The sequence below is a fragment of the Macrotis lagotis genome, chromosome 6 (assembly GCF_037893015.1).
Source record: "Macrotis lagotis isolate mMagLag1 chromosome 6, bilby.v1.9.chrom.fasta, whole genome shotgun sequence".
NCBI classification, from domain to species: Eukaryota; Metazoa; Chordata; class Mammalia; order Peramelemorphia; family Peramelidae; genus Macrotis; species Macrotis lagotis.
Genome location: NC_133663.1, coordinates 88329386 through 88382286, shown reverse-complemented (window position 1 = coordinate 88382286; position 52901 = coordinate 88329386). Strand labels below are relative to the sequence as shown.

At 37.5% G+C, this 52901-nt stretch overlaps 1 protein-coding gene and 4 non-coding genes across 5 annotated transcripts; all 5 read left to right on the top strand.

Moving 5' to 3' along the window:
* Window positions 1-12965: 12965 nt before the first annotated feature.
* Window positions 12966-45773, top strand: NOP58 (NOP58 ribonucleoprotein). Its single transcript, XM_074191629.1, has 15 exons — window positions 12966-13168; window positions 15014-15090; window positions 17235-17287; window positions 19791-19915; window positions 27679-27815; window positions 28766-28830; window positions 31467-31601; window positions 32381-32526; window positions 34040-34166; window positions 34993-35156; window positions 37142-37276; window positions 37586-37647; window positions 38786-38931; window positions 40791-40918; window positions 41430-45773. Exons 1-15 carry the CDS (start codon window positions 13124-13126, stop codon window positions 41481-41483), a joined length of 1599 nt encoding a protein of 532 aa, XP_074047730.1. The 5' UTR covers window positions 12966-13123; the 3' UTR covers window positions 41484-45773.
* On the top strand, window positions 17385-17475 carry LOC141492410 (small nucleolar RNA SNORD70). Its single transcript, XR_012469888.1, has one exon. It is a non-coding gene; the product is annotated as a small nucleolar RNA SNORD70 (small nucleolar RNA).
* Window positions 29081-29161, top strand: LOC141492411 (small nucleolar RNA SNORD70). Its single transcript, XR_012469889.1, has one exon. It is a non-coding gene; the product is annotated as a small nucleolar RNA SNORD70 (small nucleolar RNA).
* Window positions 32571-32656, top strand: LOC141492423 (small nucleolar RNA SNORD11B). The gene has a single exon (XR_012469897.1). It is a non-coding gene; the product is annotated as a small nucleolar RNA SNORD11B (small nucleolar RNA).
* Window positions 34320-34397, top strand: LOC141492422 (small nucleolar RNA SNORD11). Its single transcript, XR_012469896.1, has one exon. It is a non-coding gene; the product is annotated as a small nucleolar RNA SNORD11 (small nucleolar RNA).
* Window positions 45774-52901: the final 7128 nt, after the last annotated feature.

Below are 52901 nucleotides of genomic sequence, written 5' to 3'. Positions count from 1 at the left end.
AGGCTCTCTCTGATAAAACTTGAAACTAAGGACTCTAACTAAACTTTTGAGAGAACCCACAGAGGGACCCAGTGATGCAGTTCTCCTACTCAAGGTAACCTGGAAAAGAGCAGAAAGGCTCTGCTCCCCTGGGTGGGAGGACGGCCCACCAGAGGGGTGGCCCGCCAGAGCGAAAGAACATCAGCCTCCTGGAGGCAGCCCCAGGGCGCTGGGAGCCACAGCTCACAGCAGCAGAAGAGTCTCCTGAGCTGGACCCCAGGGAGAACTGGGCACAAAGTGGGGGAACAGCAGGGAACCTCTGCCAGAGCAAGCACATGGAGCCCAGCCCTCAGGGCACACAGCCAGCAGCTTGTCCTTTCAGCAGCGCAGATATGGAAACAGAAGCAGACATGAGCCCATTGAGCTGAGGGAGGGGAGTGAAGAGAGAGAGAGAGACTGCAGAGCTCTGTCCTCTGCCCCTGGAACAGGACTCTGGGGTTCTGACCACATTCAGATCCTGATTGCAGTCTAGCCCCCCCCAATAGAACATCAAGGCCCCCCCACCTCAGCCCTCTGGCAGAGGGGGGGGCACTTATGGTCATTCACAGACCAGGAGAAAGGACAGAGCCTCACACACTGAGACCCTTGTGGGAGTGTCCCAAAAACTCAGGAAGCACCCCAAAACCAGGCCCAGGCTGGGAAAATGAGCAAGCAGAGAAACAAGAGGAAGACCATTGAGAAATATTTTGCATATGAGCCCAAGAAGGATCAAAATACTCAGTCTGAAGATGAGGAAGCACAAGCTCCTGCATCTAAAGCCTCCAAGAAAAAACAGAAATTGGGCTTAGGCTATGACAGAGCTCAAAAAAGACTTTGAAAATCAAATGAGGGAGCTGGAAGAAAAACTGGGAAAAGAAAGGAGATGCAGGAAAAACATGAAAATGAAGTCAGCAGCTTAGTCAAGGAAATCCAAAAAATTGCTGAAGAAAATAGCATGCTAAAAACCAGCCTAGGTCAAATGAATAAAACAGTTCAAAAAGTTATTGAGGAGAAGAATGCTTTAAAAAGCAAAATTGGCCAAATGGAAAAAGAGAGAAGAAAACTCTCTGAGGAGAACAAATCCTTCAGACAAAGAATAGAATTCAGGGAGATTGATGAATTTACCAGAAATCAGGAATCAATACTTCAAAACCAAAAAAATGAAAAATTAGAAGAAAATGTGAAATATCTCATTGAAAAAACAACTGATATGGAAAACAGACTTAGGAAAGATAATTTAAAAATTATTGGAATACCCAAAAGTCATGATCAGGAAAAGAGCCTTGACATCATTTTCAAAGAATTACTACAGGAAAATTGCTCTGATATTCTAGAAGCAGAGGACAAAATAGAAATGGAGAAAATCCACTGATCCCCCCACCCAAGAAAGAGATCCCAAAAAACCAACCCCTAGGAATATTATAGCCAAGTTCCAGAACTCCCAAGTCAAAGAGAAAATATTACAAGCAGCCAGAAGGACACAGTTCAAATATCGTGGAGCTGCAGTCAGGATCACACAGGACTTAGCAGCAACTCCATTGGAAGCTCGTAGGGCTTGGGATATAATATACCGGAAGGGAAAAGAGCTTAGAATGCAGCCAAGAATGAACTACCCATCAAGGCTGAATGTCCTCTTCCAGGGAAAAAGATGGACTTTCAATGAACCAGGGGAATTTCAAATGTTCCTGTTGGAATGGCCAGAGCTGAACAGAAGGTTTGATCTTCAGATACAGGACTCAGGTGAAGCATACAGATTGGAGGAGAGGGGAAAATTTGAGGGACTTAATGATAATGAACTGCATGTATTCCTGCATAGAAAAATGACACTGATAAAACTCATATGAACCTTCTCAGTTAATAGAGCAGGTAGAGGGAGCTTTTATAGTTGAAGCACAGGAGAAAGCTGAATTTGAAAATAAAATATGGTGTAAAAAATGGAGTCAATAGAAAAAAGGGAAATGTAATGGGAGAAAAAAAAGGAGAGGGGGAATAGGCCAAGATATTTCATATAATAAGATTTTTTTTATTACAATGAGCTATTGCAATGATATGGAGGGGGGGCAAGGGGGAATGAAGGAACCTTTGCTCTCATCAGAGGTGACTAGGAGAGGAAACAGCATATATACTCAATGGGGTACAGACATCTGGAGTAAGAAGGAGGGGGGAGCAGTGGGAAGGGGCAGGGATGTGAATAAAGGAGGAGAGGATGGACCATGGGGGGACCATTGGTCAGATATAACACATTATTTTTTTACTTCTTGCAAGGGCTGGGATGGGAAGGCCTGTCCTGGACCATAGGGCCAGGTGGATGCTGGGCCTAAGGGGTGGTATGGGGGCTCAGGGCTTCTTGGCCCCAGGACCAGGGATCTGTCTGCTGCGCCACTCAGCTACCCTACAGTAGAGTCAGAGTGAAAGGAGAGAGAAAATATAGTACATGGTAGTGGAGAAATAAGAAAGGAGGGAGTTGCGATGAGCAATGGCAACTTTGGAAAAATATGGAAGCAACTTTTGCGATGGACTTACCATAAAGAATGCAATCCACCCATGACAGAGTTGTTGGTGTTGGAACAAAGACTGAAGCACATTTATTATTATTATTATTTGGGGGAGGGTGCAGGGCAAATGGGGCTGGGTGGCCTGCCTGGGGCCACATAGCAGGGTGATCTTTGGGCATCTGAGGCCAGGTTTGGACCAGGGTGCTCCTGGCTCAAGAGCCAATGCTCTGTCTGCCACCCAGCCGCCCCTACTATGATTACTATTTTATTTTATTTTGGGTCTTTTTTTCTTCTTTTAGGTTTTTGCAGGGCAGTGGGGATCGGGTGGCTTGCATGTCACACGGCTGGGTGATTGTTGGGTCTATGGGGCTGGATGTGGGCTCGGGTGCTCATGGCTCCAGGCTGGTGCTTTGTCCATTGCACCACCTGGCCATACCTACAATTATTACTATTATTTTTTTAATTTTAATTTTTTTTCTCTCCCCTTTATTGCCCAAGCAAGTCTATATTCATGGGGGGAGGGGTATTTTGTTTACTCTTAAACAAGAATATTTTATTAATGTAAAAAAAAACCTTTGTACAAAATGAGAATTAAAAATAAAATAAAATAAAAGACAAAAAATAAAAAAAGAATGTTAATTCCTCAACAATATGGATTAAAAAAATCTGATATATTAAAAGGGCAATCAAACTGTGGGTATCCTTTGATCCAACAATACCACTATTAGATTTGTGTTCCAAAGAGATCACAAAAAAAGGGAAAGGGACCCACATGGACAAAGATATTTCTAGCATCTCTTTTTATGACAAAGAATTGAAAATTGTGGGGATGTCATCAATTGGGGAATGGCCGAACAAATTATGGTATATGAATGTGATGGAGTCCTATTGTTCTATAAGAAATTGTGGGGGGGGGCAGCTAGGTGGTGCAGTGGCTAGAGCACCGGCCCTGGAGTCAGGAGTACCTGAGTTCAAATCTGGCCTCAGACATTTAATAATTACCTAGCCATGTGGCCTTGGGCAAGCCACTTGACCCCATTGCCTTGCAAAAAATCTAAAAAAAAAGAAAAAGAGAAATTGTGAGCAGGTGGCCTATATGAACTGATGCTAAATGAAGTGAGCAGACCTTAACAGCATTAACAGCACATTAACAACAACATTACATGATAAGTTACTATGAATGATTTGGCTACTCTCAGTATTCAGTGATCAAGGACAATTCTAAAAGACTTGTGATAGTTTTTCACTTTCAGAGAAAAACTATGGAGTCTGAATATAGACCAAAACATACATTTTCACTTTTTAAAACTTGTTTTTTGGTTTTTCTTTTCTCATGGTTTTTTTCCCCTTTTAGCTCTGATTTTTTTTTTCACAATATGACTAATATGAAAATGTGTTGACCATGACTGTACAGACTATATCAGATTTGATTACTTACTGTCAAGGGGAGGGTAGAGGGAAGGGAGTTGAAACTATCTTTGCATGTCATTGAAAAAGTAAAACAAAATAACATTCAAAAAACTTAATAAATACAGAAAATGAAAAAATAAATTGGAAAAACTATCTACTAAATATCTATCAACTAAATAAAAATTTGTAAAAATAAATAAATTGGTAAGAAAATGAAAAAAGTATTATTCAGTCTGAGCAACTTTTATCAGTGTAAGGAGAATATGTGGCTAGTCCAATATACCAGCTATATAGACATAGAAATGTCAAATCTTAAAACTAAAAGAGACCTTATAAAGCATCTATGCCAATCTGCTTATTTTATATTTGAGGAAACTGAGGCAGAGACAGATTGTATTTCCCCTAAGGGGAAGTAGTCAAGACTACAACCCAGATTACCTGGATCTTGATTTATGTTAGCCTCAAGGAAGTTTAACATTCAGACCATTTCTTATTGTAAATTATATCTTTCCTATATTAATTAGTGCCCTAAGTGGCCTGAAGTAATACTATTTTATGGTACCAACAGGAGAAAAGTACTCATCTGAAAGGATTATTTGGATTAATAAACAAAGGGTTTTTTTTTATCTCCAGGTATTTTGGTCTACACCAGTTGCAACTAACAAATAGAAACAGAACAATAAACCATACAAAAGGATCCCTGCTACCTTATATCGACTTAGAAAACTATACCTTAACATCATCTATGTTTGCTGTATTTTTCTTTATTTTGATATATTTCCCAATTACATATTACTCTGGTTCAGGATTCACTCCAGAGTGTTATGGGCTAGTCAGTTGCTTGATGCCTCTGATCTACACTTGAATAGAATTTAATAAATATAGAGGAAGAGTAAAATTTAAGATATACCATAGATTCAACACCCCCTACACTGTTGGGTTCACTCTCCCAGGAGGTCTGGTTCACTGGATAGAAAATAACCCCCCAGAGGTGTTGGGAATTCTTGCCTTCCATTTGGTGTGCAGTATTGACTGCTCCCAATACTGATTAACCATTTGATATCAATTAGCTTGAAGGAATATACTGAAATATTTTTTATTATTGTTCATTTATGTCAGACTGTTCTATTCCTTATTTGGAGTTTTCTTGTCAAACATACTGGAGAAAGAGATAAACAGTATCCAAAAAAGACCAAAAAACCCAAACTCCCATACGGTTGTACTATTTCCTCTGGCCACCAGAGGGCACTTAGATAACAGCATTTTTGATTTTCCCCTCCATCTGAGAATAGCTTCAAGGGCCAATGCTGAATATGTAAACCCACATTAGACAAATTTTGGATTTATCTAGGAGACGTATGAAATATTGCTAAAAATATGAATTCCACATAATGGGGATAAGCTAGAAGCCTTCCTAATAAGATCGGGGGTGATGCAAGGATGCCCATTATGAAACCACTGTTATTCACTACAGTACAACTGTTGCTATAGCAATAGAAGAAGAAAAAGAAACTGAAAGAGATTAGAACAGGACAATCTATTCCCTTTCTTTGCTTTTACAGAGGTGCCAAATTAAAAATTCTAGAGTTAACTAGGTCAAGGAAAAAATATTAAAAGCAACCAAAAAGAAACAATTGAAATAACATGGAGTCACAATTGGGATCACACAAGATTTATCCACTTTAACCTTAAAGGGCATAGAATATTATATTCTGGAAGGCAAGCAAGCTCTACATCTCTTTCAATACTTGGAAGACAGTTATCATGTTGTCCTTTATCTTTTCCAGACTAACCATATTCAGTTCCTTCCACTAAGTCCATGACTTCACCATCTTAGCTGCCTTTTTCTGGACATCTTCTGGTTTAGTAGTATCATTCTTCTTCTTATTATTATTATTATTTTAGTTTTTGCAAGGCAAATGGGGTTAAGTGGCTTGCCCAAGGCCACACAGCTAGGTAATTATTAAGTGTCTGAGGCTGGATTTGAACTCAGGTACTCCTGACTCCAGGGCCGGTGCTCTATTCACTGCACCACCTAGCCGCCCCAGCAGTATCATTCTTTAACTAAGGCACACAAGATTCTAGATGAGGGTAGAATGCAATGGGACTAAGATAATATTTTCATTTTTATTTGCTACCTTCCACTGGTAATTCATATTTAGCTTGAAGTTCAATAAAACCCTCAGATCTTTTTCAGACAGACACTGCTTTCAAATAATGTCTTCTCCATCTTATCTTTGTAAAGTTGATTCTTTTTGAAACCAAATACAAAATTTCACATTATCCCAATATAATTATATCTGTTAGGAGCAGCTAGGTGATGCAGTGGATAGGGCACCGGCCCTGGAGTCAGGAGTACCTGAGTTCAAATCCAGCCTCAGACACTTAATAATTACCTAGCTGTGTGGCCTTGGGCAAGCCACTTAACCCCATTGCCTAGCAAAAACCTAAAAACAAAATAATAATTCTATCTTGTTAGATTCAGCCCAGCGTTCTGGCCTGTGATACTCCTTTTGGATCTTGACTCTTTCATCTAGCATCTTAGCTATCCCTCCCAGCTTTGTGTCATCTGCCAGGATGATGAACAGACCACCTGTGCCTTTACTATAGACTCATTGATAATCATTTTAAACAGCACAGATTTCAATGAGGGTGATTCACATTCGCAATGCTACAGTCATCAACATCATGAGGTGATATAGGCTACTCTCTGCAGAGGGTTCCATGACTATTCTTCTCTCAGAGTAGCTTAATCCCTAGTAGGCATCTCCACTGCTCTGTAGATGTGGTGTGGCTGGAGTTCTTTCTCTACCATCTGTTGAACTAGAGAAGCCAGCAGGTCTGTCCTTGGTAAAGAAGAGATAGCATCCTTATAACATAAAATCAAGAGAACTATATCCAAGTCAGGCTGTCAGAAGAGTTTAAGATTGTCTATTCTTTTTTACAGGAAATCAGTGTTTTTATTCAAAGTCCCTGGTCCAGCCAATAGTCTGACTTGGGGTTTGAAACTTCCTTTAAATTTCTGCAAAATCCCTGATTATCTCTCTCTCAATCCATTCTGGGTATCCTCTTCCCCATCACTGTTCCTCAAAGGCAAGCAAATTGAGCTAAAGCAGGAACAAGAACTGGTTAAAGCTGAGAGCTGTCTCCCCATCCTGTCCCTTGTTCAAAATTCCTGAACCTTCTCATGCTCTGTGTTTTGCTTTCTTGACAGCTGACAAATCTTGCTGGTTTCCTGATACAAGCATATAGCTATACTATTAGAACTGAGAACTGATATGATCTGCAAAATAATAAAATTATATAGTTCCAAAATTGCTCACTCCCTTTGACCCTATGCTAGAACAAAGAATTTTATGTCTCCCAGAGTCATGGTGAGTATCAAAATGAAAAAAAGACATAAAATACTTTGTAAACTTTGAAACGCTATTTAAATGGGAACTATTATTAATCATTAGCATGAATTTTATTAGTAGTAAATGCAACAAAAATGTTCTGCTTATGAATCTTCATGGGACCTTTATTTGTAACAATAAAAAACAAATTGCTCAACAACAGGGAAACAAATTGCTATCTCAATGTAATGGAATATTATTGTGACATGAAATAACAAATGTAAAAAATTTACCAATCTCGGGGTGGCTAGGTTGCACAGTGGATAGAGCACCAGCCCTCCAGTCAGGAGTATCTGAGGTCAAATCCAGCCTAAAACACTTAATAATTACCTATCTGTGTGGCCCTGGGCAAGCCACTTTAACCCCATTGCCTTGTAAAAAAAAATTTACCAATATCATAAACCACTTGGGCCAGACCACCAGGCTTGATCAATGCTTCTTTCATGAAACCATTCAATTCAATTCAATAAATACCTATTAGTACTAGGTCCTTGTACTAAGCTGAGGGGGGAGGTACAAATGAGTCCTTGCCCTCAAGGAGCTTACAATCTAATCCATTTGGGAAAAGACAGAAAGGAACTGTAAAAAGGGGTTGGAGGTGACCAGGAGGACAAGACTGGATCATGTTATTTCATGGAGTTGAAGTCTAATAGAGCAGCTGAGGAAAAGACAATTACCAGGGGCGGCTAGGTGGTTCAGTGGATAGAGCACTGGCCTTGGAGTCAGGAGTACCTGGGTTCAAATCTGACCTCAGACACTTAATAATTACGTAGCTATGTGGCCTTGGGTAAGTCACTTAACCCCATTGCCTTGAAAAAATCTAAAAAAAAAAGGCAATTACCAAGGAGGTTATAGACCTACCTATATATTCTAATGTTAGCTGTTGGTATGAACTACAGTCCTGTCTTCCTAAACCTGAAGTCAAAGAAGTCCTAGGTTTGTAAGTTATGTTACTATGTTTAAAAAGGCAAATCTGTACCTAGGAATCTGTAGAGCAGAGCAAAAAAGTTATTATCTTTGGACTCATTCATCTCTATTATTTGAATTGATTGCTGGACTAAAGTATAGAAAGTGTTCTTCACTTGAAACGTCTGCTTATGAACCATTATTTGGATCAGGCAATCTTTGTAGCACTGGCAGGTGGTATCTTTCATTTGGATTCCAATGCAATGAATATTTATCAGTCTCAACATGTCCATCACAAAATCCAACCAACCCATCTACTAAGAATAAGTCATTGTGGTACACTGTCTTTATAGGACCCCCACCTCTAGGACTGTTTTGTAAACAGGTGAGGTGGCCCTTTGATCTGACTCATGTGACTTCTGAATACCAAGATTTCACAGTAAAATTATCACCATGACGAATGTCTCAGCAATAAACCTGGGCATCATACTTTTGGTTATTTATTTTAGCATTTTACTAGCTTGAAATTTTAGCTAGGTGGCAAGCTTCCTTTAGCTTTTCCTCTCAGCTAAGAAATGTCCTGGTCATAAATTACTGCTGTTGCTGTTTTGTACTAGAATACAAAAGTTGGCCTCACAAGAGGGAAGAGACATGATTAAATAGCAGATTGTCTGAAAAAAAAATTCCTGTTTCAGAGGACTTTGTAAAGTTATTTATTAGTCAGTATATAATATGGTAGTCAAAAAACTATTGTGGTAATGGACTGTATTAAGATAGAGATAGCTTGAGCCAGATGAGCAGAACCAGAAAAACACTGTACACCATAACGGCAACATAGGGGTGAGGATCAATTTTGATGGACTTGCTCATTCCATCAGTGCAACAATGAGGGACAGTTTGAGGCTGTCTGTGATAAAGAATACCATCTGTATCCAGAGAAAGAATTGTGGAGTTTGAACAAAGACCAAAGGCTATTACTATCATAAAAAAATAAAACACATTATCTTATTATGTAATTTTGCTATCTCTTATATTTTATTTTTTTCCTTAAGGATATGATTTCTCTCTTATCACATTCAATTTAGATCAATGTATAGCATGGAAATAATGTAAAGACTGCCTTCTGTGGGGGGGCGGGAAGCAAGATTAGGAGGAAAATTGTAAAACTCAAAAATAAATAAATAAAATTAAAAAACAATGAGATAGCTTCCAGGATTAAAAAAGTGTTAGTCCCTCTGTACTCTGTTCTCATTAGATCTCACTGGGAGTACTTGTTTAGTTTGGGTATCTTAGCCGCCACTGGGTCCTTTGCTCCTCAGGGAATAGTTGCTTTGCTAGTTGCAAAGAAAGGATAGGATATTGAGAAGTTCTCTAGACTTTATGAGCTTGTTCCATTTTCTTAACCAGTAAGTGAGCTCCCCAAGAATGGGAGATTCCTTAGACTTTATCACTATTCTCCTAGAAGCAGCATCCTCTTTCTATGAAGAGATGTCATTTTTCCCTATTGTACTCCATGTGGAAATGCTGTCTAGGGCACTAGGGGCATGCTCCAGATTACCATGAGAGGAGATCATTGTTAATTTTTGAGAAAGTGGTTTCAGATGAGCAAAGATTGAAGAGTGAGAGGAGTGAAAATGGAGGCAGCAAGTGTAGATAACTATGGCAAGGAATTTGGCTAAGAAATGGAAGAGAGAGAGGGGGGTGGCTAGGTGCCACAGTGAATAGAGCACTGGCCCTCCAGGAGTACCTAAGTTCAAATCCAGCCTCAGACACTTAATAATTACCTAGCTGTGTGGAAGAGAGATGCAGATAACAGCTTGAGGGGATGGTAGTTCTAATGAAGGTTTTCCAAGGATAAGAGAGATTTTGAAGGGTGGTAGAGAAGAAGCTAGCTGATAGGTTAAAGATTTTTTTTTGCAAGGCAAATGGAGTTAAGTGGCTTGCCCAAGGCCACACGGCGAGGTAATTATTAAGTGTCTGAGACAGATTTTGAACCCAGGTACTCCTGACTCCAGGGCCGGTGCTTTATCCACTATGCCACCTAGCCACCCCTAGGTTAAAGATCTGAAAAAGGACAGCTAGGTGGTACAGTGGATAGAGCACCGGCCTTGGAGTCAGGAGTACTTGGGTTCAAATTCGACTTCAGACACTTAATAATTACCTCGCCGTGTGGCCTTGGGCAAGCCACTTAACCCCATTTACCTTGCAAAAACCTAAAAGAAAAAAAAAGATCTGAAAGGGGAATGACTAACTGCAATTTTCCAGGAAAAAATGGGGATCAAATTCATGTGTAGAAGGGTTAGTCTTTGTCAAGGGGAAAAGAGGAGGTAGTAGAAGATGATGTTGAAGGGTTTTGAAATTAGGAGAATGGGGGTGGCTAGGTGGCGCATTGGATAAAGCACCGGCCCTGGAGTCAGGAGTACCTGGGTTCAAATCCCGTCTCAGACATTTAGTAATTACCTAGCCGTGTGGCCTTGGGCAAGCCACTTAACCCCGTTTGCCCTTGCAAAAAAAAAAAACCTAAAAAAGAAATTAGGAGAATTGGGAAAAAGGGAGCTCTCACTGAATAGCCTCAGCATTTTTAGTAATATCTTCAGGCTTAAGAGGCTTGCAATAGCTTTTATGAGGAATGGGGAATCAATTAGGGAAGAATAAAAGAACGGTTTTAATGCAATGAGGGTCCAGTTGAGTTGCAATAACATGAATTTGGAATGGACCCTGGCAGAAAAATTCTTGAGTAGAAGTGAAGGAAGCAGATAGTGAGAGTAATCCAGTGCTGGCCAAAGGGCAACGAAAATATGCTTACCCTTTGATCCATCAATATCACTACTGGGTCTATACCCTGAAGAGATGATGAAAAAGGGTTAAAAACATCACTTGTACAAAAATATTCATAGCAGCCCTGTTTGTGGTGGCAAAGAATTGAAAATCAAGTAAATATCCTTCAATTGGGGAAGGGCTTAGCAAACTGTGGTATATGTATATCATGGAACACTATTGTTTTATCAGAAACCAGGAGGAATGGGAATTCAGGAAATCCTGGAGGGATTTGCATGAACTGATGCTGAGCAAGATGAGCAGAACCAGAAAAACATTGTACACCCTAACAGCAACATGGGGGTGAGGATCAAGCTTGATGGACATGCTCATTCCATCAGTGCAACAATCAGGGACAATTTGGGGTATCTGGGATGGAGAATACCATCTTTATCCAGAGAAAGAATTGTGGAGTTTGAATAAAGACCAAGGACTATTACCTTTAATTTAGAAAAAAAAATCTTATATCTTATTATGTAATCTTTCTATCTCCTATTCTTTATTTTTCTTCCTTAAGGATATGGTTTCTCTCTCATCACATTCAATTTGGATCAATGCATACCATGGAAACAATATCAAGACTGGCAAATTGCCTTCTGTGGAGGGGGGGGGTAAGATTAGGGGAAAAAGTATAAAACTCAAAATAAATAAAATTTTTATAATGAAAAATTAAAAAAGAAGAAAGTGAATCCCTTGAGGGTATGTACTATTTTTTTCCCTTTCTTTATATTCCCATCTAAGTAGAGGTCTGTCACTCTGCTTAATGCTTTTGGTTTGACTGAATGAGATATTCAAGAACCCTTCTGCTATCATTTCTGATTCTTTGCATCAAGTAAATGTTTGAATTGATTAAAACACAAGTCAGAGTAGATAGTACTACTAGTAGTAATTATTCTTTTTTTGGCAAGGCAATGGGGTTAAGTGACTTGCCCAAGGCCACACAGCTAGGTAATTATTAAGTGTCTAAGGTCGGATTTGAACTCAGATACTCCTGACTCCGGGGCTGCTGCTCTATCCACTGTGCCACCTAGCCCCTAGTAGTAAGTAATTAAAGAAGGTTTTTGTGCTGAAAGACATTCTTCCTTCCAAAGAGGCTGGAGCCAAGTAAGATCACTGATCCAATACACAAGAACAAGAACCTTGGAATCATAACCTTTCCCTCATCATGCATAAGTAATAATTAGAAGCAGAATCTCAGCTATGACTAAAAAAAGTATGGCTTTACCCTTCATGCCACACCATCCCTCTGCAAATGAAGAACTTGTACACTTCTTAATACACAGATATTTTATATTTATTAGCTCTACTGTATGGGATATGTCTATATTAGTGTACCATAGAAATGGCACATAGACATCTATATACTATATAAATTTGCCTCTATATTTTATATCTGTAGCATAACAATAGACAATTATGCTATATAACATATAAATATGTAATACATATTATGTTATATAGTATACAAAATATAGAGACTATTTAGTGTAAACATATTTTTCTTGTAGAGCTCCGTCTGTGAAAGTCATACAAGCCATGAATTACAGGCCCTCAGAGACTACACAAGCTGAAGGGGAGACTCAAATCCAGCTCTACTTCTCCATTTTATCTTATCTACCAGAAGGGCACACTTTATGCCACGAGCCCCACTTTAATTTTTTTATTCTTTTTTTATTCGAAATCTCCAACCTAGATCTAGGCAGGAGACCCTAAAGGGTCATTTCTTAAATCAGGGATTGAAGGAGGGGCCCCGTTGCCCGCAACAAGGAGCCATTTCGGCCTGGGGCGGCCTCTGCAGCGCGCGCATGCGCCTCCTTCCCCGGAAGTGGCGGGTGGCGTCCCAGAAGCCCTTGCGTCTCCATCCGGTCTCTGCTCCTCCCCCGCCTTGCCTTCCCTTCCCGTCAGCCCACGTGCGCTGGGCTCGGAGCGGCTTCGGAAGTTGGCGCGCGCTCCGCCGCCCGGGAGTTGGCCGATGCCCGGCGCCGGCCCAGAGCCGCGCCGCTGACTGCCCGGCGCCTCGGTCTCTCCGTGGCATCGACGCGCGCGCGGGGCCGCCCCGCCCGCGCCGACCCCGGCCTCGCCATGTTGGTGCTGTTTGAGACGGCGGCCGGCTACGCCATCTTCAAGGTAGGCCGCCGAGAGGGGCCGCCGCGGGCGCCGCGGCCCGAGCACGCGGCCTGGGGCCCGAGAAGGGCCTGCGCCGCGTGCGGGGCCCCGGGCCGGCGCTTTTTAAAAGCCTGAGTCTATGAGGTAGAGGAGGTGCCCCGTGGGGGGGGGGCTGGGTTCAAGTGCACCCCCAGATACTTAATAATGACCCAGCCGTGTGGCCTTGGCCAAGCCACTTAACCCCAGTGCCTTGCTAAAAATCTAAAAAAAAATTTTTTTTTTAAATTTAAAAGGGAAGAGGCAGAGGCTTCTAGGAAGAAAGCTAAATGACAGTAATGCTTAATATTGACAGAGTGCCTGCAACTGCCTAAGCCTTTACAGTTATCGATCCCGACAACAAGCCTGGAAGGTCGCCAGAATTATCCCCATTTTTTCAGATGGGGAAACTGAGACAGTGATTTTGTTGTTGTTAAGTGACACAGTTAATACATATTAATTAATGTAATATATATGTTCACATAATATATATATATGTTCCGTGTTCCATATGATATATAAACATATAATAACATAACTTTTATATATAACTTATATATATATATATATATATATATACATATACACACACACACACACACACACACATAGTGCTTGAGGCTGAGATTTGAATTAAAGTCAACCAGATAGGGTGGATGGGATAACCAGCTAGCCGGTTGAATGTAGACATTGCCAAAGCGACATCTTAATAAAATTAGGTTGTTTGAGTAGAGGTTGCATTAAATAAATATAGGTTGGAATTACCTAATGATTGTTAAAAATTTAAGTGCACTACTGGAGATCTTCTGTTAGGAGATGATGAAGGAGCCGGGTGATTTCCCCCCCCCCAAACTTTTATTTATTTGTATTGTTCTGTGTGTGTGTGTGTGTGTGTGTGTGTTTTGAGTTTGAAGGATGGAGAAGGGTAAAGTAGTCAAGAGTAACAGAATCTCTCCTTTTGACTAGACAGTTGAGGTGTGATCTCCCTTTTCAGTAGCAGTTCAAGTTGATTTTATCATTGGTTCAGATGTGCTTACTACTTTGTAACTTGAACAGATTATTTAACTTTGGAGGGGGGGTCTCAGTTTCCTTCCTGTAAAATGAGAAGATGCAACTCCATTCTAGACTTTTAGATCCCCCTAGTCTACCTTTGACATTCTACAGAAGAGGATATATTTTACTCAGCACAAATGCAAATGACAACTACTGTAAACCATGTAAAACATCTCAGAGTACTCATTTTACTGTCTGGGGTTCAATAACATCTTACATCATTCCTTTAACAAAATGTTTCCTGAGTGCTATTTGTAATTACCATCTTTGTCTTATTAAGAGAAAAAGTTGTAAAGTGATTTGAGTTCTTTAGATTGTACTTCAACTCTCCCAAGGATCTATAATTTCTTCAGGGTGGGTAATCTCTCCACAGACTTTGTATGTGGTCAATACTTGTGGTCAACTTGATGTGCCTCTACAAATTTATTCTGGTGATTGGTTGGCTATCTTTGAATTCACATCTGAAAACTTTCTACCTGGAAGAGCCTGCTAGAGTTTCCACTTAGTCATTAGTGACCCAGTACCCCCTCCACTGTGGGGCATCAGAGTAGGATGTAGTAATGAAGGATTTTGAATGGTGGTTACACAATAAATATTAGTTAATTTGCTTGAAAAAAATAAGACCAGGTAGGGAAGAAATATGAATAGTCCCATATGCATTTATGAAAGAAGGGAATGGTTTCTTCTATCCTTATATAAATGGGCCAATATAAACTTAGATTAGAAACCTTCACTATTGGATTTTTAAAAAATTAATATAATTAATCTGTATTCCAGGTTCTGAATGAGAAGAAATTACAAGAGGTGGACAGTTTGTGGAAAGAGTTTGAAACCCCAGAGAAAGCAAATAAAATGTAAGCATTCTTAATGAGGAAGTTAACCAATAATTTGTTTTGCCTTCCCTTAATTGTAATTACTGCTTTGCTTATTGCAGAGTTTATTTGAATTCTATTTGTACTGTTATCTAATGGTCCCAACAGTTTATAGTAATTTCAAAGAACAACCTTCCTGGTGGGTGGAAAAGTCCAGCCTTAAGAATGAGAAAAGTAGTATTGTGTGTGGGTCCCTTAGCTTTTCAGTGGCCCAAACAATTTCCTAAAACTATTAAGCTGCTGATCTGCATTACTGGAGGATGTTTGGAGACCAGGGAATCTGAAATAACATGTCAGGGCAGTAAAAAAAAATTTTGTAAATTTCCTTGGAAAAGCATAATCTAAATAATTTCATTTTAAACAGAATTTATTGATACTTATTATATTAACATTACCAAGATTTCCTCAGTATCCTTTCCTCCAGAGAGTCATTTAAAGAATTTTTTTTAACAAAAACCAAAACAGATCAGTATTGGAAAAAAAAGATAACATATGAAATGTTTCAGACCCATGGGGGAGGCCTCCACCATCCCTACAAAGGGGAGAAGGAAATGAGGTGTCTTCTTGTCTCTTCTTTGTTTCTAGGTTTTTTCTTTATCATTCCATTTTCATAAGATATTCTAGGTCTACACAGCAAAACTTTTTTTTTTTTTTCAGATCTGTGCTACCTCTTGGAACCACTAGTTCAATAGGTTTTCTTTCTCCCTTTTTTTGGCATTATTTTATTGGGGCTTTTTTGTTTTGTTTTTTATTTTTGCAAGGCAATGGCGTAAAGTGACTTGCCCAAGGTCACACAGCTAGGTAAAGTATTTGAGGATGGATTTGAACTCAGGTCCTCTTGACTCCAGCACTGTTGCTCTATGCCACTGAGCCACCTAGCTGCCCCTCAATAGATTTTCTATCTGATCTACTTTCTTTAGTTATTCTCTTATCCATGATAAGCCCTCCTATTCTGCCATCTCCATGTTGATTTTGGTATATCCAAATTTTGTTGTGAAGCCTTATTGGAGCCCTTTCAAAGTCCAAGTCAGGGTGGGGAACCTCAAGTCAAGGACAGAGTTAGTTCCCTTGCCTTTCCTTACTCCTTTGCTATTACTAAAATGAGTAGGGAACATAAAACTACTTCTTAAACACAATGTGTATATTTATGTCCTTATGGCCACTTGAGTTAGAGGCATGAAGACTTTCTGAGTTTAAATCTAAATGAAATAATAAGGATTGAAGTGTATTCTAAGGCATGTTAGAAATGACCTGATAGGGCCAGCTAGGTGGTACAGTGGATAGAGCACCAGCCCTGGGGTCAGGGGTACCTGAGTTCAAATCTGGCCTCTGACACTTAATAATTGCCTAGCTGTGTGTGGCCTTGGGCAAGCCACTTAACCCCATTTGTTTTGTGAAAACCTTTAAAAAAAAAAAGAAAGAAATGACCTGATTCTTCCAATTTGGACTACTTTTGTTCACACTTCTGACTTAGTCTATTGGAGTCCAGGAATGATAATGTCTGGTTTTTTGACTTTTTAAGTTTTTTGAAATGATTTATGTAAATTTAATCTTCAAAACAACTCTTGAGATTTGGGCATCACAGGTTTTATCCCCATTTTATAGCTGGGGAAACTCAGAGATGAAGTGATCTGACTAAGGTTCCTTCTCTAGTAAACGTGGGGTGTTATTTTAAGCTAGTTTTTCTTGACTCCAAAGCAATTTAAATTCTCAGTTTCTATTTTTTTTTGTATCCCTAGAGTTTAGCAGTGTGTAATTCTTAGTTGGTGGTGCTGAATAAAGATTAACTGAATTGAACAGTTTATTTTGAAAAGCTTATTATTCGTATAGTATTTTTAAAAGCCACTATTCCCTTAGAATATTCATCAGTACCCATAAGTTCTACATACTTCTAATTCAATTGATTATAATAAAGACATGCATCTGTGTGTTTGTGTCATATTTAATAAGTAGTTTTTATGTTCCCCATTCATTTTATTATTAGCTAAATGAGCCATTCCACCATCCCTAAAAAGGAATAAGGGGAAGACAGGGAACTCTGTCCTTGATGTGAAGTTGAAAAGGCAGGTCTCATCCAAAATCCAATTATACTTGTGATAATATGACTATCTTTTTATTCCTTTCAGAGTAAAACTGAAACATTTTGAGAAGTTCCAGGACACAACCGAAGCATTAGCAGGTAAAATGAAACAGGAAAAAACCTAGTCTGAATTCATTTTTGTGATGTAGTTTTTGTAGTAAAAGTTTGTTTGCATCAGTAAAAAGGAGTCAGCCAGAGTTGTGTTGTCGATGATGTGCATATGTTGGAACTGAAATCTTAAATGATCTCATTCATCAATTCGTCACTACCACTGAGACAGCATGAAACTAAAATGAAATTTAATTGATGTGACAATTCACAGAGCTGACTGAATTCTGAAATAAGCATATTTCAATGTGTTAAATATATATTCAGTTTTATTCATTATGATTTAAGTTGTGCAGAAAAATTTCTAAATCAATTTGTATCATAATTTTATTGAGAGACTGATAATTCACAAATGGCAACCTTTAAATTTTTATTAGTTCTCTCAGTCTCTCTAGTTCTTGCCAAATTGCCTGATACTTTTTTCCTTTTTTTCCCTTTTTTTAAGGTTTTTTTTTGCAAGGCAATGGGGTTAAGTGGCTTGCCCAAGGCCACACAGCTAGGTAATTTTTAAACGTCTGAGGCTGGATTTGAACTCAGGTACTCCTGACTCTAGGGCCGGTGTCCTATCCATTGTGCCACCTAGCAGCCCCTAAATTGCTTTATACATTCTAAACATACTCTTTTTTAAGATTTTATTTATTTTGAGTTTTACAATTTTTTCCCCTAATCTTACTCCCTACCCCCAATAGATGGCAATTTGCCAGTGTTTACATGGTTTCTATGGTATATACATTGATCCAAATTGAATGTGATGAGAGAGAAGTCATATCCTTAAGAAAGAAACAAAAAGTATAAGAGATAGCAAGATCAGACAATAAGGTTTCTAAGTTAAATAAACTCTCAAATGGGAGCTCTGCTGCATTGATGGTAAATCCTTTTCTGGTATAAATAAGTACCTAAATGACTTCTTATAAAGTAAGTCCAATCTGGAGATAAGATGCCAAGCAGGGGCGGCTAGGTGGCGTAGTGGATAAAGCACCGCCTTGGAGTCAGGAGTACCTGGCTTCAAATCCGGTCTCAGACACTTAATAATGACCTAGCTGTGTGGTCTTGGGCAAGCCACTTAACCCCATTTGCCTTGCAAAAACCTTAAAAAAAAAGTTGTAAAAAAAAAGATGCCAAGCAGTGGCTTCCTTTTTTGGAAGGAAAATTCCAGAACTGAAAGTATCTCTTCCATTAATTTAATTCAGAAAAACAGCTAAGATGTCAAGTGGATTAAATGAGATCATGAATTATCAGTTTTAAAGCTCATTGAAAGTAGCATAATGAATGAAATATGCCAAAGTAATAGAGACTTAAAATGCCCCTAGATTAAATGAAAAACCAAAAAAGCTAAAATTGTTTGCTATCACAGAAGCTTTTGAGTGCATTCAATGCTGTCATTTCTTGTCTATTGTGAAAAAAGAGAAATCCATATACAAACAGCAAGTGCATACATACATAATTGAAAGTATAGGTATGCACATATATAATTAAAATAACAGGATAGCAATGTGTATGGTGTAGTAGATTTCTAAACCAGAGGCAAATGAGTAGGGACATGTGTGTTGTGAATAGAATGCCATTTGTGAAGAGCTAGGTTTGGATCCTGCCTCTGACAGTAGATGACCTTGGATGTCCTGGATACAGGATAGCTGGTAAAGTTTGTAAAATGGAAAAGATAGTACTGATACCTTAATCAATTCCTTTGGTATTACAGTAGTCTAACATGGTTATTAATGAGGCTCAAATGAGAAGTCATTCTAAATTCTTTGCAAAGTCGAAAATGTGATAGAAATTATTATTGCCTTGCACCTTTTTTCATTTGGTTCTCCCTTTCATCCTCACAGTGAGTTTCATGGCTTAACCTTAAAAGGTGTGCCACCAACCAGTTGGGGCCAGAAGATGGGTCACATCTTCTCAAAATTCAATTCTTCTATCAGATAATTTAGCAGTTGTATTACCCTGAGCAAATTGCTTGACCATGTTTACCTCATATTCCTCTGCTTTAAAATGAGCTGGAGAAGGAAATGGTAACCTCCTCCTCCAATTGGGTTCATGAAGAGTCTGAAATGACTGAACAACAACAAAGTCATCCACAAAATAACAATAATCCCTACTATTAGAGTTCATTAAATCATTTATAAGATGTCTGATCCCATTATCAAGAAAACTAGCATGTTTTGAAAATCAGAAATCAGAGTTAAAACAGGTGATAAAAGCTGTAAGATCTTAAAATAAGGATTTTGCTAATTCTAAAAATTCTGAGAGTCTAATAAAGGGTTTTGACAAAAAGGATTTTCTTTATTTACTATGGTTTCATTGAATTGGATCCTTTGCCGCTGCCGCCACCCCCCCCCCCCAGAAAAAAATGTAGATTCTTTTCTTCCCCTGGCATCAGAGCTTCCTGTAAGGAACATTGCTTTGCTTTTAGTAGTATGAAGCAATTATTTTGCTTGATTTTAGTTTTTTTAACTTGTGCATTTTGTTTACCTTTTTTCTTTTCCTAAAAAAGCCTCCACAGCTTTGGTGGAAGGTAAACTCAGCAAAAATTTGAAGAAAGTCCTGAAGAAGATAGCTGCAAAAGAAGCTCATGAACAGCTGGCTGTTGCTGACGCCAAACTGGGGGGTGTCATCAAGGTAAAAATGCATTTTGTTCCTTTTGGGAGGAATCACTATCATTTGATTTCTCTACTCCATTCCACCCTCCAAAAGTCCTTCCTTGTACCAAGCAAGTATAGTCAAACTACACAAATCCCTGTACATTGCCTGTGTCTGAAAATACTTTTCTCATTCTGCTATTGTCTCCTCTTTTCCAAAAAGATGAGAAGCATGATTTTCCATTTGTTCACCAAGTGTTGATGGTCTTTGCATTGATACACGTTATTTATTCTTTCTTTCTTTTTTTTTTTTTTTTTTTTGCAAGGCAATGGGATTAAGTGGCTTGGCCAAGGCCACACAGCTAGGTAATTATTAAGTGTCTGAGACCGGATTTGAACCCAGGTACTCCTGACTCCAAGGCCGGTGCTTTATCCACTATGCCACCTAGCCACCCCCCCCCCCCAATTACTTAGGCTTAAAATAATCCATTAAACTTCAAATTGTTCAATTATTCTTCAATTTGAAGCATATTCAGTTTTTTGTTTCATTCTCTACCACCTAATAGATCTTATTTCACTGAACATTTTTTATGGTTTCTCTAGAGAATCACGATAGTTATTTATGATTTGTTTTGTCATTCCAAATTTATAAATGTTGATTTGTTTTGTCCTTCATTCTTTGTAAAATACATGTTTGCCTTTTCTTAGTTATGATCAATGTGAAAAAGTGGGGCAAGTTATGTATACTTCTTCCTTATAGAAAATACAGGTACTTTCATAACCCACAATAAAATAACTTAGCTTAACTATCAGAGTTTTATACATTCCTCCTCACCCCCTTAAAATAAATGGCAAATCAAATTCTTTTTACTTTGTTTACCACATTAATAACAATCATTATTGGTCTATAAAATGACTTTAGACAGTTCTTCAAGCCTCCCTCCCAAACTTTCTCTAAAGGCAATGAAGTTCAAAAATGCCAAGCTTTTCTCAGAATTTAGTTGGATAGTAAAGTATCAGCTTAAATAAGACAGGATAAAATATTATGGAATATCAATGATAAATGGGGAAAATATTTCTCTAAGCTCAGAAATCATGGGTAGAAATCTGGATTTCTGCTGTTTTCTACATGTGTGACCTTAGCTGAATTATTTAAGCTTTATGGACCTCCAATTTCTTCATCTGAAAAATGAGAGGTTTAGTCTCGATGACCTTTAAAATTTCTTTCAGCTCAAAATTAATGATTTTATTAGGCCCATTAGCATTCAATATGTTATACATTTTAACAAGGTTAAACCAAGTAAAAGATATTTTACTCTGACCTTTTTTGAACACTGAAATCTCCCACAGTTTTGTGGAAATTTGAAACATCCTAATAAGTAGATTCAAAAAGTTTTATTCAGTGTTGTCTGAAGAATATTACTGGTACCCATTATATTTCAAATTATATAACCAGAATTATTTTTTAATATGGATTAAAGATGGCTTTTTGTGGGATATTTTTTTATTTTATTTTTATTTAATATTTATTCTCATTTTGTACAAATAATTTTTTTATACATTAATAAAATATTCTTGTTTAAGAGTAAACAAAATACTCCCTCTGCCCCATAAATATAGATTCGCTTGAGCGATAAAGGGGAGAGAGAAAAAATTAAAATTAAAAAATAATAATAGTAATAATTGTAGGTATGGCCAGGTGGCGCAATGGACGGAGCACTAGCCCTGGAGCCATGAGCACCCGAGCCCACACCCAGCCCCATACATCCAACAAATCACCCAGCAAGCCACCCCAACCCCACTGCCCTGCAAAAAACCAAAAAAAAAAGAAAAAAGACCCAAAATAAAATAAAATAGTAATAATAGTAGGGGTGGCTGACAGAGCATTGGCCCTTGAGCCAGGAGCACCTGGGTCCAGATCCGGCCTCAGACATCCATCACCCTGCTATGCGGCCCCAGGCAGTTCATCCTCATTAAGTCCCTCATATTTCCCCCCTCTCCTCCAATCTCCATGCTTCACCTGAGTCCTGTATGTGAAGATCAAACCTTCTGTTCAGCTCTGGCCATTCCAACAGGAACCTTTGAAATTCCCCTGGTTCATTGAAAGTCCATCTTTTTTCCCTGGAAGAGGACATTCAGCCTTGCTGGGTAGTTCATTCTTGGCTGCATTCTAAGCTCTTTTGCCTTCCGGTATATTATATTCCAAGCCCTACGAGCTTCCAATGTAAATGCTGCTAAGTCCTGAGTGATCCTGACTGCAGCTACACGATATTTGAACTGTGTCCTTCTGGCTGCTTGTAATATTTTCTCTTTGACTTGGGAATTCTGGAACTTGGCTATAATATTCCTGGGGGTTGGTTTTTTGGGATCTCTTTCTCTGGGGGATCGGTGGATTCTCTCCATTTCTATTTTGCCCTCTGCTTCTAGAATATCAGGGCAATTTTCCTGTAGTAATTTTTTGAAAATGATGTCAAGGCTCTTTTCCTGATCATGACTTTCAGGTATTCCAATAATTTTCAAAATATCTTTCCTAAGTCTGTTTTCCATATCAGTTGTTTTTTCAATGAGACATTTCACATTTTCTTCTAATTTTTCATTTTTTTTGGTTTTGAAGTATTGATTCCTGATTTCTGGTAAATTTATCAATCTCCCTGAATTCTATTCTTTGTCTGAAGGATTTGTTCTCCTCAGAGAGTTTTCTTATCTCTTTTTCCTTCTGGCCAATTTTGCTTTTTAAAGCATTCTTCTCCTCAATAACTTTTTGAACTGTTTTATCCATTTGACCTAAGCTGGTTTTTAGCATACTATTTTCTTCAGCATTTTTTTGGATTTCCTTGACTAGGCTGTTGACTTCATTTTCATGTTTTTCCTGCATCTCTCTCCTTTCTTTTCCCAGTTTTTCTTCTAACTCCCTCATTTGATTTTCAAAGTCTTTTTTGAGGGTGTGGCTAGGTGGCGCAGTGGAGTCAGGAGTACCTGGGTTCAAATCAGGTCTCAGACTCTTTTTTTTTTTTTAAGCTTTTGCTAGGCAGTGGGGTTAAGTGGTTTGCCCAAGGCCACACAGCTCGGTAATTATTAAGTATCTGAGGCCGGATTTGAACTCAGGTACTCCTGACTCCACTGCTCTATCCACTGCGCCACCTAGCTGCCCCTCAGACTCTTAATAATTACCTAGCTGTGTGGCCTTGGGCAAGCCACTTAATCCTATTTTCCTTGCAAAAACTTAAAACAAACAAAAAAAACCCCAAAGTCTTTTTTGAGCATTGTCATAGCCTGAGCCCAATTTCTGTTTTTCTTGGAGTCTTTAAATGCAGGAGCTTGTGCTTCCTCATCTTCAGACAGTGTTTTGATCCTTCTTGGGCTCATATGCAAAATATTTCTCAATGGTGTTCCTCTTGTTTCTCTGCTTGCTCATTTTCCCAGCCTGAGCCTGGTTTTGGGGTGCTTCCTGAGCTTTTGGTACATTCCCACATGGATCTCAGTGTGTGAGGCTCTGTCCTCTCTCCTGGTCTGTGAATGACCATATGCGCCCGCACCCCGGGGCTAAAGTGGGGGGGCCCTGCTGTTCTATGGCGGGGCCTAGACTGCCATCAGGATCTGAATGTGGTCAGAACCCCAGCGTCCTGTTCCAGGGACAGAGCTCTGCAGTCTCTCTGTCTTCACTCCCCTCCCTAGGTTCAGTGTGGGCTCATGCTCATGCTCTGGGGGATCCTACTTACCAGCTCCACCTGCTTCTGATCCTGGATCTGGGCTGGGGAAAGACCATGCTGCTTGCTGTGTGCCCTGAGAGCTGGGCTCCACGAGCTCGCTCTGGCAGAGGTGCCCCCACTGTTTCCCCACGTTGTGCCTGGTGCTCCCCCGGGGTGCAGCTCAGGAGACTCCCCTGCTGCTGTGAGCCGTGGCTCCCAGAGCCCTGGGACTGCCTCAGGGAGGCTGAAGTTCTTTCGCTCTGGGGGGCCACCCCTCTGACCCTGGGGAGCAGAGCTTTTCTGCTGTTTTCCAGGTTACCTTGAGTAGGAGAACTGCCTCATTGGGTCCCTCTGTGAGTTCTGTCTCAAAAATTTAGTTAGAGTCCTTAGCGAGTTTTATGAGAGAGCGCCTAAGACATGATCCTCTCTTGTCGCCATCTTGGCTCCGCCCCTGTCTTGTGGGATATTCCTAAGGATGGCTTTAGAGAATACACAGCACCCTAATTTTGCTTTCTGTAGCCACTTTTATTCATGTTCTCCATATTCTCTCCCAATGAGCACGTGGATCATCTTTATAAAAAGTCTGAGATAGTATTTTAGTTCCCATTTTCAAACTTTACCTGCTTGTGTCTGAGCTTGTGTTTCTGTAGGGTAAGAATGTTCCCAAGGTAGAAACAGTAGATGGCATGCTGGACCTGTAGTTGTGTGTCAGATCATCTGTCTAGAGGCAGAGTGCCGCCTTGTGGCTGGTTCAGACACACAGCATTTAATAGGAAAGAATTGGGCCAAACGATTGCCCCTTGGTTGTGCAGTTGAGATATAATTATATTATAAGAAGTGATGGAATCCAAGAGGGACATTAAAAGAACCGGTGCAGCCTGAAAAGCCATTTGTTATGTGTGCTGATGGGGCTGAGGGCTGGGGGAACAGAGAGCAAGGCAAATTTTGCATTCTGATAGCAATAGACAAAAGGGGTGTTCAGGGCAGGTAGAACTGATTCTGAGGTCAGTCAGTTGACATTTCCTGAGGAGAGAATTGGAAAGTTCATATTCAAAAACACTAGATATAAGTACAAAGTTTCTTTGGAAAATCTGCTTATTAGCATTTGTCTGTTCCTTTGCAAATTTTTAATCACTGATCTCTTGGAAGGATTTGGTCTACATGCAATGGTTTTTAAAGAAGAATAGTGATTTTCAGATGAACTCCTCAGTGACCAGGGGAGGTGGAAAACTTGCATCCTTACTTCTGTTTGTAAGTTTAAAAGCCAGGAATCATTGCTAGTTCCCAACTTGATGTTTTCAGAAGGATTAGAAATTGGTCAAGTACCACTGTCCCCTGAGAGTTCTGGCATGTGACCATACAGAATAGAAGTACCTAACTGACTCTCACAGAGTGGACAGTCTTCTCTTTACTTTAGCACTGTCTGTAGGGGTCTATGGAGGGGAGGAATGGATTTACCCAATTATAATTACCTTGAAGGCACCCATCCTTATGACAACAAATCCCATCTCCCCTGAATTTGATATATTTCATTGAACCCTGGTTGTTAGTTTGCCATAATGGGGTCAACACCCTGCTTGAATGGAAAAGAACAGAGCATGGGTTTATGACAAAACTGTGCACCCACATTCACAGTTCATTAGAGACCTGTCTGACCTTTGAAGTTATACAGAAAACATGTTTTGGATTATTTAGTTCCTTGTGGCTAGCATTGACACAGACAGGCAAAGAAAACCTCAGACAATAGATTGCTCGTGCTTCTCTGGGCCCAATCTTGAGGTGAAACTTTGGGAACACTGGGTCTAGGGACTCCACTCCTTGAGCATGGAGCAGGCTTAAGATCTGATGTGATCTGAAGCTCCTAACTACTGATGCTATTCCATTTGGTGTCATTGTGAGGGACTTTCAGCTACTTCTCAACTCATACAAGCAGAGATAAAAAAGTAAAAACCCTCCAGATGTGAAGATTTTCTTTCTGACCATCTCAGCATCTTGCCTCCTAACTCCCCAAGTCTCAGGAGCTAGGCCCTTCAGTTCATATTTCTGGTGGTTGACAGGAATGACACGACCCCTCTAGTCATACCCTTTTAAAAACCATAACTATAGACTGCTTCCATTCCTGGGTATTAGACTAAGAAAGTATTAGCTTCTCATGAAATTTAACAAAGAACATAAATGCCTGTTTGATCCTGAGGCATTCATTGACACCTTTCTGAATTGGCCAGTATTAATATGAAAAAGATTCTGGGGTCATAATGGATTCCAGTGCATCAAATTGTTCTTGACCTTAGAGGGCAGAATTAGGGGCAGTATATGACAATGGCTATAATAATGTCAAAGAAAACAACTTTGAAAGATAAAAATTCTCCAATCAATGCAGTAACCAATCTTCAAAGGACTTAATGGTAAAGAATGCTATCAAGTGGTAAACTTAATGTGGAGAGAGGGAAATAAACATTTATTGAGTGGCTTACATGTGCCAGACCTGCTAAGCAATTTTACAAATATCACATTTATTTATGTAATATATTCCAAACTGTAAGGTAGGTACTATTAATCCTCATTTCACAGTTGGGGAAACTAAGGCTAACAGGTTAAGTTACGTGCCTAGCATCACACAGCTAGTGCAATCTGAAGATTGATTTGATCTCAGGTCTTCTTAGCTCCTAACCCTTCATTCGCCAGCTGTCTTCCTGAATGTAGAATTTATTTTCAGATAAAAATAGGTAGAGGACATACAGATAGTGAAAATATAAATTTATTCACTAAATAAGTTTATTTATGAATGTTTATTTAGAGAATTCAACTACTTGGAACACAGAATAAAAATGATTAAAAACCCTGAGCGTTCGCCCATGGCCTGTATATTCTTACTTTACTTCTTTGTCCTACAAGCTTGATTTGTTACTTTCCAGGCCCATAACAAATTAGAAATAGAAGCACTAGTAGAGACAGACAAGCTGAGAGATAGCAATGAGAAGGAATCACTGACAGGACAGAGAGAAAACCTACATACATAACCTAAAATGAAGGAGAAAAGTGGACTTAGAGTCTTACATGTTAAAATAGTCCCTGAAGACATTTTCTTCTGAAGTTATATGGTAATTAATGCACATAATTAAGATACTGACTTGTCAAGAAGAGGTTAAATTATGTCTAATATGCTCCAAGACAGTTGCTGTAGAAAAACCTGTAGTTTGGGCAGCTAGGTGGCACAGTGGATAAAGCACTGGCCCTGGAGTCAGGAGTACCTGGTCTCAGACACTTAATAATTACTTAGTTGTGTGGCCTTGGGCAAGCCACTTAACCCCATTTGCCTTGCAAAAACCTAAAAAAAAGAAAAACCTGTAGTTTGTGCATCTTCATCTTATGTATCTTGGATAGATGCTACTAGTGAATGAGTTGCTTCTTATATTCAGTAGGGGAATGCAAAGTGCATTAAGCCTTTGCCCCAAATGCAGACTACAAATAGACCAAATAGGTAGACCAGGACTGAGTTAGGAATGTTTTTATATTTTAAAATATAAAAATGATTATTAGCTCCCTGGCCTAAAAAACACTAGGCCATAGTTTGCCTTTTCCCAACACTACTCAAAAACAAAGGCCTGTGATTTGGGAGAAGCAGTGTTATTTCCTGAGACTGTTGAGTTATAAAGGGAATATTCTAGGCTCCAAAAAAGTTTGAAGACCACATAAGAGGCAGTGAAGAAGAGCCTCAAGGATATCATCAAGGAAATGTATGAGTGAATAAGAAAACAGCTCCTGTGTAGCTCAAGTGAGAGTTAATTATGGTAACCTGTGTACTGCTCCATTGATATCACTGGGATTTTAGGAGAATAAGATGTCAGGCCTTTAGACATCAACTTCATTTATCAAGAAAATTGCATTAAAGAAAACAGTCTGTTACTGATTATTTTTTAAATGAGGTGTCTCTGTAATGAAAGAACACCCCCCCCACCCCCACCCCCATCTCTTAAAATTCACCAAAATTTCCATCTATGTGTCTTGTTTAAACTTGCTGCTTTGTATATTGGTGTACTTCGGTGACTAAAGAATTTTTGTATATGGTGAAATATTGGAAATTTTGCTATATTGCATGTTAATTTTTCTGTAGGACAAACTGAACCTCAGTTGCATCCATAGTCCAACTATAACTGAACTAATGAGAGGAATCCGTTCACAAATAGAAGGGTTAATCACTGGTCTTCCGTCTCGGGAAATGGCAGCTATGTGTCTAGGATTGGCACATAGGTGAGTTTTGTTTGTTCTTAGGCATCCTGTAATGCCTATTGGTTTTTAATATAATTCCTGTTCTAAAGACTAAAATTTAGAAAGGGGAAATCACCACAAGGAAAGAAAACTAGAAGTTAGAAAAACTTTTCCTCCACACCTTTTCCCAAGGAGAAGGCAGCACATTAAGAGAAAAATTTCCCAAGAAGACTTCTCAATTTATAGTGCCTTTTTTAAAAAATATGTATTGTTTCTATATTAGATACCTGAATCTCGCTCAGTCTTTCTTTGTACATTTTCATATTCTCCTTTATTGGCTAACAAATGGAATGTTAAGAATTGAGAGGGGACTTTGAGGTAATCTAGTCCAACCTTTTACCCCCAAGAGAAGTCTCTCTTCTATACTTTTAACAGGTAGTTATCCACCCTGCTTTTCCCTCCTTCCTCAGTTTGTTTTGTATCATAGTTAATTATGTAAATGTTAAATGTCCCCAATAGAATCTCAGTTCTTTAAGTGCAGTGATATTTTGTGGTTTTTGTCTTTATATTTGCTACTTCATACATAGCAATTAATGCATCTTTGTTGAATTGAGTTTAGATTTATATTATATATTTATATATTTGATCAATTGCTGATTAGAAGTCCAAGTTACCTAGTAAATGGCTCCTTAGCACTAAATTGTTATCATTATTATCAAGTTGATTTTTTTTGTCTGTGTTTCATAGAAGTATGTTGTGTACATATATAAGTGTCATTTTCTTTTGCCTTGCTGATAGTAAATAGCACATTTAAAAAATAACTCTTGATTAACATAGTAAGTGGGTCTCTAAAAATGCAAAATCAGGCAGAATGTGGCATGAACTATGGGCATGCTTTCTCTTATAGGTGTTGTTTCAAATTAATAAATCTGGCAATAGGATTACATAGATATGCTTTTTCTGGGGAGTAATTACTTCATTGTTTTTCACAGTCTCTCTCGGTACAAGCTGAAATTTAGTGCTGATAAAGTGGATACCATGATTGTTCAGGCAATCTGTAAGTAAAGTATTTATTCATAATATATTTTTCCCTTGATTACCCTATTTCATGCAATGTGATAGAAATAGAGCTCATAAATACGGGCCACAAATTCTGGTTTCTATTTCTGGCCTTGGCAAATTAATGGACCTGAGTTCCCTCATATATCAAATGAGGGCATTAAACTCTAGTGTCAAAGATTTTAATTCTCTTATTTTACTAAGAATAATCTATAATAGACCATTTTCATAATATGTTTATTTTCTCATACTTTGTTGTCAGTGATGGAATTTTGTTGAATGAAAACAAATGATTTGACATTCGTCACTACCACTGAGACAACAGAGAAATAATAGTATGTTGATCCTCTACTTGTCATATGCTTTTAGGAGGTCTTGATTGTATTATAATTCCTTAGAGCAGGGCTGTCCAAAATGTGGCCCCCCTGTGGGTTTATACCTTGAAACTCTCACTAAAATGGCAAATCAAAATATATTGTCTATCATTTTAATAATAAGGTAATGTTTGATTCTCTTTCTGAGTATACCAGGAGAATTTTTTTAGGTGGGGGGAATCTATTTGAAAGCATTCTAAAACTTCTGTTTTCCTTTTCCCAGAAATGAACTTACTTGATCTTATATTTCATACATACTTCATCCTGCTTTATAAGAACTGTTTTGGTTCAGCAAATATGAATATATTTGCTTTTTAGATATAAATATGTGCTTTTTAGAAAGCAACCAAAAAGGGGAAAATTAGTATTGCTGGACTAGAGTTTGACAACATTAAGCAAAGGGGTTGCTCAGACAAAGAAACGTTGTTCTATATAGCTAAGACAACATGTAGAAGTCTCTCAAACCTACACTAGTAATATTGATAAAGAAGCCAAAGAATAGGTTGTGTCCTAGAAGAATTTAACAGTTTTTAATGTTAGATAGTTGTGAATACTGAATTTTAGTTTAAAAATAATCCCCAAAACAATTATTGATTATACTTTAAATTATACTTTTAGAAAAATCTATTTTCATGGCTTGTTCTTGTGCAGATTTAATAATACACTAGAAAATAAAACTCGGTAGTACTCTGGAAATTATCTCTCTCCCAGTTTTGTTTTTTTTAAAAACCTGACTTAAATTTTTTTCCAGCAGTCACCTACCTCTTATCCATCTTTTCTACCTTAGAAGTTAGTGTGGAGCAGAGGCAGCAGAAATGCTTTCTTTCTATCTTTTTTTTTTTTTTCATTTTTTGGTTAAAGATTTTTTTTTATTTTAGTTTTTACAGTTTTCCCCCCAATCTTTTAGGTTTTTAGGGGTTTTGGGTTTTTTTGCAAGGCAAATGGGGTTAAGTGGCTTGCTCAAGGCCACACAGCTAGGTAATTATTAAGTGTCTGAGACCAGATTTGAACCCAGGTACTCTGACTCCAAGGCTGGTGCTTTATCCACTGTAGCACCTAGCCGCCCTTCCCGCCCCCAGTCTTACTTCCCTCCCCCCACCCCCCACAGAAAGCAGTTTGTCAGTCTTTACAATGTTGTACATTGATCCAAATTGAGTGTGATGAGAGAGAATTCATAAAGTATAAGAGATAACAAGATCAGACAATAAGATATATTTTTTTCTAAATTAAAGGGAATAGTCCTTGAACTTTATTCAAATTCCACAGTTCTTTATCTGGATACAGATGGTATTCTCCATTGCAGACAGCCCAGAATTGTCCCTGATTGTTGCACTGATAAGATAAGCGTGTCCATCAAGGTTAATCATCACCTCCAAGTTGCTGTTAGGGTGTACAGTGTTTTCTGGTTCTGCTCATCTCACTCAGCATCAGTTCCTGCAAATCCCTCCAGGCTTCCCTGAATTCCCATTTCTCCTGGTTTCTAATAGAACAATAGTGTTCCATGACATACATATACCACAGTTTGCCAAGGCATTCAACAATTGAAGGACATTTACTTGAAGAAATGCTTTCTTTCAGGGTGAAAAAATTCTTTGCTAGAATAGATGAAGGTGTTTGGATAGGATCTAAAGTTAGAGCATTTGCTTGATTAACATATCTATATAGTACATTTCATTTTTGTTTTTTGTGAAATAAATTCTAGTGTTCTGTCAAGTTTTTCTCTATTGATAATGAGAACAAGGAAAACCTAGGTTTTTAATTAATATTTTACTTATTTTCCAATTATATACAATAGTGGTTTTTACCCATCATTTTCTGTAAGGTTTTGAATTTACAATCTTTCCTACACTCTGCCATCCCCCCACAGGAGGCTGTCTCGTAATCTTTACATTGTTTCCATACTATACAGTGATCACAATTGGATGTTGGGAGAGAAATCATATCTTTGAGGAGAAAATAAAATATTAGAGATAGCAAAATTATGTAGTGCATAAAACTAGGCTTTTTTGATAGAGAAAGCAAAATGAAGTATAACCCAAAGATTTCAGAAGTTATTTATGATATTAGTGGTTATACCTTTAAAAAAAATCCCTCCCCAGAAGAGCCATTTTTTACAACAAAGGGAAGGAACAGTTTAGTAAAAGTAATGTATACTTCAGCATTGTATGCAGTATTCAATACTCATAGTTTCCTATCTCTGCAAAGCAAGATCATCTAATGGCTTAGCTTTGTTTCTCTTTTCTTTTTTAACCTATTACAGCTTTATTAGATGACCTGGATAAAGAACTGAATAACTACATTATGCGATGTAGAGAATGGTATGGTTGGCATTTCCCTGAATTAGGAAAAATCATTACAGATAACTTAACTTACTGCAAATGTTTGCGGAAAGTTGGTGAGTGAATTATTTATTACTTATTCTTTTGGGCAAGAAGAGCGATCATTAAAGTTTAACTATTGATTCCAGTAGTGTGCACAGGCATTAAAAATTCTGTGTCCTATCTCTAAATGTCATGTTTGGGGTGGATCAGCCTAGGAATTACTCTGACTGGATTTTGATTGTGGGGGTCATTTTGATGAACTGATTTTATCATTACTCCTCCCCAACAGAGAATGTCTTTTGGAGAGGCTTGTGTTCATTTTGCAATTTTCAGAGGCCAGATGAAGGCTTTAAAAGAAGCTTCAAATAGTTTAACTTTAGAGAAGCAAGGGAGGGGTTGTTTATGATACATGGAAGCTAATTGCCAGAGTTTGACTCTTTGTATTGGTTTCATGATGTATTAGCATATTACAATAGAATATCCTGGCACCACTTGGCTCATTATTAGCACATTCTGAGTATTTATCTCTTGGAAGTTTACAGGTTTACTTTTGCCAAAACAAATAGTTCTTTGCTCACTGTGTATACTGTTACACTCTTAGAGAGTTTCACTTGCCCTTGTTACATCAAATAAATGTTTTTTTAAAAAAGTACAAAACTAGAAAATCTCAAGTATACCTAAAGCTATATCATTAGAAGGAAAGCCACAGAACTGAAATCAGTAAAATTACTTATTTCTTGTTTTGCCTTGTCGTTTGAATCATTGTCCATTTTTACCTTTAACTTTTTGATGTAATATTGTGTAGGTGCTCATCCACCAATCATTGATTATTCTTCCCCCCCCCCCCCCCCAGGAGACAGGCAGAACTTTGCTTCCTCAGATCTTTCTGAAATTTTATCAGAGGAGGTTGAAGCAGAAGTGAAAGCAGCAGCAGAGATTTCTATGGGAACTGAAGTTTCAGAAGAAGACATAAACAATATCTTACACCTTTGCAACCAGGTAAAGTGAGTGCTCAGCTGGGGAGTTCTCATTAGTCAGAACAATGATGGCAGTGATGATTTTTTATTGATTCTTTCCTTATATGTAAATATATGAGGGTTTACAGTCACTACCTCATCTGATGCCATCTTGATTTGCATGTTTGGAAAATAATTTAATATAATTATGGAGAGGTATGTATACATCTAGTCAATTGTTAGTAGTATCCCAAGATGAATTTTCAAATTCCTAGCAAATTTTTTATAAGCTCTTGCCATTTTTCCTCTTTGTATTCTTCAAAGGATGGCCAGAGAATGGTGAAGTCAAATTAGAGAGAGGGAGAAATGATTTAAAAATATGGGAGCCGTGTAACCCACAATCTAGGTAATCTGATTCAGAATAGAAGAATGATTGGGATTGAGAAGTGTGAGCCAGGGAACTATATAGAATTATGGGAAAGCGTTGTGGATTTGGAGCCAGAAATTTAAATCCATGTCTAAGGGTTGTGAAAAAAGACTTTTTTTTGGCCTCCAATTCTTCTATTAAAAGAGGACTTTTAATGGAATGACCTCTAAAATTCCTTCCAGTTCTCAATTCTGTGATTGTTCTCCACACTCCTCCAAGTAATAGTTCTCTGATTATACACTATGTTATGATCTATACCAAAATCTTAATTTAGAAGAAAATGTTGTCACTGAAGTTAATACTAACACCCTTGTTAAGAATGTTAATTTTATAGAAAGCTAATTAAGAGTACTTTAAAGATATGGATTTAGCTGCTGCTTGTTAATAGAGTTGTCTCAGATACTTATGTTACATCTAAACTTCGTAAATTGCAAAGATATTTCACCAATAAATCTGAATAGTTTCCTTTTTTCTTCTCCGCCACTGCTTGATCTATGACAACTCTAGATCATATTAGTATTATTAGATAGTGTCTTGTTTGTATTCCTCAAACTAATATTTTTGTTTCTTTTTTTTAAAGACCAGTCTCTGATTTTATTGAAGAGTTTCTTTGGCTGAACTATCATACCAATATTGATTAATAGCTGTTTTTCAGGACAATTTACAGAATGCTGATAGGTTAAGTGAGCCACATGACAGAGATAGGGCCTGAGCTCCCAGGCCTTTTAGAATCCAAGGCCAGCTATGTGCTATACTACTTATCCATTTTTCAGAGTTCTTGAGTACATGTAATACTTAGAAAGCAGGAACAATAGGGTGAATTTCTCTATAAAATACTAACCTTTAGACTAAAGAATCATTGATGCTTTTTAAAGTGTATTATTTCATTTTTTGTTTCATATAGAAATCTTTTTCATGTGCAGATATATACATATATACTTGGTAAATTTAGTATATGTAGGTATTATAAATGTATTGCTATAATACATACCATTGCCGATTAGATTTTAAATTTAGGCTGGCAATTTGCCATTCTTTTTGTAATCTCTGTTTTTAAACTTTAGCTCTACTGGAGCAGTTTGTTAGAACATATTAACTTATATTCAAAATATACACTTTTTTTGTATAGGTGATTGAGATCTCTGAATATCGAAATCAACTATATGAATATCTCCAAAACAGGATGATGGCCATAGCCCCCAATGTGACAGTTATGGTCGGTGAGCTAGTTGGAGCTAGGCTTATTTCTCATGCAGGTAAGTCATGATTTGAAATTTTTTGTGTCTTTGTTTTAGTGATGAGCATCCGGAATATTTCTTAACAGTTCTAATTTAGAATGAGATGAAAGAAAAGCTACTGAACAGTTTTAGAAAGTTAATTGCTATGGATATTCAAAACTGAGGGCTGAAGTGATCAATGATGATTTTAATTGGTTTGCCTGACTTCAATAATGAGGGCAACTTTAGTCACTACCTCTTCTGAGACACTTCTTGCCCTTTGTTAGATTGAATTAGAAGCTTGTGACATGACTATTTTCTTCAGTTGTTGAATAGTACTTGGCTGTATAGACTAGAACTCTGTATTAACACTAACCCCTTTGGTAAAATTAAAAATACAACTTTCTTCTTAGGATCCACTGGAATTTAATTATTGAAATAAGACCTTTTCTAGACAGGCAAATGTTACCCTTAGTTAAAATTGTTTATTCAAACATATTCTTTTTCTATTCTTCTGTTCCTTGTATATGCTAAATTTAAAGGCTGCTATTAAGTATTAGTTATAGTTAAAAATCTATACACACATAGGGCAGCTAGGTGGCACGTGGATAGAGCACTGACCCTGGAGTTAGGAGGACCTGAGTTCAAATCAGAAACTTAATAATTAGCTAGCTGTGTAACCTTGGGCAGGTTACTTAATCCCATTGCCTTGGAAAAAGGCAAAAAAAGGGAAAGAGAATCTATACACACTGGGGTACAAAATATTTGTAAGGACTTCAGTGACTTGACCATTCACACTTCTGCTCAAGATTTCATGCAGTTTGCAATTTTAACACTATTTACAATTTGTAACCTTCTATTCTAGGCTCCTTATTGAATTTGGCAAAGCATGCAGCTTCTACTGTCCAGATACTGGGAGCTGAGAAGGCCCTCTTTAGAGCCCTGAAGACAAGACGGGACACACCTAAATATGGACTAATTTATCATGCTTCCCTTGTGGGACAAAGCACCCCAAAAAACAAAGGAAAAGTGAGTTGCCGTATATTGCTCAGATAGTTGTTTCTCACAAAAATTTCCTTTTAGAAAATTTCTCACTTCATATGTTCACCATCATATAGCAAGCATCTTTATCTCAGTTGTTGCCTCCTTTTCCATACCAGTAGTAAAAAGATAACTTTTTTACAGGATGAGAATTTCTGAGAGCTAAATTTTTCTAGATTGATGTAGGTGGAGAAAGTTGTGAAAGAGTTTTTGTAAGGCAACATTTTATTTGAGATCAGTGCTTTTTTTTTTTCCAAAATCAACATTGCCCTAATTGAGAATATCTTTGATCCGTATATAGATGATTCATGAAGATTTTGTATAGTTGGAAGGAAGGTATGTGTGTCCATAGTTTTCCTTATTTTAGTATTAATTTCCAAAATGCTGATGCAGTTGTTTCATCCCTTCAACATGGCTTAGTCTCTTTTCCTCATTTTTCACTCTTTGGTGCCATTTCTAAAGTATCTTTTCCTGAATGCAAATATGACAAGATGCAGTATAATAGATAAAAATGTGAAATATCCCCATTAGAGCTAATTACTTTGAGTATGAAGGAATTTTCCAGGGGAGGAATGAATGGAGTCCAGCTTTTGTTGCATGAGAAAGAACCTTGGACAAGGATATTTGGGGGCAAGTGTTTGAATCACTTTGTATAATAACCTTAAGACACAAGCCACTCTGGTCTTTCTAAACACTAGGTAATTAGGAAGTGGAGGATGTTTTGTAAACCTTAAAATGCTATAGAAATCTGAGTATATTTTATAGGAATAATTGAATATAGTATAGGACAAAGACCCTTGAGGTCTTGTAAAGACAGTAAAGAGAACAATCAGAAGTAGAACTTATTACTAAAAGAGCTTTAGAGAAGGAAAAAAAGGCCAGTGGTTTTAGTGACCTATAAGAAAATAATTTCAGTAGAGTGGATTTAAAAATCAATTACAGGGATAGCTAGGTGGCACAGTGGATAGAACACACCAGCCCCAGAATCAGGAGGACCTGAGTTCAAATTCAGATTCAGACACTTAATATTTGCCTAGCTGTGTGACCTTGGGCAAGTCACTTTAACCCTTTTGCCTTGCCAAAAAAAAATAAAAACCAATTACAGGAGTTAGAATGTGGTGATGAGAAAGGACGGGCTGTGGGTGTAGCCATATTTTTTTAAAATTGGGGAATAGGAAATGTGGAATGTTAGTCAAATGGCCTAAGAGACTGAAGGAAAGGTTGTTTTAGGATTAAAGAAACCTTAGGAAATTTTGTAGGTAGATAGGAATAAGCCAACTGAAGAACAGGGCATTGACAGTGGAGTGGAACTATGGGTGAAAGAGGAATTAGATGTAGATGTTGGTACATTTAGAGTTAGAGGATTCTCTAGCTGAACAGACACCCATTGGTGTTATAAAGCAGACATTTGTAGTCATTGAAATCCCATGTGGCCATAATGTTTATTCCAGTGATGCTCAATCCCAGAAGCAGCATATGTAAAGAAAATGTCTGGTAAAGAGTCACAAGACTGGAGCAGTGGAAGGATGGATGAGCAAGAGAACTAGGATTACTGGGATAGTCTTAACTAGTATAACACTAAAGATTAGATAGGATAGTTCCATGTTGAGTAAAAGGAACCAAAGGTCATATTAGGATGGAGAATGTGGCAGGCAGTCTGGTGGCCAGTTATGCAAAAATGGAGTTTTAAGTTCTAACTCTTTGTGATTCTGAGAGATCATAAAGCCATACATTGGAAGCATGATATAAATAGAAAAAGAGGTGGGAAAGGAAACTTAATAACTATATAATCAAGTTATTTTTAGGCAGGTTCAAAAACATAAATATTCAAGGCACCGGCCCCGCATTGAGTAATTTCAGAACATAGGTGTTAGTCACAAAGGTTTGAGAAGTGACAAGAAGAATGTGGAGAGGGCATTATAACTGTTATCTTGGTGTGTTAAATGAATGTCCTTATCCTCTGTCTCTTCCAGATTTCTCGAATGCTGGCAGCCAAAACTGCTTTGGCTATCCGTTATGATGCTTTTGGAGAGGATTCTAGTGCTGAGATGGGAATTGAGAACAGAGCCAAATTAGAAGCTCGACTCAGGCATTTGGAAGAGAGGGGGGTAAGAGCTGTGTTCTTGCTAATATTCAAACAAAATAGGAAGATTTCAAGGGGGAGAGGACTATTTGAATGTTTAGTTCATTATAATTTTAATGACAGAATTGAAGGTCCTAAAAGCAAAAAGGGCAGAATAGTATTTTTGTGAATTTTAAAATGCTTTTTTCATGTGTGCAGACCACTGTACTCTTTCATAAACTTTGTGTACGAGGACAGAGAAAATATGGATACAGATAAGTAAGATTGTAAAAAGCTGAATGAATAGATTATGGATGACTGTTTTGTTTTTGTTGATTGTTTTTTTGCTTTTCAGATAAGAAAAATCAGTGGCACAGGAAAGGCTTTAGCAAAAACAGAAAAGTATCTTCATAAAAGGTAGGTAGGGCGGTTAAGTGGCACAGCGGATAGAGCACTGGCCCTGGAGTCAGGAGTACCTGAGTTCAAATCTGGCCTCAGACACATAATAATTACCTAGCTGTGTGGCCTTGGGCAAGCCACTTAACCCAATTTGCCTTGAAAAAAACATAAAAAAAACAGTAGATAGGTAGGTGCTCATTGTGGAGATGGCTCAGCTGCACCTGTCTTGAGAATCATTGCCTCTTGTTTTAATTTTTATTTTTTATTTAATATTTATTTATTCTCATTTTGTACAATTTTTTTATACATTAATAAAATATCTTGTTTAAAAGTAAACAAAATACTCCCCTCCCCAAATATAGACTCGCTTGAGCGATAAAGTAAAGGGGAGAGAAAAAAATTAAAATTAAAAAAAATAATAGTAATAATTGTAGGTATGGCCAGGTGCTGCAGTGGACAGAGCATCAGCCCTGGAGCCAGGAGCACCCAAGCCCATATCCAGCCCCATTCACCCAGCTGTGTGACATGCAAGCCACCCCAACCCCACTGCCCTGCATAAACCGAAAAAAAAGAAAAAAAAAGACATAAAATAGTAATGTTAGTGGGGGGGTGGGGGGTGGACAGAGCACTAGCTCTTGAGCCAGGAGCACCCAGGTCTAAATCTGGCCTCAAAACACCTAAGATCACCCAGCTATGTGGCACCAGGCAGGCCACCCAGCCCCATTTGCCCTACACCCCCCCCCCAAATAATAATAATAATAAAAAATGTGCTTGAGTCTTTGTTCCAACACCAACAACTCTGTCATGGGTGGATCACATTCTTTATGATGAGTCCATCGCAATTCTCTCCTTTCACTTACTCTGCTGTAGGGTAGTAGCTGAGTGGTGCAGCAGACAGATCCCTGGCCCTGGGGCCAAGAGGCCCCGAGTCCCCCTACCACCCCTTAGGCCCAGCATCCACCTGGCCCTATGGTCCTGGACAGGCCATCCAATCCCAACCCCTTGCAAGAAGTAAAAAAGAAAAAAACATTTCAAATGCAAGTCCTATCCCACTCTAGTATTAAAACCTACATTATGCCACCCTGTACATAGTTCTAAAAATCTTCCAGTCAGAAATTTCTGTATAGTTTGATGAAATTATTTTGCTTTCTTTCAGTGAAATAAGAACTTATGATCCATCTGGTGACTCAACAATTCCAACATTATCTAAGAAACGCAAGTTTCAAGAAGTGTCAGAAGAACAAGATGATGAACCAAAGATCGAAGTGAAAGCAAAAAAACCCAAGATTGTGGAAGTTAAAGGTTGTTTTGAGTTTTCTTCTTTTGTCCAATCTATTGTTGAGTTTCTTTGTTAATTGCTAATTCATGATCTTTGAGAGATATTTGGTTTTGAAAGACAAATAAGCAATTCCTCTGGACATTTGAGAGTTGAATTTTTGAGGGCTGAAAGTATTAAACTAGCAATCTAAATATTTAATATGTAGTTAGGTCATCTTTTAAATTATCTAACAGAATGTAGATATTAAGGAGGAGGTGGAGGGAACCTTCTGGTCATTTTATCTCCAAAAAAAAAAAAAGGTTGGTCCTCAGCCATAATGAAGGTGTCATTAAATATTTATATATGATTGCTTTTACCTTCAGATTACTTCTCATTGCTGGTAAAGTTAATTGTGTTAGGGTTGAGGTGGTTTCCATATACTACTGTTCCTTTTGAAATAGGAAGTTAATTTTAGTCACTGCCTTCTCTGAAATTCTATCTAAGCTTGTCAGTTTAAAAACCACAGCCCCACATTAGTGAAGTCCCCAGAACTCCCAACATATACCTGTCATTTACAGATGAAAGTATACTTGAGTGAGACTAATAAAAAAACGTAATTAGGCTCCAGCTTATTTATACATCTTAGGCAGTTGACACTCTGGTGCTTTTTTGGGGGCACTTACATAGCTTGAGCACAAAAAAGAAATGTAAAGGTTAAGTAGATGGAGAGCAGGTTTAATTATCAGAAAGTTAAATTTGGGGGGATATTTATAACAACTTAGTTTAAAATTTGAATTGTAACATAGTAAGCGTTAACTAGCAGATTTTCAAGAAATAGATATTTATTAAGTTTGTAAAGCAAATTTCAATGAGAGAAACAGATTGAAATAGAATTACATGACACATCTGTGCTGCATTTCATGCTTTATATAGGAAAACTTAGTATGCAAGTGATAAATTGCTACTTTTTTTAGTTTGTTTTAATATTTAAACAAGTTGTCTAAATTGGGCCCTTAGGAAATAAACGTTTTTAAGCCTCTCTGCTGAAACTTAGAAACTTTTATACATGCAAAAACAAAACTATAAAATCCCATTTTATCTGCCAAGGAAGTCAATTACTGAACCTCGTTCTTTGTAATAGTTGTTATGCCTGTGAAATATTAATAGCATCTACATCTCAGTTTTCAGAATACAGGATTTGAATTATTACTTCCAGAACATTCGTGCATAACAAGACAAAGCATGTTGAATTTCCTGGTACAATTGGCTAAGCAAGCAAAAAAAATACAAGACTTTGTGTAATCCAGGGACCATAAATATAATTGTAGTGTTTTGGACTTAGTTTATAGTTGATTAGAACTGGGTGCTTGTGATTTCAACATTTGAAGTTAGGACCCTATAAAGCCTAACCAATTTTTAAAAAGAATAAACCTTATGAGCTACCATTGTCTTCAAATGTATGCCTCAGAGGCACAGTATCTCACTGATCTCTCACCAGGACTAAAAACAATCTCTGGAGTGTTGTGAGTATACATAAAACATATATACATACATATATATATATATATATATATATATATATATATATATATATATATATATTACATTACTGTCTGACAAGGACTCAGGAGCTACTTTACATTGCTCTCTGTAAAAGAAATTTGATGGTTTTTCAGGCCCCTTCTACTTCTGACATGTCATGTGGAACGTTAAGCAATGTCTTTTGGAGATAGTTGCTCTCTTTTGGCTTACCAGGAGCCTGAAGCCATTGAGGTTCATTGTGATAGGAAGAATTCTGACAAACTTCTAACATCACTTAATCTTTCATGATATCATTTAAGAGAGAAAATTGGACTACATGATGACTAAGTTTGCAATATTGCATATTTTTCATTCTTTACAGAGGAAGAAGAAGAAGTAGAAATTGATTCTGCAAAGAAGAAAAAGAAAAAAGATAAAAAGGAAAAGAAGAAAAAAGTAAAAGAAGAAATTCCTTCAGAGGAGGAGCCATCCACTAGCATGGTCATTGAGGTATCATTCAAGTTTAATTGCCACATTATTTCTGGTTATGGAAACAAGTCTATATTTAAATCTTACAGTAGTACCATAAGCAGCCATTTAAAAGTAAATATTAATCTTTTTGATGAGTAGGCTAAATCATTTACAACTTGATTTCCTCGTGCTTCTTAATTTGTAAAGGCTAATTATTTTGCTGCTTGTTTGAAATAGACATTACGGTATTGGTTTGTCCAGTCACTGAGCTAAAAGATGACCTTTTTTAATGCAATAAATTACTTTTAAATATAAAAACCATTCTTGGCACAGGAACTATACAAAGGAGGTGATTGGCCAAATTTTGAGCTGTAGTTTGCCAACTACTTGTAATTAGAATGCGGAGTGGGGTTTCATTAGATTGGGTTTTCAGATTTGAGTAAGGATAATAAAAGACTCATAAGGATATTTTTTCACCTTTAATAATATAAATTGATACCTGTTTTCAGAGCTCATTAAAAAATTCTCTATCCTGTTTAATTATTTTCAGAGTCCAGAGAAAAAGAAGAAAAAGAAAAAAAAGAAGGAGACTTTGGACCAGTGACATGGAACAACTTAAAGGTTTTGATAACTTGACTACATAATGCTTCCAGTTCATCTTGGCATATGCTTGAGATGGTCTTTGAAATATCAGGAAAAGAGGACAAAAACAGTTAATTATCCTTTGACGTCATTCTTGAAGCGGACACTTAAAAATTTTGACTTCTTTCTCTTTTAAAAAACACAAAAAACAAACCCTTCTAATTCCTAGTCTTTGATGTGCAAGTAAAGACATTTTCTTTGTACCATGAGTCATTTGTATGTTTTCATACTACCAAAAGGGAATAAATCTTTGGTCACCAAACTAATTTCATGATAGCATAGAATTTTAAAACCATTAATGGTTATCCAGCCCAGTTCCCCTTGTTTTACAGATGAGAGCATTAAGACCTCCAGGAGTGTCAGGGCTCAGTCTGTTGTCCATCTTCAACTCTAATGTAGTGTTTTGTAATATGTTATGATTTGATTCTTAGCACTTTCTCTTTTGTTGCTGAAATCAGAGGCTAATTAACTCTTTGTTAGGCTGCCCTTCAGAGTGGTATGGTTATTAGGGACAAAGATGAGAGCAATCACATCAACGGGAAGCAAAGAAAAAGCTAGAAAAATTTGACTACTCTTCAGTATCCTTTGCTAGGCCTTTGATTTCACCCTCTTTGGGTGATTTCATTTTTTCCACTTCAGGCGACTTATATGAGCTCTGGTTTTTCCAAGACTTTTTTTACTGACATTTTAAACTAGATAAATTCAATTGCTCTTTCCTTCAAATCTCATCTCATCCAAACTTGCTGATTTCTGCCTAGAAGATTGCTGTCCTTTTGGTCATGTGTGTTTGAAATCTCTGAATCATCATCTTTACCTCTTCAATCTCACTTCACAAAATGGTTGCCAAGTATCATCCACCACCTTCTGTTAGAACAATCTTGTTACTATTCACATCCCTGATGTCATGGTCCTTTTGGAAGAAGGAAGGACAAACCATAGCCCTTCACATTGCTACCACTGTATCATCTCTTTATGCTGTTGGAATGACTTTTGAGTTGTTATTTCTCAAATCTCTTTCCAATGCACACATAGATGTCAAAGTGATTTCAGGTCACAGATCTGACCAAGTCACATCCTTGACAAGTAAGTTTGTCTTTTGGACATTTAAAACTCTTAATCTGGCTCCAGATTCCTTGCATGTCTTATCCATTACTCTCTTTCATATAATGATAAACCCAGTATGATCTTGCTTTACCTAATGAAGTATTCGAATATCTTAGTGCTTTTGCATATCCTCCCTTCTTTATCTCTGCCTCTTTGAATCTCTGGGCTCAGCTTAAGCACTACTTTATAAATAAAGCCTTTACTATTTTGCTAGTGGCTGACCTATATAATTTTCTATAACTATTTTTTTTCTAATTATCAAACATTTTTCCCACCTACCTCTCAAATCCCCTACCCCTAGAGAGTTGGGGAGGTAGAAAAGGGTGGGAGGGGGAATTGATGTAGGTCCAAATTAATGCCAATAATAAATCCTTTGAAGTGGTCATATATTTCCATTTCCACTATTTGAAGTTATGCAAAATAGGATCATTGTTTCTAGCCCAATGGAAATATGAACTGCAAATTCAAATATTGCAACTACTTTATAAGATTCCATGCTTCAAAATAATATGAACCTGGCTGCACAAAGCTTTCATTACAAGCATAGTCAAACAAAAACAGATTCATTCACCTTTTCAAAAAATGTCTTGCTCTGAAAAAGAATTTAATCTCATGCAGCAAGCATCATTTTTGTTAGTCCTCTAGAATCAGTGATGAAACTTAAGAATTCTCCAACTTTACAACATGGATATGTATGTATGAACTATTCTGCAGTATCATTTCATAGAACAAATTTTCCAGGCTTTTTCTCTAAATCCTTTATTTACAGTTATAGTTACTGTTTTGGTCCCGGTTACAATAGACCAGCTAACTAGAAGACATATTAGTTTGACATCTGAGCTAAAGGGAGACTGAGTTGTTGGGTGAAATGATTAAAACACTATAAGGTTTTCAAATATTAATTTTGGCTAGCCAGTTGAAAGAAAACTTAAAATCTGACTGATAAACTACACAAAACAGATTCTAAAGAAAATCCCATAAATTATTTTTCTTCAGAAGCTTGTGCTTTTATTCTCCTTGTTGAACTTTGAGAATTTCATTTGATTCCATTTCCAGCGTCTTCCATGACCTTACCCCTACCATCATCTCCTTGTTCGTCTCCAACCTCTCCCTTTCTGCTGCTTTTCAGTTTACAAATATACGAGGTCTTCATGCTCTCTCAGATTGATTGCCTTGATTCTGCAGTCTCAGATGATTTTCTTTTTCTTCTCTTCCATCACACCATACTTCCAGAAAGAATGCTGCTTTTTACTACATTGCCTTTACTGCATTCAGTTCAGCAAATATTTCTGCCTGTTGCATAATCCCAGAGTATTACTATATACAGATGAAACCTATTCTGCTATTCATTTGCATTCTAGGAAAGGATAATGGGGCAAAGTACTGTGTCAGTCGAAGGGCAGAGAAAAATTGAAGGACCAGAGGGGTGAGGAAAGAATATGGCACTGGCTTTTAACTTTATGGATAGGAATTGAACAGCCTAGGAAAAAGGATTGAAGTTTGGAGTGAGCATTCCAAGCAAAGGTAGAAAAGCACAAGGTACATGGGGGAGCCTGGAAGTTGTGTGATATGGCTGAAATGTGGAGAACTTGGGGGATCTACATGAGGAAGCATGCAAAATGATGAAGGTTCAGACATGTACCCTGTGACTTTGGAAACCTTAATATGTTACATATGGGAGTTCTGGTTGCAGTTAGGCTTTTCACACAAAGATGTTTGAGTTTGCTGAAAAAGCCATAACACAAGATTTTGAAGGATAATATGGTCTATTTTTTATATATGAGGAGGATATGCCTGAAAACAGATAAAGTAGGGCAGGCAGACCCACCAGGAAGCTATTGATCACTTCAGTCCAAGCAGATAAGGGAAACCTGTACCAGTATGGAACCAGAGGGAAGAGAGAAGTAGAAGTGGAATTTCTAGGACTTGGTATGTATGGGGTGAGAAAGAGGGAAAAGATGATGATAACTTGGCATTTCTTTGTAGCAACTATGTGACAAAATGGGTAGAGTATTGGATTCAGAACCAAAAAGACATGAGTTCTAATTGTGCTTCAAACATTTGCTAGTTGTATGTTCCTTTAAGTCTTTATGTCCCAGAACTTCAGTTTCCTAAACTGTAAAATGGGGATAATAATAGGAAGTGTTTCTTCAAATCTTAAGACATCATAAATTCTAACCATTATTATTGGTGTAGTGAAGAGGACTTTCCAGGCCTGGGCAGACAGCCTCGTGTGCTGTGTGTAGCTAAGTGGTGCAAAGGACAAATCTCTGGACAGGAATTTGGGAAGGGAAGTTGCTTGCTGGTATAAATGTTAATATTATCTGTACTGAAATATTCTTAATAGTACTTTTCATGGTGCAGGAAACAGTAGACCTCCCATCAGTTGAGGAGGCAAAGTAAATACTTCTTGATTGATTAAATTATATTAGAAATATAATAGAATTATTGCACTTATAAGGGAAGTACAAAAAGGAATAATTTAGAAAAACATCAAAGGACAGGACAAGATGGAAAGTGAGGTAAATCAGGAAAAACTTTATGTGCATACTACTGATTTTTTAAATCTTTGTCATAAAAGAAGAGTTTAATGGAGAAAAAAGGAAAATGTGCCAAAAACAAAAGTTACTTGTTTTTAGTGATTTTTTTTTTCTCCTATAAGTAACTTTATTGACCTATCATTTGACTATTTTCTGTTGGAGATTAGCTTTATTATTCACTGTTCTGTGTGCAGCTCTCTCCTGTTCAGAATCTTATAAAATGAAATTAAAGAATGGCTCTTAGTCTTCTAAATGTGTCAATTATGTTTTCTTTGTCAAACTTGTATTAGAGAAACTTGATTCAGATACCCAATGAACAGATTCTCTTAGTCTGGCTTCATTGATTTTGTTTATGCCACTCATCTCATGGATTCCACCAAACCACCACTCTGTGTACACCTCTGTCCACCCTCTTCGACCTTAAAAAGCCTGAAATGTCCTTCCTGGGGCAAATAACATGATCTAGGATAGATCATCTTGCCATTCTGTCATATTTATTTGTTTATGCATTATATACTCTCCCCCCCATGAAATGTAAGCTTGAGGTCAAAGACTATTTAATTTTCATCTTTATATCCCCAAAGGATAGTTTGTGATGTTTAATAAATGTTTGTTGAATTAAATTGAATCTCATTCACTTATTCTATGGAGATAGCTTCCCAATTCATTAATTCTGGCCTCTTAGAACTATGTATACTTTCCTTTGGTCTACAAAGTCAAATTCAGTCTACTCACTCTACTCTGTAAAATGCCTTTCATTAGTCCACTATTTATACTCTTCTATCCTCACATTTCTAACTGCATACATTCTCGCCTCTCAAATCTAGACTCCATGTTATGATTTTATTGATTAAAGGAAAATACCAAAAACAGATCAGGACCTGGTTGCCAACTCAGACACATGATAATTGCTTAGATCACTGAGAGATTAAAAAGTTCCTGAGAATCACCCAAACTAGTAAGTATTAGAGTGACTCAGGCCAATTCTACACAAAAATTTAAAAATGATTCCTTACCCTCACTGAGCTTGCATTTACCAAGGTTAAAAAGACATGAACAGAAATACAAAGAAAGGTAAGGGAGTATGGGGAGTTACAAAGTACTCAAGAAGTTTGAGGAGGGAGAGGACACTTAGAGTATCAGGGAAGACTTCACAGAGGAGCTAAATGAAGGAACAGAGATTTTTAAAATCCTATTTTACAAAAAAATAGGCAAACGTAGATAGGTGGAAGATGCAGTGTTGCATTGAGAGAGCTTTCAGTAATCCAGTTTGGACAAGCTACAGTAAAGGGAGGAAGGTAAGGAAAGTTGGGAGGAGAATGACAACTAATAACTAATATCCCTAGTACAATGTGACTTCCTTCACTGCAATTTTTGCTATGCTTGAGGGTTGGCATGAGGAATTAAATGGAGTTTTGGGAGGTTTTGCACAAGCTACAGATGTCAGGTGTCATGTAAAGGCCAACAGATGACACAAAAGTTGAGAAACTCAGAAATGTGTAAAAATGTATGTAATAGTATAAGAACAAGGAAAAAAAGGTAAGGAAACCCACAAAACCTGAAGTCTATTATGGTAGGATGGGAGGGCTAAAAAAGTTGTATGTGGATTTTCCAGATGTGAGGAAGTAGGTGGTACAACCCCAACTCCCACAATTAGGAAGAAATAATTATACTTTAAAAAAAGTATAATATTTCATTGTTTCATATGCAATTTTCTTTTTCTGTAATTAGAAGTGGAAATGTTAGTGTGAAATAAGCTTTTAATAAAAAAAAACTTTGAAAAATTAAGTAGATGCAAGATTATGGGAGGACCTTGAATGCCAGATTTAGGAGATTTGTATTTTATCATAGAGGCAATAAAGAATGATTGAAGGTTTTAAGCAGGGGAATATAACTTTAGATTAAATTTTTGAACGTTGGTATTAGATTCTCAGTGCCTAGCAAGACAAAAATGCCAATTCTTTTTGAAACATTCTGTAAAATTTCTTTTCAGAAAGATAAAATGAGAATTTGCTCTGTATATCCCTCAGAGCAAGTGTATATAACCTGCAAGATTTCCAATTTCCCAAACTTGAATTAAACTCTGGCAATCCAGAACTTAATTTGACTGCCAGTAAATAGTCAATCATGTGTTGCTTGGCAAACCAAAAAGGAAACTAAAACAAAACTTTTAGATAGTTATCAATAAGTAATGGGCATCAATAACTGGGGAAAATCACAACCATTTGGAATAGGAGAGGGTTTGTTATATCCCTTTAATATTACATTCACTTAAGGTGTCAGTACCTAATTTTAGGTAACCTGCCTCTACTGAGTTTAAAATTTTCAGTAAAATTGACTTGACAAAATTGGGAGCCAATTTCATTATTATCATTTTTTCTTAATTAGCCAAATAAAATTCTACCCATTGATCTGAGCAGCAATTAACCATGCTCCTATTCCTAAATAACCAATGATGAAACTTAAGTAGTCTTGGCAAGAAAAAGCAATTTTCTGATAGGAATGTGCTGCTTATTTTTTAGTCATTAAAAATATCCATTGCTATTCTCACTGAAAAATAAAATTTAAGGGGCGGCAAGGTGGCACAGTGGATAGAGCACCAGCCCTGGAGTCGGGAGTACCTGATTTCAAATCCAGCCTCAGACAATTAATAATTATGTAGTTGTGTGGCCTTGGCAAGCACTTAACCCCATTGCCTTACAAAAAAAAAAAACCCTGAAAGAAAAGTGCTAGGGCTAGAAAAATAAAAGTGAAGCAAAAGTGAAAAAAAATACATATACAGAACAACTTTATTTAAAGCAATAGGGTTAAGTGACTTGTGCAAGGTCACAGCTAGACAAGTGTCTGAGGTCACATCTGAACTTGGGTCCTCCTGATTCCAAAGCTAGTGCCCTGTCCACTGTACCATCTAGCTGCCCCTCAGAACAACTTTCAAGATGAATTCTCAAATGAGTGACATGTAATTGATTTAAAAGCAAAAACTATAATTTGATGAAGTATTCAAAGACAAAGTCAATGTAATAAAAGATTTCTAACATAGGCAATAACAGTACATAGAAATAAAACCAGATACTTTAGGAGAACTCATATCATTAAGAAAGTAAGCTTACGGACTCAGGATCCTGCAAGTTCCCTTGTGATTATTACCCACTATCTTTGTACTAGTTGAATAGAGAATTAATCTGTGATTTCCACTGATTTTTGAACTTTAAAGTGAGGTAATGCTGGTCAGCTTTGATATTCTATCATTTCAGTCATATCTCACTTTTCATGAACCTGTTTGAAATTTTGTTGGAATGGTTTGCCATTTTCTTTCCTAGCTCATTGTACAGATGAGGAAACGGAGACAAACAAGGTTACATGGCTTGCCCAGGGCCACATAACACGCCTAGCTGTGTGACCTTGGGTAAGTCACTTAACCCCATTGCCTTAAATAAATAAAAAGAAAAAGTTTTAAAATTCAGCTGAAGGAAAGGCCCCAAAATTCAAATAGTTCTGCAGCAGAGTAACCAACAAGGTCCACAGGCACCTTAAGTTACATTACTAGGTCAGCTATCTATACTAGGAAGGATATCTGGTGGTACCCAATCTCACCAGAAGGAATAGAGTTGAAGACTGTCATCTCATTCAAGCCATATGAGCAGCCAAGGAACCAGAAGGGTTTATGGGTACCCAAGACCAGAAGAGAAAAAAAAGAAGGAAGGGAGGGGTTTGACCTCAGGGAGAGGCTCATAGGAGGTGCTAAAGTGAATGAAGTAATGAAGGCATTACTTTAAGGACAAACTTTCATTCTATCATTTTTTTAAAAAAATCTAATTAAACATCCTCTTAACTTATGTCAGGAAACATGGCCTTCAAAGCTGGGAGACAGATGATTCTTATTTTTTCAGCTGTGAGTGCATCCCTATAAATCTAGACAAGGAGAACAAGCCATATAAAAACTAAAGCTGCTGATTATTCAACCAAAGTGTTGCAACATTTGAGGGAATATGGCTGAAAAATGAGGCAACACACTTAAGTGTGGGATCACATCTTTACAAAATCTGGTCTGCTTGTCAGTACTAGTGGAATGGAAGAAGAGAATGCAGGCATATTCCAAAAACTTAATAGGTCAAGATTCTATGTTCTCTCCTGTTAGTTTAAGGGGCCTCAAGTCTCTTGACTCATGACCCAGAGCTCTACTAATTTACACTGCTCTGCAACAAGTTACCAGAGGAAAATATTTCCTTGCTTTTCAGTCCAATAAGCACTTATTAAGACACCATGTTTGGGCTGGAGAAACCAAACAGTCTCTGTCCTCAGTATACATTCTACTGAAGAGCAATAGCATGTGCATAGAGGAATAAATAGTTATGCAATGTGCAGAAAGCAAAAATAAAGTAAGGAGGGGGGAGAGATGTGGGTGCTAACAACTGGAAGAGTGAAGACGTATTGTTTATTTTGCTTTCATGCTGTAGAGCTATGAGAGACTTAGGCCAGAGGGTTGAGAGCGATACGAAAATCAGTGAAACAGTATGAAATATATAGAGAGCGTATTTTTTTTAATAGAGATTATTTCAATTAAATTTTCTAATTTGGAAAGACACAAACCCTGCCAGCTTTCATGGGACTAACAATTTAGCATTAAATTTTGAAAACCGTCTGATGAGGTTCTGCATCTTCATAGTTAGGATCACATCAGCAGGGAATGAAGATCCCAAATGATTAGGGAGATGAAAACCCAGTCCCAGATAAAATTATTAATAAAGGAGGGGTGGGGTATAAAAAACAATTCATAACTCTCCACAGGAAATATAACAGATGTACATCTGCGTCTCATGAGGATTAGAATTTACTGAAATTGAAAATATGTGAATTTATTAAAAGTGAACCTAAAAGAATGAATTTTCTCATTTAAATATTCTGATTAGCTGTATTATATATGCCACAAGTGACCATTTTCCGAAGTAGTGGACTATAATAGAGTATACTTAACACAAAAAAAATAAAAGTGAACCTAAAACCCTTATCATACCTTTCTCACCTTGGGCTCTACTTTGCTTAGCCCTATCTTGGCCATGACCCAGGGAAAAGACTTCAGATTAACCTGGATGACAGAGAAGTATTAAAGCCTTGTTAGACTGATAATGAAGTTCATGTTTTTGTTATTTGATCTTTAGCCAAGATGAATGTCACTGACCCTAGGGTGATTGGGTCAGAGCACAGAGGTCTATGTCCTGGAGTCTTTGGGGGCATAAATGATAAAAGTTACAGATAAATAGACAAGAGGGAACCAGGTAGGAAGGTAGGACTGCAAAATGGAGGGGGGGGAAGCAGAATGAAAGGCTTAATAAACTTTCCTGTTTCAGAGGCAAGCAAAGGAATTAGCAGTTTAGTCCCTCCCACTTGCTGGCTTTGGTATTTCCTTTAATTAGTAGGTATTTATTGGGAGGGAGCTTGGTCTAGAAACAAAAAAAAAGCTGACTTTGGAATGATAAGACTTAGAGCCAAGATGGTGAAGTAAAGACAGGAATGATAAGACTTAGGTGAGTTGAAGTTCAGTTCTCACACATATTGTGTGAACCTGGGCAAGTCACTTTAATTCATATTGCCTCAGTTTCCTTGCCTGGAAAATGGGATAAATGATAATTCTACTACATACCTCATGGGTTTTTATGAGGAAAACTCTCCTAAAACTTTCATTATAGCAAGAATACTACATCTGTGATTTCTTAATCTCCTAGCTACATAGACTGTAGTTCCACAATCAGCTTGGCAGACAGTGTTTGAGAATTGTTATGGCTAAAAAGATTCCTCCCTAGCAGACAGTGTGGTGATAAGCTTCTCTGAATTTGCTGAGCTGGTTAGTTCTTGCATTCAGGGTCACCTCCATACCAAGATAGGGAATCGGAGTAGCATTTCAGTGGAAATTGAATCTTAGGTAGAAAGCAAATGTGAATCACACAACAGCTGGCTTAGAAGCTGCTTTAGAGCCAGGGAGACTTGAGTATAAGACCCATCCCTAGCAAAGCCCCCCCCCCCCCCCCCCGCCCCTTCCAACAAGATCAAATATAAATCCTCCATTTGTCAAAGCCCTTCACAACCTGGTCCTTTCCTAGGTTTTTTTATTATTATTTTTTTAAAGATTGTATTTATTTTGAGTTTTACAATTTTCACCTAATCTTACTTCCCTCCCCCCACTCCACCCCCAGAGAAGGCAATTGCCATTCTTTACATTGTTTCCATGGTATACATTGATCCAAATTGAATGTGATGAGAGAGAAATCATTCTTAAGGAAGAAACATAAAGTATAAGAGATGGCAACATCAGACAGTTTTTTCCTAAATTAAAGGTAATAGTCCTTGGTCTTTGTTCAAATTCCATAGTTCTTTCTCTGCATACAGATGGTATTCTCCATTGCAGACAGCCGCATATTGAGAGTGATACAAAAATCAGTGAAATAGTATGAAATGTTTTTGATCATCACCCCCATGATGCTGTTAGGGTATACAGTGTTTTTCTGGTTCTGCTCATCTCAGCATCAGTTCATGCAAATCCCTCCAGGCTTCCCTGAATTCCCACCCTTCCTTTCCTAGTTTTTTCCTTTTCAATCTTCTTCCAAAGGCTTTCTTGCTATTCCTTGAATGGGATGCTCCAAGTCTTGATTCCATCATCATTATAGTTAGAACAATAATAACGAAAACATTTTTATTTGCTCATCTCACTTGAACCTCTCAATAACCCTGATAGGTAGATTCTATTACTATCTCCATTTTGCAGATGAAGAAACCAAGGAAAAGTGAGGTCCAGTGACTTGCTCATCAGGGTCACCTAGCTAGTGTCTGAGGCTGAATTTTAACTGGATCTTCCTGATTTCATGTCCAGTGTTCTACCCCCTGCACCCATAATCTAGCTATCCCTTTTCACTGACTGTCCCTTTGCTCTTCACTTCTGACTTCCTCTGGCTTCCTCAAAAACCTCGTTTAAAACCTACCTTTTAAAAAAGACTTTTCCTTGTCCTGAGATTGTCTTCCTTCTGAGATTACCTCCCCTTTATCCCATATGCATCTTGTATGTACATACTTGTTGACATGTTTTACTTATCAAGATATGAGTAACCCTAATGCTTAATGCAATTCTTATTGACTGTAATACATCCTCATCATCAACATGATGCCAAATTATGTGGGATTCAAGAAAGAGTGTAAGACCCAAGAGGAGACAGTATGATGTAATAGAATGACCTCTGATTCTGGAATCAGAAGATCTCAGTTCTAAAACCAGCTGCATTACCTGTGACCATGGACAGATAATTTCACCTTAAAGTGACTCAATTTTCTTTTCTATAAAATGAGGAGGTTGAACAACTTGATTTTTGAGGTTCTTTTGAACTCTAAACCTATGGTCTCAACTCTAACGCAAATGATAGAAGAAATGATACATGTTAGAAGAACATAGATAAGTAGATGTTAAATTGTATGGTACAGACTATAAGTACTTTAGCAATTCAGAGAAGTTAGATGAATGAGGCTAAAAGCAGTTTATAGAAGACATGAAGCTTGACTTAGGCTATGAAGAATGGGTTAGTATTTACATAGGCAGCTAATAGGAGAGAACATTCCCTACATGAAACTTTGTGAGGCAGTGAGGAAATTCACCTGACTAGAAAAGAAGGCCCATATTGAGGCCTAATGTGAAATAAGGTTAGCTAAGTAGGTTCTAGCCAGTTTATAGAGGACTTTGAAAACTAGGAAAA

What these genes read in the sequence shown, in the direction of transcription:
- NOP58 (XM_074191629.1), top strand. Translation starts at nt 13,124, where the DNA reads ATGTTGGTGCTGTTTGAGACGGCGGCCGGCTACGCCATCTTCAAG. An exon ending in TCTTACACCTTTGCAACCAG is followed by an intron (nt 32,527 to 34,039) that starts GTAAAGTGAGTG and finishes TTTTTTGTATAG; the next exon opens with GTGATTGAGATCTCTGAATA. An exon ending in CCCCAAAAAACAAAGGAAAA is followed by an intron (nt 35,157 to 37,141) that starts GTGAGTTGCCGT and finishes TGTCTCTTCCAG; the next exon opens with ATTTCTCGAATGCTGGCAGC.